A 66,018-nucleotide genomic window follows, 5' to 3' on the forward strand; every position below is an offset into this window, starting at 1 on the left:
GACTGGACTCTCACGGTAAACACACACACACAGTGACAGCTCTTCACTAAAACGTCTGTCTGACTGTTAGTCAAGGCCAGAGGGTCTAATCACAGGTGTAGTAAACAGTCCAGGTACGGTAGACATGACGCCAGTGTTGTTTAGCACTGAACAGAGTGACAGGATTAACAGTCAAAGAGTCAAGAGCTTAAACACCGGGGACAGCTCGTAGACATTTTAGTCTTTTCCTCCAAAATGATTCATTATGTTCTGCAGCTATCAAACGCCTTAGCACAGTTTTATGTGTCATGATCATCGACTTAACCAAGCACAGCCAAACAGTGATGTGTTCAATGCCTTATGGAGCCATAGGAGAGAATGATAAAATCTAACCCGTGTGTTAAGTACCTTTAAACAGTGATAAACTTTGGAGACAGTCTTTTCTCACAAAATGATTCATTGGGACAAAAATGCTTGAAGTGCATGTATGTATTAGTAATAAGGAACTTTCTCTCATGGTGCAGTGAGAAGTGACATTTCTTAAAGAATATTTGAGCTGTGTATCTCTCTATAGACTAGACTGTCTCTCACACTTATTGACCTCTGATGTCTCTTCCTGTTCTGTAGTGAAGAATAACTGTTTCTCTTTCTTTTCCTCTCTCTCTCTCTCTCCCCTTCTCCCTCTCCTCCATATTCATCTTTTTGTTTTTACTCCATATTCATTGTCCACCCTACACACACACACACACACACCCCTCCCTCAATTCATCTTAACTGGTCGCTGCCTTTCAACCCTGTCTGTGTTTCCTTTGCCCCTCCGTGTCTGTGTGTGTGTGTCTTCATTCTGCATCATAAGGGCCAGTCCCTATCTATGGACAGTACGGTAGGTTGGCTCCACACTGTATGTAGCCTTTGCCTCTGCTGCTCATTGGTTCTGTTGTAGGTTTTTTAGTGTGTGCAGTGAGATCAGTTGTGTTGAGTGGTCTGTGTGTTGTGTGATAGTTTAGCTTTTCAGTATGTCTCTTTTCTTTATTCCCTTTCACTGTCTGGTCTCATGAGCTGGCACTGTGATCGTAGCTGTGACTCTGTTTATCCATGTATCCACAACCTGGTGTCTCATGCCAACCCAGCCTAAATCTCTCTCTCTCTCTGTCTCCTTTTTCCCATCTCACCCCCGCTGCCCTCGCCCCTGTTCCTGCCCGGCCTGTGTGTGTGTGTGTGTGTGTGTGTGTGTGTGCGCGTGCGTGTGCGTGCGTGTGTATGTGTGTGTGTGCGTGCGTGCGTGTGTGCGTGCGTGTGTGTGTGTGTGTGTGTGCGTGCGTGCGTGTGTGCGTGCGTGTGTGTGTGTGTGTGTGCGTGCGTGCGTGTGTGTGTGTGTGTGCGCGTGCGTGCGTGTGTGTGTGTGTGTGTGTGTGCGTGCGTGCGTGTGTGTGTGTGTGTGTGCGTGTGTGCGTGTGTGTGTGTGTGTGTGTGTGTCAGGTCGCTGCGCCCCGATGAAGAGCATCTCCAGTAGTCTGAAAGAGACCATGAATCCCGGGGACATGGTGCAGGACGCCATTCATAACTTCTCTCCGGCCTATCAGCAGTACACGCAGCAGTCCACCCTGGAACAGCGGAGTGGCCCGGCCGTCTCTCGCTCACACAGCATCACCAGTAACCGCGACAACGAGAAAACACTGCTCCTCAGCTCTGACGATGAGTTCTAAGACTGATACACACACAGAAAAAGAGGAGGAGTCATTTTTAGGTCACTGTACAGTTTGACCTGTTTCTCACCTGCTTCACATGTCAAAGCTGAGCAAGATGATGTGCCATATGAATTATACTCTCTCTGACACACACACACACACACACAAACACATATACACACACGCACGCACGCACACACACGCACACACACACAAACACATATACACACACACAAACACTCACACAGGTTCAGACATGTTTCAGGAATAAATGAAGCCACTGTTAAACATCTTCAGCAGGGACTCCTAGACTGACATTCACCCATTCACTCTGTGCACACACACTGACAGACAGACACATACACGCGCGTACACACACTCACACACACACTCACTCATTCACAGAGACTCATATATGCACACACACACATAGTTACTCAAACAAAACATGCATATACACACAAACACATAGTCATTCTGAAGCTCTTGTATATAAATGTAAATAAAGTTCCATATAAATTTCTAGAGACACTAAACAGAGAATGTCTATGCTGTCCTGCTCAGTGAGACACTGAGTACAAACACACTCGCATGCACACACACACACACACACACACGCACAGACATTGAGACTCAGCAGGCTTATATGTGAAAGACACATGACCATTTAGACACAGACACTTAACTGACCTCAGATCACAGGACTGAATAGTCATGATCTTACTCAGTCATAGTAATATTTAGTTATACTCTGATTTTATCAAGCCATGTTCTCTATAGTGTCACAGCCACACACTCAGAGCACAAAGACACTAACACACACACACAGAAGACAGGTACACACACATCTGCTTTGTATGGCTTCAAAATAGCCAGAGTGGCAACAGAGGCATGCACACACACACACACACACACACTCATTCCCTTTCATGCTGTGCTAAGTCATTCCTCTTCAAACACTCTGTGACCCATTGCTGCACCTCCCCATCACACACACACACACACACACACATACACACACACACACACACACACACACACACACAGAGGAGATCTCTGGGATGGAGCAGGTGCCCTTTGGTTCCAAGTGAAGGGACAAAACTTCCCACCTGTGGGAATGAATCATGCTGCCAAACACAGGAGTGTGTCACATCCACACTGACTCACACTCTGCTGCATTATCACATTATCAGAAACACAGACTTTTACATCTTTTAATTATTGATGTTTGACCCAAAGCTAAACCATTGTCTTTTTGCTGTTTGAAGAGGAGTATTTTTCTTATTGCGTGTGTGTTGGGGAATAGGGTACACTTGGGGAGGACAGATGTGTGTGTGTGTGTGTGTGTGTGTGCGTTTGGGTATAAGGTAAACTGGGGGTGGGTAGGTGTGTGTGTGTGTGTGTGTGTGTGTGTGTGTGCGCGTGTTGGGGTATAGGGTAAACTGGGGGTAGGGAGGTGTGTGTGTGTGTTGGGTATAAGGTAAACTGGGGGTGGGGAGATGTCTTTGTTGATGTTGTTGATGATGATTAAGCGGAGTGGCTGTGGACAGGATTTTGATCATGCCTGGACAGATTGCAGATGATAAGGATCTGAACAGGGACTATAATCCCATAAACGGGGCATTAAACACACACACACAGCCAGACCAGGGCAGAGTTCAGAAAGTAAAGAATACAGTCCCACACACAGAGCGCAGCTCAGTTCAGACCAAAAGAACAACACATCTATGGCCTTCAATACCAAGGTTTTCAAATTACTCACAATGTCTGCTTCTCAGTCAGATACTTCAGACAAACATACTTCTCCATGGCTGGGGTTTCATTAGTTTATAAAGGTGGAAGCAGTGAGGTCTGGGTGTAACCCAGAGTCCTGTACTGCCCTGGGGTTATTTCACAGCTTCACACATGTGCATTAGGTTAGACCTATAGTCGGCCACCAGAGGGCAGTGCGGTGCTGGAAAAATCTTAACTCCATTGATGTGCATTAAGTTACACCTACAGTCGGCCACCGGAGGGTAGTGTTGGGAAAGGCTTCACTCTCTCAAGCTCATATGAAATAGATGCATACAATACAGGAGAGAATGACTACATTCGTAACCTCCTGGACTGAAACGCTGTGATAGATCCAGCCTTTTCTGCTAGTCCAGTTTTGTGAAGGCTGAATGGTCTGATGGTCTGTGATGTGAGTTTAAAGACCAGTGGAAGTGCTGATGACATTGTGTCAGAGAACACACACCAGGCCATTTCACACCACATTAGACCAGATGCCAAAGTCTAATGTAGTGGATCTCATGCTTTATTTAGACACTCAGAGCATTATGATAAAGCATAAGTATGTATTTGCATTACAGAACTGCAGTTCATCAACTGCCCAGATGTACATAATATTATAAACAGGTGTATTTTATCAAATGAGAGAATATAATGTTGCTCATAAGAAATATTGTACATAGTTGCTGAGTGAGTTCTGTTAGTAGTGATAATTAAAGTTCAGTAGATACTTAATTTTGTACAATCATATGTTTGTTTTTACTTCTTCTCTCTCCTCTTTAAAGTTGTTCTTCTCAGCCTAATAATGTGCATATATTTGATGTGAAAGAGACAGAATTAAAGACCAGTGGAACTCAGTGTTTACTTTCTTCACTTCATACATGTGTTTCATTTTGACACTATGGACAGAGGGTGAGAAGGATCTACTCTTGTGAACTGACTCAACTTTCCTCAAGTCTCCATTAAGGCAGCACTGTCACTGAGTAGCCTGAATATCTAAAAAAGTTCACTTTGACTGCAAGTCCATCATTACAGTGTCCTCTGACGTTCCTAAGCTGTGCTTGGCTTTTACTCTTAACTTTACATGGTTTACTCTGACGATGGTCTAGTTTTAGCTCTGTTTATTTTAACCCATTAAATTACTTTTTTTATTATTATTATTATTATTATTATTATTCACACAAACCACTGTTTTTTGTGGTCAGTAACATCTAGAAATTTTTAAGTCTCACAATTCCAGAACTTTTGTATTTACCATCGTCCATAACGTGTCGTAACAAACTTGTGAGCAAAAGTCTAAATTTTCTATATATGTAACAATAACTGATCTGTCCACCTGCGTGGTTTACTCATCTTCACTGAAAAATATATGTGCCATCCAACTCACTTAACAGACAACCATGAATTCATACAAGCAAGATTTTAACAAATGGTGCAATTCACACACAGATACACACACACACACACACCCATGAACAGTCAGCAGAACTGTAAGCGCTGTGTATGACAACACTGTCACAAGCACTGAACTGATCCCAGATCAGAGGATTTACTGTTTATAATCTTAACATCATAAGCATCAGTAGCTACCGTCCAGTCTCTCTCCTACCGTTTCTCTCCAAAACCTTGGAACGTGCAATATATAACCAACTCTCACCATATCTTCTGCAGCACAATCTCCTGGATCAGAATCAATCCGGATTCAAAGCCGGCCACTCCACCGAGACGGCCCTCCTTGCTGTCACGGAGGAGCTCCACTTGGCCAGAGCGAAGTCTCTCAGCTCTGTCCTCGTACTCCTAGACCTCTCCGCAGCATTCGACACGGTCAACCACCAGATCCTCCTCTCATCCTTTGCTGGGCTGGGCTTCGCGGGTTCTGCACTCGCATGGTTCAAGTCCTATCTGTCTGACCGTTCCTACCAGGTCTCTTGGAGGGAATCGGTCTCCTCCACCCGCCCTTTACACACGGGTGTCCCACAAGGTTCGGTACTTGGTCCACTCCTCTTCTCTCTCTACACCAGATCACTCGGTCAAGTTATCTCCACCCATGGCCTCTCTTACCACTGCTACGCTGATGATACACAGCTGTTCTTCTCCTTCCCCCCCTCTGACTCCCAGGTTCAACCTCGCATCACAGCCTGCTTAGCTGACATTGCCTCCTGGATGTCTGCTGACCATCTCAAACTCAACCCGGAGAAAACTGAGCTTCTGTTCTTTCCTGCTAAGAACTCCCCAGCGATCGACACTGCAATCACCATCGAGGGATCTGTGGTGTTCCCCACCACAGCAGCCAAAAACCTTGGCGTAACCCTCGACAACCAGCTGACCTACTCCAGTCACATCGCAGCAGTCACTCGATCCTGCAGATTCTCCCTATACAACATCAGGAGAATCCGCCCATTCCTCACACAACAGGCGACCCAGCTCCTGGTCCAAGCGCTTGTCATCTCCCGCCTGGACTACTGCAACGTTCTACTGGCTGGCTTGCCGGCCTGCGCCATTAGGCCGCTCCAGCTTGTGCAGAACGCCGCTGCATGCCTGGTATTCAACCTCCCTAAGCTCTCTCATGTCACTCCACTGCTTACTGCGCTCCACTGGCTTCCGGTAGCAGCCCGCATCCAGTTCAAGACACTGGTGCTGGCCTACCAGGCCACAAGAGGCTCCACCCCATCATACCTTCGGTCTCTTATAACTCCGTACACCCCAACTAGGACCCTCCGCTCTATGACCTCTGGTCAACTGACGGTCCCCTCACTCCGGGAACCCGGCAGCCGATCTCTGCTCACAAGGTATTAGAAACCCGACCGATGCACTGATTGTAAGTCGCTTTGGTAAAAAGCGTCTGCCAAAAAACTAAATTGTAAATTGCATGTTAGTGAAAAACTTAATTAATAAAACAAGCACTTAACTGCACTGCTTATATTTAACTGAATTTGAAATTTAGTGTGTATAGCAACTGTCAGGTACCTACACATTTGTCATCATGAACATGTGTCTTTTTCTCCGTTTAGAATTAACTTAGGGACAAAGACAAAATCTCCCATCCACCCGAGGGTGGCACCACTATGCTTTCTACAAAAGAAAAATGTCTTCCAAGTCAGAATGAATACTTTTATGGATTGTACTTGAACAGAAAAAAAAATCCAGTTTTGATGTAGACTGAAATGAATTCTGTGTTTTAGGGAGCTGAGGATTGTGTTGCTGGAGAAGAATGTGTTGGAGAATAACAGAGTGGGAAGAGCTGCATTTGAGACTGAATCTCCTCCAGTTTCAGTTTATCATCATAGCGAGAGAGTCAGAGGACAGGTGGAGGGAAGACCCATCACAGTCATCAACACTCCTGACCTGTTTCATCCTCATCTCTCACATCATCAGCTCTGAGTGGCAGTGGAAGAGTGTGTGTCCCTGTCTGATCCAGGACCTCATGTGTTTATACTGGTGCTGCAGCCTGACAACTTCACAGAGGAGAGCAGAAAAACAGTGAAAACTGTTTTAATGCCTTTCAGTGATAGTTTCTTGACACCCCCGGCTGGGTCCAAGTTGTGTGCTACATGACGGATCACCCCTCTTGATCCCCCGCCACCTCGATGCTTTCTCTGCAGCTTCTGTGATGTTCTTGGTGACTCCTCTTTCCTGCAACCCTCTAATGCCAAGGAGACTGAGTGAGCAGTGTAGAGACTGCAAGGGCTGGTATGTCTTCCTCTCTCGCTGTTCCTGTACTGGTATTTCAGAGACTTCAGCTTTTTCTTGAGCTAGGTGATCTTGACCTCCTGCCAATTCTGCTTGGTTATGTTGTTCTTAGCTTTGGCTGTTTGATGCCAGATCTCTCAGCGCCAATGCTGATAATCAAGGTGCACATCAACTGGAGTTGCTGATCCACTCCCCCCCTTGATGATGCTTCAAGAGCAGCGTCGACATCCTCATCAAACTGGCGCCACTCCTTCCTCTGGCACTGCTACTGCTGTACCTTTCAACACTCAATCACAGCACAGCCATTAGATCCAGCTGGCTGGCCGTCTCCACTCTCAGGTGTGGGCAGGACAGGTACTGTTCATAGTGAGCCATTTGTGGTTGACCTGAAGAAACGCCTGAGATCAAAAGCATTTTGGGGGTTTCCTTGTAGGTCTTGAAACTATAGGCTGTGACTTGTCAAATCTCATTCTGATGAAGCTGGAAGATTTGAACATCCCCTTAGGTGAAAAATGTGCTGCAGGCTCTGGCCTGTCCTCTTTCAAAAAAACAAAACAAAACAAAACAAAACAGCACAGCCTGCTCTGAAGCTCAAAAACCACAGCTTTTCAGACACAGAAACAGCAAACTGTCATGTGCAGCTCTCATCTCTCAGCATAACTGCGCAAAAAGGTGTGAAATCTTGGTGTGATGGAACAATTTGACCTGATCGCTGTCATACCAGAGAATGACGCTTCAGGTGTGGAATGGAAACAGAATTTGGATTGCACACGGAGCTAGACAGCAGGCAGACAACTCCCACTGAGTTGTCACAGCACTCAAAGAATGTAGTACATGGCAGAATTACTGTTCAATATGTTCTCTTATCTTATTTTTAAATGATGATGATGATGATGAATCCATCTTCAGGACAGAGGCTTTTAAGGGCCATTTGTGTGGGATAAATACAAATGTGATTCAGAATAAATGTTCACTCACGCAATTCCTGTTGAAAACAAGTTTGTTCTCCTTTGAACCACAAAGAGAGGTCTGGATTTTTTTGTGCAGCTCAGAACAAAAGAACTTGTTTATAATCAACTTCCGTAACCAAAATGGTGTTTGTTGTGCAGCTAGTGCAAAAATCAACAATATGATCAAGTGCACTCCACTGAGAGAATGAACCGTAAACATTTTGATTAAATCTCTTAACATTCAAACTCTGCCAGTCAACGAGCATAACGCCCCCTGTATATTAAACAATAAATGTATTGAGTTTTCATGCCTGCCAATTATGGGTTAACATATAACATTTCTTTTCATATTTTAACATAGGCTAATACATTTTGTTACCTTAAGTACTACAGTTTCTACATGCTAATGTCATGTTTCTCCACAGTCAAATTTACTATTTTAATCAGATCAATCAGCAGTCAAGTATTGATACAAATACTAAAGTAAACCCTCACAAGTTATTAGGAACACTTGTACTGGCTAATCCAGCTTGTCCAGTTTAAACTACATTTTAATAATGATACCCTTATGCTGAAGCAGGTGTGAAGGAAATTGGAGCGAAACTGGCGGGCCACCAAACTACAGGTTTTCCGCTTCGCCTGGCATGACATCCTGATAGATTATAAACGTCCTCTCCACAGCCAGATCCACGTATTCCTCGAAAATCATAATCAAAAATAAGCTCCTAGGTTCCTTTTTGATACAGTATCTCAACTTACCCAGAATCACTCCCCTCAATTTAGCCCTTTTACTGCAAATGATTTTGTTGAGTTTTTCTTTAAATCATTGTGATATTCAAATTAGTTTATCAAATCAGACTTCCTGCGTGCTCTCCGTCAATGCGCCTGAGATTAATCATGATGTGCACTCTTTAAGTCAATTTAACCCTGTCTCTCTAGATGCACTGTCCAAACTGTTACATTCTGCTAAACCAATCTCTTGCCTCCTCGACCCCCTACCTGCTAAACTTCAGATAGAGCTTTTTTTGATCCTTGGCCCAACAATACTCAAACTTCTACATATGTCACTTAAATCTGGTGTTTTACCCTCCGTTTTTAAAACAGCTGTGATCAGGCCTTTACTTAAAAAAACGAACCTTGACCCTGAGGCCTTAAATAATTACAGGCTGATCTCTAATCTCCCGTTTCTTTCAAAAATACTTTAAAATTTTTTTTAGCTGCTCAGCTTATATGTCCTCTAACAGTCTGTTTGAAATATTTCAGTCAGGCCTCAGGTGTTTTCACTCTACTGAGACCCCGCTTATTAGAGTAACTAATGATCTCCTATTAGCCATAGATGCTGGTGCTACTGCTATTCTTATTCTACTTAATCTGAGTGCCGCATTTGACACGGTTGATCACACTGTATTGTTAAAGTGCCTGGAAAATCAAACTGGCATTCGTGGCCTGGCGCTCTCTTGGTTTAAATCTTATCTCAGAAAGAAAGCAGTGTGTCCACTATAATAATATTACCACTGAGTACCATGAGCATAACTATGGTGTTCCTCAGGGGTCAGTCCTTGGCCCTCTCCCGTTCTCTATTTACATTCTCCCTTTGGGTGACATTATTCGTAGTTACAACATTAACTTCCATTGTTATGCTGACAATACTCAGATTTTCTCAACTATCAAGCACAATGACTACTCTGAATTGGCTTGAGGTGTGTCTTTGTGCTATTAAGGGTTGGATGTCTTCAAATTTCCTGATGCTTAATGCAGGCAAGACTGAAATGCTGGTTATTTGTCCCCTTACGCATAAGCATCTTTGTATTGATCTAATCCTAAATTTTGACAACTGCATCATCTCTCAAAACTATTCAGCTAAAAACCTTGGTGTGATTTTTGACTCTAGTCTCTCACTAGTCACTCATATCAAAAACACAACCAAAACTGCCTTTTATCACCTCCGTAATATCGCTAAAATTAGGCCCTTTCTAAGTATGGCTGATGCAGAAACTATTGTTCACACATTTGTCATGTCTCTCCTCAATTGCTGCAATGTTCTGTACTCTGGTCTGCCTGCCTCTAATACCAGAAGTCTTCAGCTGGTCCAGAATGCATTGACTCCCAATTCATGCAAGAGCAGATTTTAAGGTCCTCTTATTAACATATAAAATTCTACATGGGTTTGTGTCGGCCTACCTATCTGACTTAATTACACCCTGTAACCCCCCCCCCCCCCCCCCCCCCCATATCCTGTGCTCTCGAGGTTCTGGACTATTAGTTGTTCCAAGAGTTAAAAAGATGTCCGCTGGCAACCAAGCCTTTTCTTACTGCTCTCCCTTCCTCTGGAATGGTTTACCTACAGAGCTTAGGGAGGCAAACTCTCTTCATACCTTTAAAACCAGACTAAAGACTTATCTGTTTCTCTAACTTATGGATAATATAATTTTGATTTAACTTTGTTAGGGACATGTAAAGCCCTTTGAGACTATACATAGTGATGTTGGGCTCTAAATAAACTTGACTGGTTGATTAACACCAGACCTCTCTCCATTGCCATTAACTCTACAAGATCCATAACTCCTAGTGGCTGCAGAGATGTACTTTAGTAACGTCCATATGTGGCACACGGCCAAAGAGTCTCTAGTTCGTATATAGTGTCTTATAGGGGTAAAGTCTACCAGTGCCCTCTGCTCAGCTGTTCTGGCAGGAGTCTTAGGAAACAGGTTGTGCCATACGCACACAGTGAAGCTATATCTACATGCCTGAAAATGACCACACTACTAAATATGTAAGAACATAAACTAACACCCAATGGGGTGACACTTTACACAATCACTCTCTGTGTTTTTAGTCTAATAGCATTAGGCATGTGCTACATTGAGTCTCAAAGTGTTTTGTTCAAAGGGAAAGAAAAGACAGATTTCACAGACAGGAGTACATAACAGAAGAAGACCCTGTTTACACCTTGCGTTAAGATCCAATTTTTGTGATCCGATCACAAGTGGACAGCTTAAAAGTGCAGGTGTAAACGCATCCAATGCGTATTGAGGTCGTATCGAGATCTGATCACTCAGACCACATTCGGAGGTGGTCAGGACTGCATATGACCACATTCTTATAGAAGTGTAAATGCGAATGCGAAATCACATTGAATGACCGCCTCCTCAAATGATGTCCTCTGCTTATGCGGAAGTACAAACTCATTCGCCTATGTACACATTTGCTCGCCAACGGCGTCATATTAAAGTGCAACAACAGGCAACAACAATAACAACAGGCATGGATGTTGTTTTGATTTTGATTTCTTCCTCTTCCTCTTCTTCCTTTCATTTCTGAAAGACTAAGCACGGAGAGAGTGCACTGATGCCTCTTGCCAATTAAAAACAACAACGTTTAATGTGAAAAAGCTTAACATGGCTTAATGTTCCAAAACTGCGATCAATGATCACCAAATTTCTCGCGGACATCTCTTGTCAGAAACGCCTCCTCCTGTCAAAAAATCAAAATTGAAATCCAATGGGTATGGTCGTTATCTCAAGTTAAGCGTTTTCCTCTCCATGGACGTGCATTTTAATGAAACAGCTTAACGTGCCTTAATGTCGCAAAACAGTGATCCGTGATCACCAAATTTGTCCGACATCTCACATGTCATAAGCACTATCTCCAATCAAAAAGGCAAAATTGAAATTCAATGAAAGGGGTGACGTGTTGGAAATGATGTACGTGTTTATTTGCATAGAGAATGGGGAATAACCACTTAAGTGAGATCCGATCTCAAGTGGTCACTCAAGACACGGATTCTTAAGCCAGGTGTAAACAGACGTACTTAGAGCTGTCAAGTTGTGATCGGATCTCCAAAATCGGATCTTAGAGCAAAGTGTAAACTGAGCCGAAGTAGAAGTAGTTTATTTGTCATACAAACACCGAGCAGTGAGCAGTGAGCATGCATGTCTTTGATGGTGGGAGGAAACCCACGCAAACATGCAAACTCCACATAGAACATGCAAACTCTACATAGAAAGGACCTGTGAGGTTTTGGCAGACCCAGACCCAATCACAGACCCACAGGGTAGAATTAGGTTAAAATTCTTTATTCAAAAATCAGGTGGCAATCTCAAAATAGTGTCCAGTCCAAGGTCTTAATCCAAAAATCCAGAGGGCAAACAAATCCAAATCGTTAGGCAAAAAACAGGTCTAGGCAACATGGTCAAACTTATAACTCACAGAAAGCAAAGCACACAGACTGGCAGAAAGAACTAAAGGTCACAATCTGACAAGGAACAGGTACAAACACAGGACTTACATACACAGAACAGTTGATAGCAAAGACAGGCTATTGGTGGAAACCAGATAATAATAGGGATCAGGTGGGAGGCGGGGACAGGAGTACACAGGGGCAAACAGAAGCACATGGCAAAAACAAAACAAACAAAAGCACAAGGCATAACAATACACCAGCAGGGCGGCCAAATTCCCCAATCCTGACAGGACCTAGCAAATCTAGTTTATTTTGTATTCATTATAATTTTAAAATAAGGCTAAGAGAGTACATATAAAGTCATATAGAACTGTACTGTACACTTTTAATGGCACATTGTATCAAGCACAGGGGTATGTGATTCTCTCTTCATGTAGTCTAAACCTTCTGATCAGCAACTGGCAGAGGCTCACAGTGTAAAATAATGTGGGTGTGCCAATGTCATGTTTACTAGTTTTATGAGAGTAAAAGATCTTATTTGATGTTGGCATTGTGAAACCGGTTGTGAAAGGGTGTAACTTTCAAGACATTTAAAGATTTCCAGTCTTCACACGTTTCATCTAAATATTTCTGTTTTTCACATCAAAGCTTCTGTTCCTACCTCACCTTTCAGTTTTCTGTATTTCAGATGATCTAATGCTTAGGTTCTCTTTTAAACTATAATTAAACTATAATTGTAAATGGCTCTTCTGTTATGCATGTTTTCTGTTTACTTTTGGCACCAACACAGCCAGTGACTTCTTTGGTTACATCTAGAAGTACTCGCTTGGGTGTTTGCCATAAACCCTCTGGCATCTTCTGTTCCGGAACCCCATCCAATACCTGTTTTTGACGCTTATCACTTATTGTCCTGCCTTCTCACCTTTAAGTCCACATTTAGGTGTTGTACTGGTGTTGCATTATGTCTCTTTGTGAACCTGGGTTTCAGTGTGTTTGGTCTTTGTGTACAACTGCTCTTTAAAATAAATCTATAAATAATAAGACAGCAGGGACAGACAAAGTATAATGTGACACTGCATTGAGCTAAAGTAAGTTGTTTCTTGAAAGATTGTTTTTCTCATACAAGTCAAACAAATCCATTTACATAAATGTGTATTGTCTGTTTGTCTCTCTAGTAAGCTAGAGCTGTGGTTCTCTCATTAAAAGTCATTATGTTAATAATGTGTTTGCATATTCCAGTATCTCCACCCAAAATGTAACTCCCTTTACATGTGTCATAACAAACTAGTCTATCATTTTCCTTTTTGCTTTACACACACAAACAACTCGAACACAAAATGGGGACCCATAACTGTGAGTATCAACAATTTATGATGACAATGATTATAAGCTCTTATGGTGCTTTTTTGTGACTAACTCTGTCTAATTTTTGTTTTTGTTGTTTATTTTTGCATTTATGTTAATTCAGTTCATTTAACAGACACTTTTCTTTAGAGAAACTCCCACAGAGGAGGCAGAATACAAACCAGTCATGTAGCTATTATGGAGCTGTCTGTAGCTTAAGTGCTACTGCTAAATTCAGTGTTAACAACTTTAAATTCTTTAAAAAAAAATGTGCAGAATTTTTTTTTAGTCTCACCTTGACTTTCAGTCAAATAACAAATAAGAACTTTTTCATAATGTCAGGTGTGTACATATGAGGTCACTTCTGTGAAATAGCAAACAGAGCAAACAAAAAGCAGACATTTAAAACAGTGCTAGCTCTTGACAACTTCATGAATAGTGAATGCGTTGCTCCTGGTCCATTAATATCGCAGATCCATGCTGAATATCATTCAGAATATTTTTACATATCATATTATTATCCTTCATCATTACCCTCTTTCCATCAGTTTGTTCCACTTGTACAAAGACAAGGAACATTCACAGAGATGGTATTCTTCTTTCACCAATCTGTGATGTAGCCGCTTTTGAAGTCATCACTTGGTGAAACTTGTTTAGTAAAAAGTATTCAAATTAGGAGAAGTAGAGGATGCAAGATGTGACTGTCAGTTGTTGTCCAGCAGCATCTGAAAACATTTTTGAGGTCTCAGTACTGTAATGTATAACTGTATGTATGTATGTGTGTTTGTATGTGTTTAATGTTTAATTGTAAATATGCACTACATTATAGAAGCAGCCGGTATACAAAGTTTCAATTTTTTTTCTTTTTTTCGGGGGGGGGGGGGGGGGGGCATTGAAATCAAAGTTTCTGCCTTCTTCCCTGGAATATTAGACAATAACATTAATTCACTCTGCTCAAATTTGATTAAGAATAATTGCCACAAGTATTTAAGGGCATCTGCTCCCCAATCTGGCACTGCTACTGCTGTACCTTTCAACATTCAGTCGCATCACAGCCATTAGATCCAGCTGGCTGGCCGTCTCCACTCTCAGGTGTGGGCAGGACAGGTATTGTTCATAGCGGGCCATTTGAGGTTGACCTGAAGAAACACCTGAGATCAAGAGTGTTGTGGGGGTTTCCTTGTAGGTCTTGAAACTATAAGCTGTGACTTGTCAAATCTCATTCTGATGAAGATGGAAGATTTGAACATCCCCTTAGGTGAAAAATGTGCTGCAGGCTCTGGCCTGTCATCTTTCAGAAAAGCTTATTTGGAGATCAAAAACCATAGCTTTCCAGACACAGAGTGAAACAGCAAGCCGTCACGTACAGCTCTCATCTCTTAGAATAAGTGTGCAAAAAAGTGTGAAATCTCGGTGTGATGGACCTCTTTGACTTGACTGCTGTCGTAGCAGAGAATGATGCTTCAAGTCTGGAATGGAAACAAAATTTACATGGTTTAGTTGGTGAGCTTAGGGTGTGCTGCTCTGATAACTACCAGAAATACTGCTGTGCAAATAAAATTTTCAGTCTGATTGCAGGAGAGGTTTTTTCAGTTACTGGACAGACTTATCTGCCAAACAAACAAACAAACAAACAAAGGCCCTGTTTACACTTTGCATTAAGATCCGATTTTGGTGATCTGATCACAAGTGGACAGCTCTAAAATACAGACATAAGAATACCCAATGTGCATTGGGGTCGCATCAAGATCCGATCGCTCACACCACATTCGGAGGTGGTCTGGACCGCATATGACCACGTTCTCTGAGCAGTGTAAACGCAAATGCGAAACTCGACCACACTGAATGACCGCCTACTCAACTGACATTGAGGTAAATAAATCATGTTAGGAGTCTACGGGTTAAACAAAACACTTCTGAAATAAATATTTGACCCCTGAACAAAACATCATACCAAATCGCTAGTACACCACACTACAGATTTACAACAATAATTTTGTTCTTATAGAAATTTAATATACATGTCGTATCATCATGATGTCTACAGTCAGTTTACTGAGCCAAGGTATACGGGCAAGGCATCGCTTATCTCTATTAGTGGGCTCCATTAGCCAAAGGTTTTGTAAAGGGATTAGATACACCACAAAACAGGAATTTCATTCTTTTATACTTTACTCTTTTAAAGTATCTAGTATCTTTAACAGCTGTTTCACAGTTTGGTGGCTCCAAGTGTGATAGTTTACATTATTCACTGTTGACATAATTTGACCCATTTCCTTGAAAGTGTTCCAGATTTCATGCCATTACATATTTCATACGAAACCTGTCAAAAACAACAATGCATTTGGTCTTTGCAAACGTAAATGATGTTCGTGTTTATTTGCATATAGAGCAGGGAAATGAGATCTGATTTCAAGTGGTCACTCGAGACACTAAAGCCAGGTGTAAATGGACATACTTTAGAGATGTGCACTTGTAATCGGATCACCAAAATCAGATCTAATGCAAGGTGTAAACAGGACCAAAATTTACTGCCCACAACAAACAATTTACTTTAGACTATAAGATGTCTAAGTCAAAAAAAGCCAATGTGACACTTTTACCCTCCGGTAAAAAGATAACTGTCAAAGATAACTGTGCTATTTTCTTGTTGTCATGCAAGGTTCAAAAGACTGGATAGACTGGTTGAACAGGGTACAGACAGGTTCAGGAAACCACCAGGAGAGACAAATTTACATAAGGCAGGACTCACGGACAGGCTTAGAGGAGAAACAAGGAGTTAAGAACAGGTGGCTCAAAATGGAGCTAGACAGGCAGACGGACAACTCCCACTGAGTTCTCATAGCACTCAAATAATGTCATACATGACAGAATTACTGCTCAGTGTGTTCCTTTATTTTCAAATGATGATGATGATGATGTGTCCATCCTCAGGACAGAGGCTTTTAAGGGCCATTTGTGTACTGACAATCTGGAAACAGCCATGTCTACATGAAATTACGTGGGATAAATGCAAATGTCCTCCACATAGTGTATGTCACATAGTTACTGCTGAAAACAAGTTTGTTGTCCTTCGAACCACAAAGAGAGGTTTACTTCAGAAGTTCAAAGAAGTGCATATTTTTGTGCAGCTCAGAACAAAAGGACTTGTTATAATCAAGTTTCTCAACCAAAATTATTTTTGTTGTGCAGGCTGTGTAAAAAACAAAAACATGAACAAGTGCTCCCCAATGAGAGAATGAACCGTTAATATTTTGATTAAATCTCTTAATATTCACGCTCCCCCAGTCAATGAGCATAATATTCCCTGTTTATTAAACAATAAATGTGTATATGTGTGTAAAATATATGCATCTCTTTAGCTCCCTTACGATACATTTTCTTTCGGTTTGGCCTAATCAGTTTATTAGGGGCAGTAACAAATTTTGTTTATATTGTGTTTCATTATAATTTTAAAATAATGTTAAGTGAGTGTTTTTAAAGTCATATACAATATGCCATTAAAAGTGTGCAAGGTTATACGATTCTTTCTTCAAGCAGTCTAAACCTTTTAATGAACATTTGGCAGAAGCAAACATGATTCAAAATGCATGCTCACTTACACTCAGAACAAAAGTTACTTGTTATAAGTACTTGTTATATTTCACTTGGTCAATTTGTTGACCAAGTGAAAGAATGAAAGTGGAAAAAAAGATAGTGATGGTCTGTGGTGCTGGTGATCTTGTTCTGGTAGTACCTAGTTTTAGCAGCTGCAATATCTGTATGTGCATGTTTGAATATGTGGATAGAAGTGATAGAAGGTCTGGTAATCAAAAGGGTGTTGATATGTCAGCCAAAAATAGCAAAGGGGTGTAGGGCTGAAGTGTCATGGATCTTTTCCATCTTCTTTGATCACTGTTATCTCAATTAAGACTCTGTGATAGCAAGATGGCACACAACATAGTGGAAAGCAAAAAAGTCAGTAGCAGCAAGCATATGAATTAATGAAAAAATGTAAAATAGAAATAAATTAATAAGAGGAACACAAAGGACACAGAACTTTTTCAAGCCATCTAAAAGAGAATAAGAGGAAGAAGAACAATGGATGGAAAAACCTGTAATGGTTTCTTAAATTTTTAAATGTAGGTTCAAGGACTTTTTTCTAACCTCTGAACTTGGGACCGTTTTCAATCAAGGGTTCTGTAGAGTCTTTTTATGACACTGCCTACGATGAATGGTAACAAACAAACTGAAGGCTGACACAAAAGCCCCGTTACTCATCCTGGTTTCCTTATGTCAACGAAAGCAGAATATGTTGAATGTTTTCAAGGATGTAGACTTCTGCTTTACATTTTGTCCTCCACATTCCCTTTCTAAATGGAACTCAAGCTTTCTGCCTCGCTCTAATTTTAAGATTGATCCAGAGAGGCAAGACTTTGTGATGCTTATTTAGAACAATTTTACCCATTTAGAAGTTTATGAACTGGGGACAGGGTAGGGTATAGAGTAGTTGATGAATACAAGACACTTGATTAGAGCCATTTTAATAGATTTTATAAATATATGAAATGGGGGGAAACATATCTGCATGTCTGCAACAGCCAACATTTCTCTTTTCTTGTTTGGTGGCCTATAGGCTAAACATTAAACATTGCTCCTGAAAGTGATAACCCATAAACAGCAGCTATAGTAACAACAGAATGTGACTAGTGATTGGTTCAATGTGTAAAATACTGTTGCTAAAAGTGAACATCTAAACATTATGGGCCAAAATATGCAAATGCAGTAGCAAATGCCAGCTTTGGCTGACATATTGACCAAGCCAATACTGCAGTTCAAAAGGAACTGAAAATGAAACAAAGAAAAAATATCTTTTAATGCGCATAAAAAACTATTTATTTTTAAATGTGTGCAAGGATAGACTAATCTGTTTTGTCATTTTTGTGTTATAAAAATATTTTTCATTGGTTCAGATTTCCTGAATGTTTAATTTTGCCAGTTTGATTAAAGTTGTAAATGAAAAATCTTCACATCTTTAACGAGCACAGAACATGATACATAAAAAGAAGTTCCCAGTCCAAGCGTATTCTCTACATTAATTATTAACATCATGACATTTAACATGAAGTGTGACTTAGTTTTCGTCTCTGATTATCATGAAAGTGGTCACGTGACTTCAAGGAAACCTCATTCAAGCTCATAAATACAGCAGTCAGGTCAACAACTTTTCATTGCTTTCAGTAGGAAAATACCACATGTTCCTAAGACAAACCAGTAACACGATGAAGACAGACTCTAAAACGCAGGTTGTATTTTATAGCATTTTCTGATGTAACTATTAAATCAAATTGATCTATTGCTCTTAATTTACATGTAAAGCAATATTTTGGGTTTATTCTTCATAAACAATTGCCAGTTATTGTCAGATTTTTTTTCTGTAAAGTATATTTTCATTCCATTAAACCACACTGAATAGCATTTTTTCTCTTTCAGTTGAGATTATCTCCAGCTCTAGTTTCTAGTTTCCTGAATGTTTGTGGGACTTCTGTATAAACCTGTTTATTCAATATGCCATATATTATAAATTCACTTGTATATCTGGAGGTCATTGTTAGAATTTGGTGCGCACACATATGCCCTGTGTATTGTTTGGTCTTCTGTTCTTCCACCATGTGCACATCGTTTGATCATGAATGAGTAAAGAGGGAATCAATTTCTCTTTGTAGCTATCATAAGTACATAGAGAGAAAGGGGAGAGACAGATCATTTTTTGTTTTAATTTGTTATTTATCTGCCAAATTCAAAGTAAATGTTCAAAATAGAAATTATTATGGTACCATTTACACATGTAGGAACAACCAACCCTGCAATGGAATTGTTTTCAAGGTTAAAAAATTCTATCCTTATTGTTGTTTCTGCCCCTCATGAGTTAACTGAGTTAATCATTCACTCTGGTGGACCTTGACAGCTACCTGGATGAGCACATGCACAGTGACACGTAAAGCAGTCCTAGATAAAGATAAAAATGGAAAGGAATACTCACATGCACCCTCTGGCTAAAGAGTGCTAATTTATGTTGCTTCTAGCCAATGTGCTATTATACAGTGTGCCAATTTATTGAGTAGAAATTATATAGGATTGATTTTTTTTTCAAACAGGAACCCCTTTGTTTTCATCTCATGCCCTAATATTAAACTAGGGAATGGACTATAGTCACTTACAATTCAATCCGATTACTGACCTGCTTTTCTGTAGGCCTAGCTAAGTGTGTGCAAGGGGCATTGGTTTTTTTCTTTGTTTGTTTGTTTTTTTTTTCTAAAAGAAAAAAACCAAAACACTTTTCTCAAATTACATTTTCATGCAGCCAATCATAAAGTAAAGCATCATCAAGATCTCTCGATGTCTAATTAGTTGTGAACTTTCAGGCTAAAGTGGACACTACCATCCTTGAACAACCTATATCATAATATATATATATATATATATATATTATAATCACATATATAACATTTAAATTTATATTAGATAGGAACAGCTTCAAAATGTCATGCAATAAAAATCAAAAAGACAAAATAAGTAACAGACTAGAGGACTTGAGCTATAACAACTTTACAGTTTGTGCCATAAAAATAATATTGGATGTTAAAATATTAGTTACTTAACTAAAACTCAAATTAATGTATACATTTGAAATGGCAGTCCAGTTTACATCCATTCAGGCAAGGGCTAAAAAAGAAAAAAATACTGAGGAGGAAGGGGATTGTAGAAACCCTGACTTGTTTCTTAAGGAATTGTCTCTATTGGAATACAGAAACTGATTTTGCAAGAGTTTTTTAGTGTGAGGATAGACTTATCGTTTTTTTGTCCCATAACAAAATGTTTTATTTTGTTTTTGTTTTTTTATTTTAATTTTGTGGGATGTCCTCTGTAAAGAAATCATTCCAGACCAGTTTTCCAAAAATGTCCTGGAAGGGGACACTAGTCGCACCTGGACCTTTCTGTTTGTTTTATGACTACTGAAAGGTTATAAAGTTTAGAAAAATCTTGTCAGTTCATTTTTCCGACAATACAACAGACCCCAGTAAACACGTTCTCTTGCAATCTAAGATAGTCTATTTTTGGGTTAATTATTTGGATTTGGTTTGGGTGTTTTCCAGCATGACAATTACTGTCAGTAAACTAATGCTCAAATCAATTGCGTCAATTTTCATTTGTGTTCCAGTGACTTGAAGAATTTGTAAATCAACAAAAAAAAAACAAAGAAAAAAAAGGAACTTTCAGTGGATAATGACTGTGACACTGTGAATGATGCTGAAAATATGCTGAACATGAATGTTCAAGGAACCTCCCAGAATCCTTCAAGAAAGAAAAAAGACGGTGATCAAGAAAATTCTCCAGAGATTCCAGACTGTAAAAGCAAAGGGGGGCTTCACAGGTCCCCAAAGGTACTCTTTTCTGACAATACCTCTAATCACATCATTATGTTTTAGGTTCAACAAAGTATTAGCTTTTAAGAACTTCAAAGTGAAGCCTGAACAAGATGTGTTTTCAACTGTAAATGGTATATCGTGTACACTTCAAGAAAAATGCAAAACAACGAAAGATTACAAAAGATTCCTTCTCTGTATTTGGTCTGGCTGACAAACATTCTCAGCAAAATTAACATGGTTCTTGCATATTCATTGTGATTATTGCCGGCATAGGCAATAACTGGAAGAGGATTTCCCTCTATTTTCAAGATATAATGCTGGACAGTACAAACAACATATTTAAAACTACAACCAGCAATGCGCACAGAGATTAAGAAAACAGTGTAAAAGTTTGAAAGTATCAGTTTAAGGTAAAATGAAGAATAGTGGTGGAGTTCTGGAAAGATACAGGAGAAACACACACAGTAGGACATTACTCAGACAAACATGCAGTCAGGACTAGCTAAAATCAGTGTCACTCCTTTGACTTTCACAGTTACTACCAGCATGCCTAAATTAAAATCTGAACTCAATGGGAGCATTATATCCCCCAGTGTGTCCAATAAAAATATGAAACTGCAGTATAATTCCAACATATATGCCACATACACTCACTTTTAACAAACACCTGAGATGGCCTGTGAACTCGTAAGCAAGATTCCCCAATTAAGGATTAGCACCTCAAGTCTCTGGGAATACTGTTTTCACCCATCAAACAGAAATACGCAACACCTTAGTGTACAATGTTCAATCTGAGTGAGAAGCAGTTTTAAAACTTATAAGAACTTTTATTTTCCTGTTGTTACTAGACCAAGACTGTTGTTAGGATGCCATGGACAGAAACACACGAGCAAGAGATCTTGTGATAACACTAGTACTTAAAGGCACAAGACCTAAATCAGTCAGTTCAAACACTGTGCCACATAAATAAATGTTATTTATTTATATCAACATATACTGTCATAACACAATGAGACTTAACAAAAATACTTCTTTGTTTCTCAAGGGAACTAAATTAGTCCAAGAGGGCAGAAGCAATTTAAAAAAACAGGCTCAAAATGCCAGACAAGTGAAAAGAAGTGTTCCACCCCGTAACAACATTGGTAAGCTCATTCAACATCACTTGAAAATACTCATGAGTTATATGAGTTGAAGTCCTCCTTAAAGTTATTTGCTTGAATATGTTTCTATATTGTTTACATTTCTCAGACCATGACCTGACTGTAGCACTGATTGGAAACTCTGATGCTCTTCAGGTCAGAGATGGAAATTTACTGCTGGACCCTGCACATTTCCATCAACAACACTCTGACATCTCAAATCTTGTCCCAAGATCAAGAAACGTTTTTGGACGCCATGTCTCTATATTTAATATGCTTGGTTTGCATTACACTGACCTTCACCAAGATTCACTGGGCAGCCTCTTAGGTCAGGTGATAAGTGAAAACAAAATCCACGTCTTCCTCTATGTCCTACCTCTGGGCCTGCTCACAGATGAAGATAAGATGGGCCTGGACTGGCTACAGAGAACATTTGGTGAAAGGTCTCTGGACTTTGTGATGATCCTCTTCACCTATGAGACTGAAGATCAGTGTGACTCAATCATAGATGATCTGAAGAAAAACAGTGTTCTGGAGCAGATAGTTCAGAAATGTGGTGGCAGGTATCACACCTGTAATAAGAGCATGAAAAACCAATCAGAGATGAGAACACTGCTGGAGAAGATTGGCAGACTGGTGTCTGAAAACAAAGAGCGCTGCCAGTCTGCTGAACTTCCTTCCTTTTCAGAACTTAAAAAGGAAGAAAAATTGAAAGGGGACTCCAAGGTCCTTAATCGAAGCGGACTTCAGAGTACATACACAGGTATTTTTGTGATGTTCTTTAAAATTTCTAGAGCCATCCAATCATTTCCGGATGAGCTTACCTGCAAACAGTTAGAAAAAAAGTGTTCCTATTTTTTGTGATACTAGTTTTTTATATCATAGCCATTTTCACAAAGCAGCTTTACAACACAGTAGAGACCCTAACTGAGCAAGCCTCAGGCAATGGTGGGAAGGGAAAAAACCTTTTGGCTTTAACAAACACCCACTGACAGATACAGATGTTGTTCATATAGACCGTAGTTTGAGCAGATTCATGAGGCTACTCAAAATTGGTGCCACACTACAGTCTGACTGACTGCTGGGAGAGTAAGAACTTTGAAATTCCCACCAACAAGAAACATGTCACATCTGAGATTAGGTTGTACGTGCTAGCACTGAAGATGAATGCAGTTGTGCTGACATACAGTATATCAGTACTCCCTATCATTTGTCATTTATTCAGCTCTACTAATACAAATAGTTCTGTCTAGATCCCATTAGCTTACAAAAGTGTTGCTGACTGGCTCCTCAACTGTTTCTTGCCTGCAAGCAAGCATGCTACTTTTTGCTATACACATTTCAATGCATATGTCTAATTTATTTATATTACTGGAAACAAACTGAAGTCAAGTGCAAACACCTATTAGCTAACAAGGTAATTGAACAATCAGGTCAAACTGGGCTCTGACTGGACAGAGGCCTGACATCCAGACTCTCAAACACAGCACCTCCCTTTCTGATGTTCACATTTGCACACACCACACACTAGGAATTTCCTTGGCTTACAGAAAAGTTATAAAACACGTCTCCCTGGTCAGCCTATGTTACAGACTTCCATCCACTGCTCAGTTTGTTATGGTAATAAGTGTGTGCATTAAGATGACACACAGTTCCTGAAAAACACTAAACAATACAACACATGTCTTGTTTCCACTGCCAAGAATACATGATTATATCCTATAGATCCTATTTCATTTTCATTGATATTAGAAACACCATATTCAGACTGTGATGTGATGGGATATCTATAGACTGCTCCAGTACCAAAGAAGTGAAATATTGCCATCTGCTACACTGAGTCGATAAGAATACAGCACTTGAAATCCGCTCACAATTTAAACAGTTTCTAATAAAAAGCCCTCCCACTGAGTTGTTTATACAATTGCACTTTATTACCAATAAGCAACGATATGAAATGAAATTCTGTAATAGGACACAGGTCATAGATGAATATTAGGGACGGAATGTGCAGTTATAATACATTTATAAATTCAAATATGTCTCATTTTCAGTGTCTGAGCTGAGAATTATCCTTATGGGGAAGAACAGATCAGAGAATAACAGAGTGGGAAACTACATCCTGGGAAAATTTGCATTCAAGACTGAATCTCCTCCAGTTTCAGTTCATCATCACAGTGAGAAAGTCAGAGGACAGGTGAAGGGAAGACCCATCACAGTCATCAACACTCCTGACCTGTTTCATCCTCAACTCTCACATGATCAGCTCTCAGTGGCAGTGAGAGAATGTGTGTCCTTGTCTGATCCAGGACCTCATGTGTTTATACTGGTGCTGCAGCCTGACAGTTTCACAGAGGAGGACAGTGCACGTATGACGCGTGTAATGAACATATTTAGTGATGATGCTATGAAATACCTCATAGTGTTATCTCTGGCTAAAAACCGCAGACATGCCAAAACTTGGGATGTGAGGAAAGAGGGTGACTTTTTGCATTTCACCACTAAGGATTATGAGATGAGGCATCACATGTTTGACAATATTGAGAGCTTCAATCAGAGTCAAGTCCCCCAGCTCTTAAAGAGGATAGACCAGATGGTGGTGGAGAACGGAGGCGTCCATCTAAGCTGTGAGATTTTTGAAGAGGCACCAGAAAGCCCCTCACAGCAAGAGGCTGAACCCTCAAGAGGCACAATCAGTGGAACTTTAGATTCCCCTGAAGAGGAGCCATGTAAGACTGAGAGGTCCCTGGGTCTATTTGGAAACGTGATGGAGATGCGTAAGTTCTGATAAGAGTGGAACATATCCTAACACTCAGTTCTTTGGCTAAATAAAACAAGTCAATAGTCACATTTTATTACCCTGTAAATTAGCTTCCGCCCTTGAAAAATGCAACCTCTCAAAGGTAAATATGGCTATTTTGTGCAAAAGTTGTTTTTAAGGACCGACTGTAAAATATCTCATTGATGCAGGTTATAGAAGGTACACTGAAATGGTTACGCATGTTAATGCAAGTTAGAAACCAAAGCAGTGTTGGGACAGATTTGTCCAGTAAAGACACATGTTTAACTGTTCTCAGAAAAGTCCTGCAGGGAAACTGTTTTCAGTAATGTTAAACATAACGACTGCAGTATTTCTAAAATCAGTTGCTGTGGCAAGGAAACTATGGAACTACATGCTTTAAAAGGCAGATTGGCCAGCTGCATGTGAAATGAATGCCATAATTTTCAGAGGAGGGTGGACCTGAAAGACAATCTTAAAAAGATAACCGCCACTGGAAACTCACCGGAGTAACAGCACAGTTGGGCGCGCTGGGCTCCATCCACGTCTCAGTGAATGCCAGAACGCAGCAGTTCCTAATGTCCCTTTCGTGTTTAATTCGTACATGCAATTCGTCTAGCTTGTTGTCCAGCTACTGTACATTAGCTAGCAGAATGCTGGGCAAAGGAGGTTTGTAGTTTCTCTGTCGGTTTCTACGCAGAACCACAGCATGCTTCCCTTTCTTTGTTTTCCTCTGTCACCGTGCAAGTAAGCAAAAGACCCAGGGGAGTATGACGTCTGCAGTGTCAAAAGTTGGCTTAAAGTCTAAACTGGCTGACGAATGTAACTCCAAGCTTTCGTCTTGAAGTAATGGGAATTTGAATACATTTTTTTAAAATGTTTCTCGTGTAGCGCCTCTGTGTGGCCAACTTTCATGAAACTTGGTAGGTACCCGGTATTCCCCCTGATAATAATGTCATGCTGGTGGTGTGGTTCAGGACCCATGTGCAAAGACACAATGATGATGGTGACTAAACGGAAGACTTTACTTGAACTGAAGATCAAAATACAGGTGTGGAACAGGAACAAAAAACCAATAACAAAAAGGTGCAGCGTAACAGTGTGCTCTAAAACACAAGCAACGATAGACAAGGCAAACACTAGGACTTAAATACAGAGGGAAACTAAACAGGGCAATACAAGATTGGGTAAAACTAACAAGGTTAATAATTAGACAAACGGGAACAGGTGGGGGGCGGAGACAGACAGAGAACAGGTGCACAAAGACATGCCAAACTAGAAGTCCAAAATGGAGGTGCAGGTTGTGACAAATAAAGTATACCAAGTTTGGCATGACTCCAACCAAGCACTGCTGACCTATGGCTCACTTCCTGTTTTGGTGTCTTTGCCATGGAATTTCATTGGACTACAGTGGCCGTATCATTTGCCCTAGGAAAATTCTTTGAATAACTTTTGGCCCTCTCTAGATAAGATGTACCAAATTTGGTGGTGATAGAATCAACAATCTAGGAGAGTTAGCTATCTAGGGTTAGCAAAAGTAGGTTTACTTTGGACTGTTCTCTATCAAAATGGCGCAGTGGGTAGCGCTGTCGCCTCACAGCAAGAAGGTCTCGGGTTTGATTCCCGGCCGGGCGGCCAGGGTCCTTTCTGTGTGGAGTTTGCATGTTCTCCCCGTGTCTGTGTGGGTCCCCTCTGGGAGCTCCGGTTTCCTCCCACAGACCAAAGACATGCAGGTTAGGTGAATTGGAGACACTAAATTGCCCTTAGGTATGAATGTGTGTTTGTCTGTGTGTGACTGCCCTGCAATGGACTGGTGACCTGTCCAGGGTGTTTCCCCGCCTTTCGCCCTATGAGTGCTGGGATAGGCTCCAACACCCCCCCGTTCTGTGACTCACCAAGAAAGAAAGAAAGAAAGAAAGAAAGAAAATTACCTAGCAGTACTACAGTACTACACCATTAAATGAGACAAATCACTGCTAATTTCAGCTCTACAGAGTCACCCAATTTAACATATGCTAAAACTCTCTCATCCAGTTTAACATATGTTAAAGTAGCCTCCCTTTTAAGAAATTACTAGTGACCATACAGCTCACAGGGCCTTTCACTAGAGAACTGTAAAAAAAAGTCAGTTACATGTAGAAAAAAAAATAGACATCAATGTTTAAACTTTTGTCCAACCTTTGTCAATATTCTATCAGTTAAGAATCATAAACATAAAACTAGAAAAGAAACATTATTGAAACTTAGGACATGTCATTAATAGATTTCTCAAAAATTACTCTCTCACTACAACACCTTATGTTACCAGTTGCACTACAGGTTCCCTACAAAATAAACACTAAACAAATAGAAAACAAAGCAATGAAATAACTTAAAAACCTTAGCTTTAACACTAAAATAGGCCCACCTGTTTAGCTCAAAAGCACGGCAGGAGAGACCCAAAGTAAGGGGAGTCTAAGTCTTATTCTTCACTCACTTTTATTAGCTGTTACCTACCTCAGTAGGAGTGAGTTTCAAAATATAACCTGCCACAAAATGGTGTAAGGATGCATTTTTTCAAAAAAACAGTTCTCCCAGAAACCTTTGTTCTCTTTAGAGAAAAATTTCAGAGATGTCCGCTAAGGTGGCAGAGGGTGTTAAATTTGCGTGCAGTATCACACCCTCTCTGACATACACGTCTTTTGAGATCAAGGAAGTTGCTGCTCTGTACTTCCTTTGCATACTTCTCATTTCACATAGCACTGCCAGTAACGTAAAAGGTAAATTAGATATTTACCACAAATTCAACAGACACGCACTTCCAGGTTTAGAATGCTGTTGAGAGAGAGAGAGAGCGAGAGAGAGAGAGAGAGAGAGGGGGGGCTGTAAATGCCGCTAAAATGTCTGAAAAAAATATGTGTTGCATCCAGACAATAAGATTTGAACTGCCCTTGGAGTGGGGGATAATAGACTTGCACATGTGGTCTGTCTGTCTCTCAGAGCAGTGCCACTATCACTCTCACACTGCTCTCACAGACAGACTCCCAGGCTGACCAGGCACCACAGACAGGACAAAACTGATGTGTAGTGTAGTGCGAGCATTAGTTTGTCTAAGTATAATGGGCTTGTCAGATAACTATCTGAATGGGATTGAAAACTAGCTGGGGCGTCAGATTAATCAGCCATTTCCTTTTCCCAATGTGTGGGTGTGCTGCTCCCTCCAGTTTGTGGCACCATAGGCAACAGCACACCACATTTGATAAAATAATGCTTTCAGCATGTTTTATATAACTCTACACGCTCTATTAGAATCTCTGTGTTGTTCTGTGTTGTTAGCTATATGTTGTTGATAATTCCTCATATTAATGTGAAGAGCATGGTATCAAATAATCAAATAATTTCTGTTTATATCAAAGGTCACTCAAAAGAGTAATGTTGGGATTAGGTGCATTGCTCAGAGGGATTTCAGCACCCTCGGATAAATTCCTACTGTTACTAATATTGATTCTAATACTAATATTAATGCTAATCCTAAATAAAACAAGTCAAAGTCTTTCATTTTATAGAGAAGAGAGAGCAGATGATGGAGAGAGGGAACACACCCAGACAGAAAAGACAGGCAGAAAGGAGTTCTTCTGAAGAGACAGAATATTCTGAAGGGATGAAGAAGTGGAAGAAAGCCAGAGGTAGGTACATTCATAGAATAATAACGTAAGTGAAGAGTAAGAAACAAACTGTTCCCTTTGTAGAAGGACAAGGACAAGATAAAGGAAAGATTTCCATTAACACAAAATGACTTCAGACTACATGTTATAGAAGAATTTAGCATGAAGTTATATACGGTGAATGACAACAGAGTAAACAGGGCAAACAGAAATCGCAGCTACTCAGGCAAATAACATGCAACAGAGACAAGAGAGAAACCAGAAATCGCGGCTACTGAAGCAATTTAAGCAAAGTCTTACTAGGATCCTGGTCTGAAGGAGAAGCAATCTGACAGTATAAGCATTAGCATAGATTTACAGTATTTATAAGGAAATATCAATCACAGAAAAATAAGAAATGCATTAGGACATTTGAGCTATCAAGACAGCAGGTGGGGGTCAAATATAGAGGGGTGGGTTACTTTGTCGCAGTGAAGGTAAGGTTCATGAAAAAGGTGAATCTTTAGGCACTGCTTGAAGGTTATAGGGGAGTCAGCAGACCAGATGATAGCAGGCGGGATGGAACACAGGTCCTGATGAGTGACCCAATGTATATAGACGTGAGATTTACATCTAAAATAGCTTTTCTTTTATCTTTGAACCACTTCAGGTATAAATATGCCATCTCCCTTACATTTGGCCAATCAGACCTCAGTTTACCTGACTGATCACTTTATAATCTAATTTCTCTCCATACTTTCACTAGCTCCTCAGGAAAGAGATGAACAGGAGATGAGCATCACCAGAGAGCATTTGACAAGTCAAAAGAACTGCTGAACACTGCTATGAATTTATCCACTACTCTACTGAAAGAGAACTTGTCTTATGATGCTTTGCTGTATGGCATCACGCAGTGCCTAACATGGTCTCTTCTCATGTGCAGAGGTGGTCATATGTGAGCCTGTGACTATAGAGTAGTCTTTGACTTGGGAATATGGCATTGCAATGCAGTCACATTAAGCTGACTCCTTGAACCTGAGGTGGTCAAAAATTACAAACTGAGTGGACAACCGGTCATATGAGGTGACCAAAACTAAGCATCAGTTCAAGCAAAACTCTATGACTCACAAAGATGAACAGTGGTTTTGGTTTATGACTAAGCTGCTGAGATCCCTGCTGCCGTTAGGGCTCTACTACGGAAATTAGGATGGGGTGGTTCCTAGTGTCTGCTGCGATAGAAGCTCCTGGAGCAAGAGAGAATGACTAAATGTTTCCAGGTTACTGAGCTCATAACAATCTGGAAGCACTCCTCCAGCTCAGCAATCTTCTGTCAGCCTGGCATTTAACTTACATTTTTTTGCAGGGAAAAGTACTGTTAGAGCTTCATGTCTTTTGACTGTGGGAAGAAACCGGAGCTCCCGGAGGAAACCCACGCAGACACGGGGAAAACATGCAAACTCCACACAGAAAGGACCCTGGAACCTGAGACCTTCTTGTTGTTTGGCTACAGTGCTACCCACTGCGCCACCGTGCCACCCTGGTAAGAAACACTAAAATTGAAATGTGTTCAAAATAGACCCCATGGCATAGATTCAGTCTTTTTGCTGATTGGATATGCTCCACATCCTTTGAACAGTTCCTGATCATGGTCCTAAACCCCTTCAAGCCGGTGTCTCCATTCCTCCAGTGCCAGTTTAGTCGTCAAAATTTCCCAGCTTCCGACATCTGAGTTGATTTGCGTTTTGTCCTAGTTTCTGTACTACTGTTTATGAGTTTGTCTATCCTGTATAACGTTGTTTGCTGTGCACCAAACTTTGGACTATTTAAGTAGCCAGGTTTTCTGGAATGTGTTTAATAAAGTGTTCTGCACATGGATCCTGCATATGTATAGAATAATAGTTTTATGACTAGATTTGTAAGATTTGTTAATTGAATATGTCAATCACTTCCTCACCTCGTTTTCTTACACAGCGTTTTCAGAATCAGTTATCACACTTCACAGATAATAATTGCCAATAAACAGCCAGCGTGTAAAGTATAAAATATGTATCCAAATTTGACATCAGTGATGATAAGTATTTCAAGGTTAATTAAAGTAAAAAGTAAATGTATTTTTAATAAGATTAAATATATTTTTAATAAGGTTTGGAATATATTTTTTAAAGATAGTATTTGTTTTTAAATGTTAAATAAAAGCGGGTAACCTGTCCATGCATCCAGTCTCCTCTCCAATTTGGGACAGCGTTGAATTGGAGACAATATATTAACGGTCTCAGATTTAGAGTCTGTCTGCTGTTATATGTCTTTGATAACTACTCTGAGTAAAAATCATTACTCAAATAACGTTATTCAAACCCTCTACAGAAACTGATGACAGGAGGCCTGTTTGGTTGTTATTTTCAAGTATGAAAAACACGTAAAAATAATGAAGTGAATAAAATAGTTGATTGGTTAAACAGATATAGTGTGTAACTGTTAAAGATAATTCCAAAAGATATTGTAAAGAAACACAGAACCTCTGTGTGTCATTGCAGTATGTCTATTAATGCTACAATATGTCTGTTAATATTGGAAATATTCTGGCTATAGGTTCACATCAATCAAAAAACCTGGAGGAAGAAGCCAAAAGTAAGGATTATCAGCGCAAATTCAGTTCAGGCAAAAAGAAACTTTTGTGCAACACAAAGGATGGGACATTAGTGATGGACGATGCAAATATCACTGAGAAGGGGGTAGGCAGGCATTATCTATTACCTGTTATCTATACTTCATGATATCCTAACATTCACTGAGGAGCAATGAGTCTCTCATGGCAAATATTATAACATGTCATACCAAGAAATTAAAAACATATTGATTTATGCTCATCAGTGTTCAAGATCCATTTTCTGTCACTTGTTATTTTGTAAGACCACAGTGGAGATTGAAGATAAAAGTGAGGGCAAAACTCAGAAAGACAACACAAGTTCACAAGCTGAGTCCCAAACTGATGAGAATGGACAAAAGAAACAGGCAAAAATAACACATTCTGTTCAGCAGGCCAACAATATAACAGGTAAGAATATGTATAGGCCTTAAGTAATAGAACAGAAGTATTGTTCCAATCACATACAGCAATATTTGATTTGTTTTGGTGTGACAAATATTTTTGGCGTAGTTGCAGGCTCGTCATCTCCACTACAGTCGGCAAATTCTTCTTTTCTCAATTTTCATTTTTTTTTTTCAGCATGGCCACTAAGATTCATTTTGTTTTAAAAAATGACTTAAATGTGTTAAATTAAACTAAAACTGTCACTAATGGCTTAGATTAGGATCTGGGTTGAGGATATGAAGTAATTAATTAATTAAGGATAGGAAATTATTTATCTATTTATTTTTTCAAACACTGACCTGCCATTTTTTTCCATGACAAAAGGATTTTAAAGAAATGCAAAATAAATAATTTGTGTGCTTTCCAAAAATGGAACTGATTCTTCGGGAATCTCAGATCAACCCATTGAGGACAAGAAAGAAGTCACTACTAAGGATATTCAAGCAAAATGTGATTATGAAAGACCAAAAACCTTGAACAACACAATAAAGTTGAGTCTAAAGAACACTGAAGATGAGGTATGTTCGTCTAACTTATTGCATAAAAGTCAGATTGAAAGAGGAACATTAGACACACATTAAATAGTATAATTTTTTTATCAGCCTTATTGAAGTTTCAAATGAAATTAGTTTCTTATGGTATGATTAATTTGATTCTATGAAATTAACCACAGCCACAATGCAAACACTCCAGTAGTTTGATACTGAATATTAGATACTGTCTGTATTCATGTCAGACGTTTTCTTACTGTTTTCTTTTTGTTACCTTTTAATCATTTAATATGGAATACTATCACAGGGTCAAGAGCAAGGGCCAGGATTTCAAGTGAAGATATCAAAGGAAAGAAAAGAGGGACCACAGATACAGGATCTCATGAACAGACTCAATCTTAAGAGACATCTTCAACGTAAACTGACCACTGCAGATGTTCTGGCAATAAATAGTTTCTCACTGTTGTTAAAGGAGCCACAGGCAGAGACAGAACTGGTTCACATATTCCTACAAAAACTGCTGACAATGGACTACAGGGCAAAATACGCAGTCACTAGAGAAAAAAACAGTCAGATAGATCTAACAAAACTATGCACCAAGAATGAGTATGAGGAGAAGGAAGATGATGGATTTGATGCCTTGATCAGAGAGAAAGTTGTGACACATGACAAGAAGAGAGAACAGTCCCATATCCACCCCATGGATGTTCAGATGGCCGTGTTTCACTGTGCTGACAGGTTCCTCCAGCAGTTCATGGTGACTAAACTGTCACAGTGTCAGTATGCCCTGCCTCTGCTTGTGCCCAATCCCTTCACCCAACAGACTGAGTTTCCTCTGTGGACATTTCGCCAAGTCAAGAAGAGCTGGAGGTCAAAAAATACTTCTGATAAAGTCATCAGTGAAAAAAAGCCAATTTACAATCTACAATCTACTGATGAATCTGATAAAGTAACCAGCTACACCAAATCCATCTGCAAGGCAGAAACACCAATGGTGTTCTTCTTTAGATTTGGGTCTGTATCTTCATCCAAGTCTCAGCTGATGAACAGTCTGATAAATGAAAAACACAACACATTCTTTCACAGGCACTGCCCTGGCAGCAGTAAGACACGCCTTCTGATGGATGGAGTTGTTGAGATTGCGTGGTATTGTCCCTCTGGAAAAGACACGGACCATTTTACTGAGTGTGTTGCATTCTGTAATCTCCATGGTGATGCAGAAGCATGTGAGAAACAGCTGGAGATTCTGACAGAAAAGGCCTCGGTGAATGTTGTCCTTTACCCTGATCTAGATGAAAAGGGAAAGACTTTACTACAGAGGCTCTACAGTTCCCAAACACCTCTTATTTGCCTTCTCAGTGAAAACAACTCCACTGTAACCAGGATTAAGGCAGGAAAGTACAGAATGGGACTGAAGGACAGAAACCAGTCTGAGGTGTCTGCAGAACTGGGAAGTGCCATCAGAGAGTGTCTGTCAATGACACCTCATACTTTCAAAGTGGAGGATATGGCCAGAGATACACAGATCAGAGTAGATGAAGAAGACGAGGAATGTAAGAGAGGGAAGGAAGATACAGTCCAGATACTGAACCTACTGAAGGGACAGGATCCGTCCTCTATAAAACAGAAATATCTGCCCTGTCAGGGTAAACTGTGGCATGACTGGTGTCAGAAGAATAAAAAACTACATCGACTTCAGGAATATAACACAGAGATGATCAACAGCAAAATACAGACAGAAATGAAGCAGCTAAGACATATACAGAGGCAATGTAATGTCAGTGAACTCATTCGACTGTTTACTCAAGGTTTATGTTCACTGACCAAAAATGAGAAAACACTCTTTCTGAAATGGCTTGGAATCCTTTTGGATGACTTGACTACAGAAAAACTCTCTGATCTCCACCATGAGTATGACAGCATGTGGTCTAAGGTCTTGGAACTGAAAAAGAACCATGACGAGAAATTGACCACGGAACAGGCAAAACTGGAAAAGATATCAGACAAATTGCACGTTGCAACATTTGGTCTAGAACACATCTTCAGAGAAATGGGTCAGATCTATGAAGCCTGGGCATCTGACAAGAACATAAAAACAGATAGGAATGATAAAAACTTATCTTACCTTCCTGCTTTAGCTGCAGAACTCATGGTCTCTAGACACTCAGTGGAGCTGATGGATGGTGATGCTGCTCATGTTCCTTTAATCTGGGTCACTGCTGTTCTAGATGAGGTCATCAAGAGACTGGGAGACCAGAGAGTCTTTGTGCTCTCAGTTTTGGGTGTACAGAGCACTGGGAAATCCACAATGTTGAATGCCATGTTTGGACTCCAGTTTGCAGTCAGTGCTGGCAGGTGCACCAGAGGAGCTTTCATGCAGCTGGTCAGAGTCACAGAGGACATGAAGGGAGAACTGAAATTTGACTACATTCTAGTTGTTGACACTGAGGGACTTAGAGCTCTGGAACTGGCTGGGAGATCCACACAGCACCATGACAATGAACTGGCAACATTTGTTGTTGGCCTTGGAAACATGACATTGATCAATATCTTTGGAGAGAACCCTGCTGATATGCAAGACATCCTTCAGATTGTTGTTCAGGCCTTCCTGAGGATGAAGAAGGTCAGACTGTCTCCCAGCTGTGTGTTTGTCCATCAGAATGTTGGAGACATTAGAGCTGGAGAGAAAAACATGGATGGAAAGAGACGATTGCAAGAGAAACTAGATGAGATGACTCAGTTAGCTGCTAAAGAAGAAGACAGTAATGCCACATGTTTCAGTGATGTCATTGGCTTTGATGTACAGACAGATGTGAAGTACTTTGCTCAGCTCTGGGAGGGCAGCCCACCCATGGCTCCACCAAACCCATCATACAGTGAAAACATTCAGGAGCTAAAGAGACACATTTTATCCCAAAGTTCAAAATCCTCTGGCATGACACTCTCACAGTTCAAAACAACTATCTGTGATCTGTGGAATGCATTACTGAATGAGAATTTTGTTTTCAGTTTCAAAAACACCCAGGAGATTGCAGTGTACAGGAAACTGGAAACTCAGTATGGGAAATGGACCTGGAGTCTCAGGAGTGCCATGCTGAGTATTGAGAACAAACTACAGAACAGAATAGAAAATGAAAAACTGAGCGATGTTGAGGAAAAAGAGCTGGTGTTAGGCATGAGAAAGACCAAAGAGGAAGTGGACAAATCAGTGAAGCAGTACTTTGAGGAAGATGGAGATAAAGACATTTTGATTCAGTGGAGAGGGAGATTTGAAAACAAAATATGTGAGCTTCATGATGAGCTGATGAAAGGAACCAAAAGAAAACTAAATGAGCTCATAGAACAGAAGAAAGCCTGTAAGAAGTTAAATGAGAAGAAGGTAGAGTATGAAAAGAGGCTCTTTGAAATGAGTAAGGAGCTTGCTCTGAGTCTGAAAAACAAAGAACACAATGAGAATGTTCTCGGGAAGAAATTTAATGAGGTCTGGAGCAAGTGGGTCACTGATTTGACCAAAGACACACCCTCAGTGAAGGATATTAATGTTTGGCAGGATGTGATAAGAATCCTGCCCGAATGTTATGAAAATTCTCTTGTGTGTAAAAGGGCAGAAATGAAGGGTTATAAACACCTGTCTGACATTGGTAACTATTCTGACTATATTATTTACAAGAACAACCCACACTTTTCACATGAAGATCAAAAGCCAGAGGAGGCAACTGAGAAAACAAAGAAAGGAAATTTATTTCAAAATTTCTTAACAGTTATTCCTGGATTTAAACAGAAGCAGAAACCCTCAAAGAGGGCTGTTTTATCCATGGAAGATCAAAGCTCTATAAAGGCATTCATCAATGCTGCCATCAAAAAGACAGAGAGAAACATAAAAATGAAACCCATTGCAAGACTAGGCTACCACCACAGTTACATCCAAGAAATAACAGACTCGGTCAGACAGAGTGTGAAGGAATATGAATCAGGGTTAGAAGAATATGTGTTCAAAAAGGAGTTCACAGTGGATCTCTCACTCTGTGTGTGTGACATCGCAGCTCAAGAATTTACACAACTCCACAAAGAATTCAAAAATTCAAATGATGCAAGAGCTTACCTGGAGAATCAGAAACCCCGATACTACAGTGTCTTTAAGAACTCTTGCAAGGGTGCAACATCTACAGCTGTGTTTGGTGAGTTTATCTGCAGCAAACTAGAACCATCCATCCTACAGGCAGTTTATGACAAAACTGCCATTGATTTGGCAGATGAAATGAAGTCTAATGCTTCAGCATTTAATGGGAACAGATCAAACCTGGAGAAAAATATTCTGAGATCACTGGCAGCAGAAGAGAACTTTGAGAGTTTCATAACGTACATTCACAACCCAGAGAAATACTTCAAACAGTTCATTACAGAAGAGGTCAGCAAATACATTCTCAAAGACAATAAGCAAACTGTCCTTGACATGATTATAGGTACTCTGAAACACAAACATCAGTGTGTAATCAATGCAGTACATTCAGCAACACAGGAGGTGAAAAACAACAGTGGAGATGCTAATAAGTGGCTGAGCAGTTTCTCTGACAGATTGAAGGATGAACTGAAATTCACAGAAAAGTCTGGTGTTGACCTCAAAGATGTTAAAGATTTTACTTTTCTTCAAAAAGTGATAAAAGAGGGTCTTGATAAAATCATAGACGAATTAGAGAGGAATTTCAAAGAGTCTCCTGTCAAAATGGAGATGTTCAGGGAGACACCTGATGAGATTCTGATCAAACACTTCTGTCAGTGCTGCTGGGTGCAGTGTCCCTTCTGTAAAGCCATCTGCACCAACACTATAGAGGGACATCCTGGAGATCACAGTGTCCCTTTCCATCGTCCTCACGGAATAAATGGGTGGCATTTCAAAGGTACATCTGATTTTACAATTGACTTTTGCACAACCTCAGTAGCAAGTGAGGGTAGATTCTACCCATCACATGATTCAGAAGAGACAGTCCCTTATAAAGAATACAGAAGAGCAGGGGGGAAATATGAAACATGGAGCATCACCCCTGACCTCTCTGAGCTGCCGTACTGGAAGTGGTTTGTCTGTCGATTTCAGGACGATCTGGAAGAACACTACAATCTTGATTTTCAGGGAAGGGGACATATTCCTGATGAATGGAAAACCTACACAAGAGAGGAAGCCATAGAACGTTTGGACAAATACATCTAAAGGTTTGAGGTGAATCTCAGATTAATCTGGGTATTCAGCTATAGCATTTATCAGAGTTATATTTTATCCTCTGATGGCTTATAAATACACAGGACTGCTCTGGGTGTGGATATGGAGACTAATTACAAATGTATCTGTGATATTAGTTGTAGGGGTTCTATAGGTATTGTATGTGTGATTTTAGATGTCCTCTTGTCATTGCCGAGAATTCTCTGAAATGTTACTGAGCCAATTTCAACTTCATAGAGATTATTGAGGAACATAACTTTCTCCATATGCATGATAGTTTTTTTTTTCTTTTTTATCCAAGGGGGGATGGGGTATTTTTGCATTTTTACTCTCCAGTTTTTTCATGAGTAATTGCTTCCTTGTACTGATGTCAGCTGAATTCTTCCTGTCATGTAATGACTATTTCAATCATGATTACTGTTGTCCTACAAATTTACGTTGCTAAATAAAGTTTAATGATTGCATGTACTAAATGCTGTAATCTTTTGTCTCCCTCTCCCAACACAGTTGTAACATTTCTTTCATGTCTAGGCATGGCTTAAGACAAAATTAGAATCTAACCGTGACAGTGATGAACTTAGGGCCATTTGTAATGAACCAGCTCAGGACTATCTGTGGTCCCTGTAGGTTTTTTCTTCTGTATTTTTCATTGATAACAGTAATTCTGGCTCATGGACCAGAGGGGTAAACACAGGACTGTGTGCATGTCTCAGTTGCTTCCTCTCATTGATTTTCCCATATATATCTTTTAAAGGCATGTCAATCAAAATGAACTCTGCATAGTGATTGGTTGGCTCCATTTTAATGCCTTATTAAATTTTTGAATTCAGCCATAGGGAGCCCGGTTGAAGCAGTGGGTTTAGATTTGGGGGTGGCCTGAGGGAGCTCAGATTGACTCAGTTATTGCTTTAATAAAACACTGACTGACACTCATCTGGAGGCAGTTGTTCTGAGTTCTGTTCTGCATGTCAGGGAAATATAACTGGGAAAGGACTTTATAAACACCCAGCGTTAAAAGAACACCAGATTTGTGAAGCTATGTAGAGGGACAAGGAGAGACGGATTCAGACCGGTACAGAAATCACAACTTTAATCAATACAGTTGCAAAACAGTTGCAACACAATAGATACTACTTGCCATCAGTAATCAATGTCACCCAGAGCTGGCAAAAGTAAAAGTAGAAGTAATCTTGCCAAAAAAGTACGGTGAGGAGATTTTAAAGTATCCCTTCCGACAAGTACTAAGCCTAAGTGTAAAATAGCCACTCATTTACAATTTAAAAACGGTTCTCAGTTTAACTCTACTTAGAGCACTTCTGTTTAGCAAAAGTACCTCTACTTTGACTTTTGCCACCTCTGATGTCGTCGAGTTCCTTGAGAGAACCTGATAGCTTTTAGAGGTGACCACGATGCTTTTCATTGTGTGGCTGATTCTGTGCAATGGTGGTTGTCTATAGGCTACGTCTCAGATTTATCTGGTTCACGATCAAGTAAAAGTGTTACGGCTGTGCTCTTGGTTTTGTTTTCCCTTGTGTTTCTACGTGTTGCCCTCTCCCTTGTGTCTCCTGTGCTCCCCCTGCTGTGTATCTGCGTGTCTGTGTTTGTGTGTAGGTGTGGCGATTCCAGATCCCGATTAGCGGCACACCTGCTTCTCATTCATTCATCACCGCTGCCGTATTTATACCCCGGTTCTACCACCACTCACCGTCAGCTCGTTGCCTCAGTTCGCTCGATAGAGTTATCGTTTGTTAATGTATTAGAATAGGTCTGATTTGTCGATTGTGTTAATATTCTTCTTTTGGTAAACAGGTTATTTCCCTGTGCCGCCTGTTCAGCTCTTGCCTGCCTCTCACCCGCCACACGCCTGCATTCCTCGCCTGCCTCTCGCCTGCCATTCCCGGCTACTCATCCGCTACGCGTCCTCACCCAGTCGCCTGTCATAAGCCATCTCTTCTGCTGCAATTCTGCTGCCTGTCACTTTCCCATCTTTCTCAATAAAACCATGTCAAAACTTTATTTAAAGTCTGTGTTCTGCATTTGGGTTCAGTCCGTCAGCCGCAACAAAAAACTGTAAATAACATAGTAAGACGCGTAGGTATTTAATGTTAACTTGAAAGATAACTGATGTTATTATAATCAATGTTATTGTGTAATGAGGTTGATCTCATTTGTGCCTCCCTAAATAAATGCAATGCCCGTCCGTGAATATATGTCTGGCACCGGGTTTGGATTTACACTTCAGTCTGTCACTCTGTATGAGGCTGGCAAAGTTAAGAATTCAGTGCAGATAAGAAATAAACTGTTTAATGTACATTATCCCAAAATCAGTGCAATGTTATCATGTTTAGTTACAGAGCTTCAGGTTCAGATGTTACACAGGCAGCAACCAGAAAACAAAAACCTGCTTTGCCCCTGAAAAAGTATGATGTTTCCAGTCAAAAATACGTGAGAATATACAATACAGTTTATGTTTTAAGTCAACAGATCTGCACTTTCTCTAGGCAGTTCTATTTCTTGGCCACAAGAGGACGCCTTCCCTGAGGAGGAAGAGCTCGAAGAATGAACATTATGAACACACACAAAAGAACACCTTACACATCGTATATATGAATAGTAAACACACCATTCAGAATAACTATATATATATATATATATATATATATGTGTGTGTGTGTGTGTGTGTGTGTGTGTGTGTGTGTGTGTGTCAGTCCTGAGTTAAAACAAAATGTGTCAGGTGTACACTCTCTCACACAGTCTCCATGGCAGTTTCTCCCCTGGGAAGGAGTGTGAACAGCAAGAGGGAGTTCTCAGTCTCAGAGACACAGCAGGGAGGTGAATGTTACCTCTAATGCTTTAGTGCTTTTATGGAATTTAATTCAATTTATGGAGTTCAAGAGGAACCTGAGAAAAAAGTGTTGTATTTGGAGCGTTCAGAATGTAGACTGATAGACGTTGACTTTGAATTCAACTTCCACATCTCCACAGATGACATGCCCTTTTTTCCCTCTTATGCCTCTTTTTTTTCTTCCAGTTTATTTGATTTAATTTATTATATTTTTCTGATCATCTCTCTTTATTATATTTATTGTCTTGAGTGTGTGTGTGTGTGTGTGTGTGTGCATGTGTCTAATGTCAAATGTACTGTCTCAGGGGTTACACAGCAAATTTCACTGTACAACAATGTGCAATGACAATAAAGACATTCTATTCTATTCTATTCTATTCTATTCTACTCTATTCTATTCTATTCTATTCTATGTACGCTGCTCTAGTACAGTGAGCCACTGGAGGGCAGTAGAGCTAAATAAAACATATGATGATTTAACTCCAGTGTCCTGTAAGGAATGTCATTGCTGACAGTAGATCATGCCATGATACAATGTAAATGCATGTGTTTTGCTTGACTCTGCCTATGAGTGTTGTCTTGTTCATCTTTCACAGTTAGTCCTCTGTTATACAACTTTCTCAGCCCTCTGGACTCAATAATAAACATAATGCATCAAGTAACACAGTGTAGACAGATCTTAACAACTAGGCACCAGTTTGTAACCTCCTCAGCTGAAATGCTGTAATACTATCCAGCCTTTTCTCCTAGTCTGGTTTTATGAAGGCTAGGTTCTCTGATTTGGGGATTTAGAATGAGTTGCTAAAATAGAATGGGTGTCAATTTTTTTTTATTTAGACATCTTTAGGGTTAAAAGCATTGTTATGGTTCAGCTAAACTAAAGGAAAACAAAGGGCAAGACAAAGGAAAACAAAGGGCAAGATTTGAAGCTGTAATATTTGTATTCTATAAATATCTGCCATGGATGAGTACACTGGACAGATCTTTCCTTTAGCATTTTAAACAGTTTTAGAAATACATATAGTTAAATTTACAGATAAGCTGTCATTGCTAGAAAATGTGTTATTGCGGTGAGTCAAGGAAGACTTGTGAATGCATAAACCAGTGTTGTTTATTTGGATGGCTCAGGCAGATAAAACACTCCAGAGGGCAGGACAAGACAGACGGGAACACAGAAACCTAATGACTGGGCCTGACAAGGTACACCACCAATATGTGGTAGAAATTTACAGTCTTTACAATACTTCACAAAATAGAAACAGAAAACAAATGGTATTTGCATAAACAGAAAACCACAGGTGAAAACTAGACTTAATAAACAGAAAACAGGCATGATGGATAGTTAAAGAAAGAACACTGAATGGCGGAACCAGCAGAGGGAGGTAACGAGTTTGTTACACATAGGGATTTTGGGAGTGCTTCAGGAGGTGCTGCAATGATTGTTGACAGTTCATTCTTTATATGACATCATGGGTTGTGGACCTGGACATTTGTACTGAGTTCTTTAGAAAAGCATTGGTTAATGTTTTGAACTAATAAAATAGCAAAGCATCAAAAACATTAATACCAGAGTGTGGACTACCTGTAAACTGCTACAGAGTGAATTAAATATGGGGGTATATGGGACTTGGAAACAGGAAGTTGAAACATTTACAGTGGAGAGGATTATGAGGAAGGATGTTCTGCCTGGTATCCAGTATCAGTAAGTCTTATTTTTTCAAGGCAGATAAAGAGAAATGTTAAAAGAAAAAAAAAAACTTGATCATTTCAATTGTTAAATAGCCCTAAATAATTATATCTAAATCTCAGTTGTTATTTTTATTTGACTATAGCCTTATACATTTATGTAATAGTTGTTTTCTAGTAACCTCCTCTTTCTGCTTTCTTGTGCTGGCCACCAAACTACATGTATGTGTAAGGGACCTCGCTGTTTTTGTTGTTGTGTCAGTTGTCTTGTCTTTGTGGTTGTGTCTGTGGTCTTGTCTTTGTGGTTGTGTCTGTGGTCTTGTCTTTGTGGCTGTGTCTGTGGTCTTGTCTTTGTGGTTGTGTCTGTGGTCTTGTCTTTGTGGTTGTGTCTGTGGTCTTGTGTTGGTGGTTGTGTCTGTGGTCTTGTGTTGGTGGTTGTGTCTGTGGTCTTGTGTTGGTGGTTGTGTCTGTGGTCTTGTGTTGGTGGTTGTGTCTGTGGTCTTGTCTTTGTGGTTGTGTGTGTGGTCTTGTGTTGGTGGTTGTGTGTGTGGTCTTGTCTTGGTGGCTGTGTCTGTGGTCTTGTCTTTGTGGTTGTGTCTGTGGTCTTGTCTTGGTGGCTGTGTCTGCGGTCTTGTCTTTGTGGTTGTGTCTGCGGTCTTGTCTTGGTGGTTGTGTCTGTGGTCTTGTCTTTGTGGTTGTGTGTGTGGTCTTGTGTTGGTGGTTGTGTCTGTGGTCTTGTCTTGGTGGCTGTGTCTGTAGTCTTGCTTTTGTGGTTGTGTCTGTGGTCTTGTCTTGGTGGCTGTGTCTGTGGTCTTGTCTTTGTGGTTGTGTCTGCGGTCTTGTCTTGGTGGTTGTGTCTGTGGTCTTGTCTTTGTGGTTGTGTGTGTGGTCTTGTGTTGGTGGTTGTGTCTGTGGTATTGTCTTGGTGGCTGTGTCTGTAGTCTTGCTTTTGTGGTTGTGTCTGTGGTCTTGTCTTGGTGGTTGTGTCTGTGGTCTTGTCTTTGTGGTTGTGTGTGTGGTCTTGTCTTTGTGGTTGTGTCTGTGGCCTTGTCTTTGTGGCTGTGTCTGTGGTCTCGTCTTGGTGGCTGTGTCTGTGGTCTTGTCATTGTGGTTGTGTCTGTGGTCTTGTCTTTGTGGTTGTGTCTGTGGTCTTGTCTTTGTGGTTGTGTCTGTGGTCTTGTCTTTGTGGCTGTGTCTGTGGTCTTGTCTTTGTGGTTGTGTCTGTGGTCTTGTCTTTGTGGTTGTGTCTGTGGCCTTGTCTTTGTTGCTGTGTCTGTGGTATTGTCTTGGGGGTTGTGTCTGTGGTCTTGTCTTTGTGGTTGTGTCTGTGGCCTTGTCTTTGTGGCTGTGTCTGTGGTCTCATCTTGGTGGCTGTGTCTGTGGTCTTGTCATTGTGGTTGTGTCTGTGGTCTTGTCTTGGTGGCTGTGTCTGTGGTCTTGTCTTTGTGGTTGTGTCTGTGGTCTTGTCTTTGTGGTTGTGTCTGTGGTCTTGTCTTTGTTGCTGTGTCTGTGGTCTTGTCTTTGGTGGTTGTGTCTGTGGTCTTGTCTTTGTGGTTGTGTGTGTGGTCTTGTCTTGGTGGCTGTCTGTGGTCTTGTCTTTGTGGTTGTGTCTGTGGTCTTGTCTTTGGTGGTTGTGTGGTGGTCTTGTCTTTGTGGTTGTGTCTGTGGTCTTGTCTTTGGTGGTTGTGTCTGTGGTCTTGTCTTGGTGGTTGTGTCTGTGGTCTTGTCTTTGGTGGTTGTGTCTGTGGTCTTGTCTTTGTGGTTGTGTCTGTGGTCTTGTCTTTGTGGTTGTGTCTGTGGTCTTGTCTTTGGTGGTTGTGTCTGTGGTCTTGTCTTGGTGGTTGTGTCTGTGGTCTTGTCTTTGTGGTTGTGTCTGTGGTCTTGTCTTGGTGGCTGTGTCTGTGGTCTTGTCTTTGTGGCTGTGTCTGTGGTCTTGTCTTGGTGGCTGTGTCTGTGGTCTTGTCTTTGTGGCTGTGTCTGTGGTGATGTCTTGGTGGCTGTGTCTGTGGTCTTGTCTTGGTGGCTGTGTCTGTGGTCTTGTCTTGGTGGTTGTGTCTGTGGTGATGTCTTGGTGGCTTTGTCTGCGGTCTTGTCTTGGTGGCTGTGTCTGTGGTCTTGTCTTGGTGGTTGTGTCTGTGGTCTTGTCTTTGTGGTTGTGTCTGTGGTCTTGTCTTGGTGGCTGTGTCTGTGGTCTTGTCTTTGTGGCTGTGTCTGCGGTCTTGTCTTGGTGGCAGTGTCTGTGGTCTTGTCTTTGTGGCTGTGTCTGTGGTGATGTCTTGGTGGCTGTGTCTGTGGTCTTGTCTTGGTGGCTGTGTCTGTGGTCTTGTCTTGGTGGTTGTGTCTGTGGTGATGTCTTGGTGGCTGTGTCTGTGGTCTTGTCTTGGTGGCTGTGTCTGTGGTCTTGTCTTGGTGGTTGTGTCTGTGGTCTTGTCTTTGTGGCTGTGTCTGAAGTCTTGTCTTGGTGGTTGTGTCTGTGGTCTTGTCTTTGTGGTTGTGTCTGTGGTCTTGTCTTTGTGGTTGTGTCTGTGGTCTTGTCTTTGTGGTTGTGTCTGTGGTGATGTCTTGGTGGCTGTGTCTGTGGTCTTGTCTTTGTGGTTGTGTCTGTGGTCTTGTCTTTGTGGTTGTGTCTGTGGTCTTGTCTTCGTGGTTGTGTCTGTGGTCTTGTCTTGGTGGTTGTGTCTGTGGTGATGTCTTGGTGGCTGTGTCTGTGGTCTTGTCTTTGTGGTTGTGTCTGTGGTCTTGTCTTGGTGGTTGTGTCTGTGGTCTTGTCTTGGTGGCTGTGTCTGTGGTCTTGTCTTTGTGGTTGTGTCTGTGGTCTTGTCTTTGGTGGTTGTGTCTGTGGTCTTGTCTTGGTGGTTGTGTCTGTGGTCTTGTCTTTGGTGGTTGTGTCTGTGGTCTTGTCTTTGTGGCTGTGTCTGCGGTCTTGTCTTGGTGGCAGTGTCTGTGGTCTTGTCTTTGTGGCTGTGTCTGTGGTGATGTCTTGGTGGCTGTGTCTGTGGTCTTGTCTTGGTGGTTGTGTCTGTGGTCTTGTCTTGGTGGTTGTGTCTGTGGTGATGTCTTGGTGGCTGTGTCTGTGGTCTTGCCTTTGTGGCTGTGTCTGTGGTCTTGTCTTGGTGGTTGTGTCTGTGGTCTTGTCTTTGTGGTTGTGTCTGTGGTCTTGTCTTGGTGGCTGTGTCTGTGGTCTTGTCTTGGTGGCTGTGTCTGTGGTCTTGTCTTTGTGGCTATGTCTGTGGTCTTTGTGGTTGTGTCTGCGGTCTTGTCTTTGTGGTTGTGTCTGTGGTCTTGTCTTGGTGGTTGTGTCTGTGGCCTTGTCTTGGTGGCTGTGTCTGTGGTCTTGTCTTTGGTGGCTGTGTCTGTGGTCTTGTCTTGGTGGTTGTGTCTGTGGTCTTGTCTTTGTGGTTGTGTCTGTGGTCTTGTCTTTGTGGCTGTGTCTGTGGTCTCGTCTTGGTGGCTGTGTCTGTGGTCTTGTCATTGTGGTTGTGTCTCTGGTCTTGTCTTGGTGGCTGTGTCTGTGGTCTTGTCTTTGTGGTTGTGTCTGTGGTCTTGTCTTTGTGGCTGTGTCTGTGGTCTTGTCTTGGTGGTTGTGTCTGTGGTCTTGTCATTGTGGTTGTGTCTGTGGTCTTGTCTTTGTGGCTGTGTCTGTGGTCTTGTCTTGGTGGCTGTGTCTGTGGTCTTGTCTTTGTGGTTGTGTCTGTGGTCTTGTCTTTGTGGTTGTGTCTGTGGTCTTGTCTTGGTGGTTGTGTCTGTGGTCTTGTCTTTGTGGTTGTGTCTGTGGCCTTGTCTTGGTGGCTGTGTCTGTGGTCTTGTCTTGGTGGCTGTGTCTGTGGTCTTGTCTTGGTGGCTGTGTCTGTGGTCTTGTCTTTGTGGTTGTGTCTGTGGTCTTGTCTTTGTGGTTGTGTCTGTGGTCTTGTCTTTGTGGCTGTGTCTGTGGTCTTGTCTTTGTGGTTGTGTCTGTGGTCTTGTCTTTGTGGTTGTGTCTGCGGTCTTGTCTTGGTGGCTGTGTCTGTGGTCTTGTCTTTGGTGGTTGTTTCTGTGGTCTTGTCTTTGTGGCTGTGTCTGTGGTCTTGTCTTTGTGGCTGTGTCTGTGGTCTTGTCTTGGTGGTTGTGTCTGTGGTCTTGTCTTTGTGGTTGTGTCTGTGGTCTTGTCTTTGTGGTTGTGTCTGTGGTGATGTCTTGGTGGCTGTGTCTGTGGTCTTGTCTTTGTGGTTGTGTCTGTGGTCTTGTCTTGGTGGTTGTGTCTGTGGTCTTGTCTTGGTGGTTGTGTCTGTGGTCTTGTCTTGGTGGTTGTGTCTGCGGTCTTGTCTTGGTGGCTGTGTCTGTGGTCTTGTCTTTGTGGCTGTGTCTGTGGTCTTGTCTTGGTGGTTGTGTCTGTGGTCTTGTCTTGGTGGTTGTGTCTGTGGTCTTGTCTTGGTGGTTGTGTCTGTGGTCTTGTCTTTGTGGTTGTGTCTGCGGTGATGTCTTGGTGGCTGTGTCTGTGGTCTTGTCTTTGTGGTTGTGTCTGTGGTCTTGTCTTGGTGGCTGTGTCTGTGGTCTTGTCTTGGTGGCTGTGTCTGTGGTCTTGTCTTTGTGGTTGCGTCTGTGGTCTTGTCTTGGTGGCTGTGTCTTTGGTCTTGTCTTTGTGGTTGTGTCTGTGGTCTTGTCTTTGTGGTTGTGTCTGCGGTGATGTCTTGGTGGCTGTGTCTGTGGTCTTGTCTTTGGTGGTTGTGTCTGCGGTCTTGTCTTGGTGGTTGTGTCTGTGGTCTTGTCTTTGTGGCTATGTCTGTGGTCTTGTCTTGGTGGTTGTGTCTGTGGTCTTGTCTTTGTGGTTGTGTCTGTGGTCTTGTCTTTGTTGTTGTGTCTGTGGTCTTGTCTTTGTGGTTGTGTCTGTGGTCTTGTCTTTGTGGTTGTGTCTGTGGTCTTGTCTTTGTGGCTGTGTCTGTGGTCTTGTCTTTTGTGGTTGTGTCTGTGGTCTTGTCTTTGTGGTTGTGTCTGTGGTCTTGTGTTGGTGGTTGTGTCTGTGGTCTTGTGTTGGTGGTTGTGTCTGTGGTCTTGTGTTGGTGGTTGTGTCTGTGGTCTTGTGTTGGTGGTTGTGTCTGTGGTCTTGTCTTTGTGGTTGTGTGTGTGGTCTTGTGTTGGTGGTTGTGTGTGTGGTCTTGTCTTGGTGGCTGTGTCTGTGGTCTTGTCTTTGTGGTTGTGTCTGTGGTCTTGTCTTGGTGGCTGTGTCTGCGGTCTTGTCTTTGTGGTTGTGTCTGCGGTCTTGTCTTGGTGGTTGTGTCTGTGGTCTTGTCTTTGTGGTTGTGTGTGTGGTCTTGTGTTGGTGGTTGTGTCTGTGGTCTTGTCTTGGTGGCTGTGTCTGTAGTCTTGCTTTTGTGGTTGTGTCTGTGGTCTTGTCTTGGTGGCTGTGTCTGTGGTCTTGTCTTTGTGGTTGTGTCTGCGGTCTTGTCTTGGTGGTTGTGTCTGTGGTCTTGTCTTTGTGGTTGTGTGTGTGGTCTTGTGTTGGTGGTTGTGTCTGTGGTATTGTCTTGGTGGCTGTGTCTGTAGTCTTGCTTTTGTGGTTGTGTCTGTGGTCTTGTCTTGGTGGTTGTGTCTGTGGTCTTGTCTTTGTGGTTGTCTCTGTGGTCTTGTTTGACTGTCCAAGTGCCAGTGTGTCAGAGCACTGGCATGTCTAAATTGTCTAGAGGGGTGAAATTGTTTCTGCTAGTTTTAGACCTCTGTTCAGACAGAGGCAAGGGCAGACTTTGTTTATCTTTATTTGAACATTTTAGAGTTGTTTTGGTTTGTTTCACTTTTGGTTCCCCCTGGTTTATTGGTATTTCTCTCTCAGTTAAAACCTACTTTTTTCCCAGTAAACACCAAAACTGCACACTGCCACTCCTGTCTCTGCCCTTCCCGTGGCCCATTCATTAGAAATATTAAGACACACCAGCTCTAACATGCAAATAGTCTGTTCCTTCAAACAGTGAATCATGTGGCTATGATTCAGTAAACAAAGCATGGTATAGTTGTTGTGTGACCGAACATTAGAATGGGCACGATGCATAATCTAAGAGACCTTGACTGCGGTGTGGTTGTTGATGCTGGAAGTAGTGGTCCCAGCATGTGTAGGGCAGCCTATGGTGCCATGTATAAATTTTAAGTTTCTCTAAACAAACAGTCATGGTGGCAGAGTCGTTGTAACTGTAACTGTTCTCATTTCTAAAAGGAGGTTGTGTTCATGCCTGATTAAAGTCCTCCTCTCTTTGTCTTTACATTTGCATTTCATCAATTACGTTTAATCATTTAATTTTCATGTACTCATCTAGCAGACACGGTCTTCCTCTGTGAATATTTTATATATGACTCTGAGTTGTGTACTTGTCTGGTGTACATTGTGTGCAGTGTTCACTATGAAACTGTTTGCTCTGAAAATTCCATGGAATTTTTCATGATTTAACTATTCAATTCATGCTCAAATTTAAGCTACACCACAGACTGCTGTATGTAATATCTAACAATATAAAAATTGCACTTTACAGATGAATATGACCGATCTGGTTGTCTGAGAACAGTGCCAATTGGGAAGACAGAAAGTGGAAAGAATGCAAAAACAAACACCATCCTAGCAAGAGATGAGATTTGATCTCAGGCTAGTATGGGTTCAGTGACAGATGTCTGTAAAAAAGGAGTTGGTGAGGTTTTTGGGAGATCAGTAGCTGTTGTTGACACTCCAGGTCTGTTTGACACCACACTGTCTGATGAGGAAGTGAAGGAAAAGGTTGTGAAATGCATTTCTCTGTCAGCACCAGGACCCCATGCATTCATCATTGTGCTGAGTGTTGGCAGAATAACACAGGAAGAGTTGGCCACTGTGGATCTGATAAAAGCATGCTTGGTTCCAAGGCTGCAAAGTTAAACATAGTTCTGATCACTGGAGGAGATGAGCTGGAGGATGAGTCTATTGAGGAATACATCGCTAGAAATGATCAGGCCCAAATTAATAAACTGATCAGAGACTTTGGAGGAAAGAAAGTCTTTGAAATGTATTTAATAACAAAGAAAAGAAAGACAGAACACAGGTGTCTCAGCTTCTGGAGACTATTGAAGAAATGATCCAGTCTGACAGGAACAGTTACTTTATTAATGACATGTTCAAGGAGGCAGAGATGGTCATCAGACAGAAACAGGAGGAAATACTGAAAGAGAAAGAGAAAGAGAAAGAGAAAGAGAAAGAGGCTGAAAAGGAAAAGCTGAAAGCCAGATATGATGAGGAGATGGAAGAGATGAAGAGGAGGTTGGAGGAGGAATGGAGGTGTAAAAAAAATATGTTGCAAGCAAAGGAGGAGTCTGTGAGAAAAGAGTATGAGGAGAAAGAAAAAGCTGAAAAGGAAAAGAGAGAGGCAGAGGATCTCAGAAGAAATAGGAGGAAAGTAAACAAAGGGAGGAGTGGAAGAAAAAAATTGAGACGATAGAGAAAGAGTTTGAAAACCAGAAATCAAATTTTGAAAAACAGCTAAAAGAAAGAGAGGGAGAGTATAAAGAGAGAGAGGAGAAGGAGAAAAAAGCATTTGAAAAAGAACAAAAAGAAGCGATGGAAAAGCTGATCAGGAAACAGGAGGAAGAAATGAAAAAGAGAGATGAGGAGATGCAGAAAAACAAAAGAGGAGAAGAAGAGGAGAGAATTAAAGAGGCTGAAAATGAGAAACAAGATATACAGGCAGACATCAAGAGAAAACAGAGAGAGTGGGAGGAAGAACTGAAAAAACAGATGAGAGAGAGAGAAGAGGAGGATAGAAAAACCAGACAAATCCATACAGAAGAGCTCAGAGCACAAGAAGAAAGACAGGAGAGGTTGAGAAAAGATTTTGAGAAAGAGAGAGAACAGGAGAGGCTGAGAATAGAGGAGGAACAGACACACAGGAGAGAGATACAGAAGAAAGAGAGCAAATGAAGAGAGATTTTGAGGAAAAGAGACAAGTGGAAGGTCAGATGAAGAAACAGTACCGTGATCTGAGAAGGAGGAGAGAAGAGTGGGACAGAAGAACCCGTGAAGATGATGAGAGAAGAGAGGAGGAAAGGAGGAGGTTAAAGAGACTTAGGGAGGATATAGAGAGAGAACGGGAAGAGGAGATCAGGAAAAGAGAAAGAGATGATCATGAGAGGAAAGAGAAAGAAGATAAAGCGAGAAAGGAACTGGAAGAGAATTATGAAAAGAAAATGAAAGAGATGAAGAACAGATATGAAGAAGATGCCAGAAGACAGGCTGATAAATACATTTCCATTGTAAAGTCAGTAACCATGAGATCTGAGGTTTCCGCATAAATACTTAGACTTAGACTGCTTTTATCGTCATTTCCATGACTCATACATACAGGGGAACAAGATTGCAGTACACAAGGATCACAGTACCACATAAAACAAATAACAAATAAATACCACATAAAACAAATAAATAATGCATAATAAATACTGAGGACAAAGAACCCCCCCAAAAAAACAAAACAAAAAAAAACAAACAAACAAACAAACAAAAAACAAGTATTCAGTAATAAATATGACAACAGAAAGTACTGGGTAAAGAACAGAAAGTACTGAGTAAACATGACAGTAAAGCCAAAATGAAACTTGCCCACAGTGTGTGACTATGTCCAGGGGAAGGCTGAGAGTAGGATGGCAGTGGAGGCAGCTGGTCTGACGTCGTATGTGTCTCTGAAATGTGGGTTCTAAAATGTCTAGCTCTGGTATTAAATGCAGGCAGGCTACACGATTAATGGTATTATACTACTCATTCCTACTCTTCAAGTTCATGAGCAGAATTGATTTCTTGCAAATATCATTAATTTTTAAATATTTGACTGAAAATGTGTGTCTCCAAAATTGTGATGTTAGTGTTGAGATTAGATGTATATATTCTCTTATTCTCTCTGTTTTTTACCGCTTTGTATTTATATATGTATTGCAAGCAATGATATCGAAATCCAACACACAGCACATCCAGTGTTTTTTGGACAAGCCAAAAAGGGGCACTCCGTTGCTGGTTGGCCAGGCTGGCACGGGGAGGCGGGACCTAACATCAGGCCAGATGGACTGACAGCCTTTCGCGCCACCGCTGGGTACCTGCATCAGGAGAATGTAGAATAGAGAGAGACGAAACACAGGGAGGGAAAAAAAGACACACACAACAAACGAACCCACGGTGTGCCGCACGTAACACTCTTTTATCTGCAGATTAAGAGTCCAAATTAAGAGTTGTGGAATATTGGAATGGTAGTGTTGATGGTTGGTGCTTCAATCTATATAATCTCAGTATCCCCAGGGTAGTTTTTTACTTTACTGTTTATTCTGTTTGTCCCTGAGTTGAGGGGGTTGGTGGTGGGTTCTGTTTCCAGATGATACATTAGATCTCAGCCATTGTATTATCTGTTCTGTTTTCCATGTTAAAATATACAAACAATAAGGATCCTTCCAGGTAGACAGTGCTGTATTACAAGATACCAACACGCAGTCAGAACAAAATATTAGATTCACTGGAGTAACAGCCATTACCCAGACATCTGAAGGCCTGTTAGTCTGAGGACACAGTCAAATGTTATTTATGGTGTGCAGAACACATAGAAACTATTATACATCATTATATATTATTATACAAACTATTATATAAAATCAATACGTGTTAAAAAAAAAATACAGACCACACATGAAATACACATAAACAGTAGTATTATTTCACCAGACAAAAACTGCACCAAAATTAGTCGGTGCCTCCAGGTGTAACAACGATAAAATCAACCTGCTCACACTTCACAGCTATGAGTAATTAAAATATACAGTTAAAGGAAACACATCACTGTTTCTATACATATATATATATTTGTATTTGTATTCGTATCTGTATTTATTGGGGCAGCAAAATTATCTGTATTTGTATTGGAATAAAAATAGAAATAGGCAAAACTCTCCTGTTTTCGTTGTTTCTTTCTTTCTTTTTTTTACACTTAGAATTTTAGGATATAAGACAGTTAATACAAGCAATAGGTGATTTGTAGGGGCATGAGGAGGGAAACCATCCCATGTTAACACGCCATCACCCTATATACTACATAGAGAATTGTCAGTGACCATTGGGCCATCCCCCGTTAAAAAAAATTGAAATCACCTGCTGAATATAAGTAATATAATAACCATAACTAACTAATATAACAAGTAATCTAATAATTATGAACACTTAAATAAAATATTGGTTTGTGGTTTTCATAAACCCAGCAATAAACATGAATATCCATAATCATGATTGAAGAGAAAATCATTTTAAAACTACCATTCAGTTCCTAATCCACACTCAACCCCATAAACTAAACTCTAAACTAAGAAGTGCCTATGTGAACATTGTGAACCCCGCCACCACCCGCCCTGATTGGAGGACGCAACCCTGTGACACACCGGCTGACTGAGCAGTGCGCACAGCGTGTAGGTGAACTATAGTAACTACACTGCCAGAGCTAACGCAGGTGAATCTCCTACGTGGAGCATCTTGTGAAGTTATCCTTTAGGATAGGTTTCACAAATAACGAAATACTTCATCTTTTAGCACGCGAGCACCAAATTGAATTTGAAAGATTACAAACTGTGTCTATTCCGATGAAAGAACTACATGGATTTGGAGGAAATTACCACGAAAATAAAGTCATAATTTCACAAGAATAAAAGTAATGATGTTATGACAATAAAGTCGTAAAAAAGGTTAGAATATTACAAGAAAAAAAGTTGTAGTTTTAGGCCATGTAGGGGAAATATCAGAAGAGCAGAAGAGCCTTCCGCCTGCATTAAAATGAGGAACTTAGAGCGTCTTGTGAAGTTGTACTTTAGTATAGGTTACAGGTTTCACAAATAAGGAAATACTTCATCTTTTGGCACATCAGCACCACATCGTGACAGGCCGTTCTTCTGATCCTCCTCTGAAATTGCAACTTTATTCTCGTAATATTACGACTTTATTCTCGAAATCTCAGATTTGTCTCCCCCTCAGTGTGGCCCTAATACTCCGTCATAATCAGGAACACCAGCTGTTTCACATGTTTTTCTTTCTTTCCGAAAACGAATAGCTTTTAAATTAATTATACAATTAGACATTCGTAAAAACCCACTATTTGTTATTTGTGCTTTGCCGAATACCGTATTTGGATTCGGTTCCACCCCTAACATATGTGTAGGTGTGCATATATATATATATATATATATATATATACATATACACACACACACACACACACACACACATACATACATGCATACATACATTCATATATATGTGTGTGCGTGTGTGTGTGTGTGTGTGTGTGTGTGTGTGTGTATGTAATCTCAGAGCAACTGCGAGAACACGGTTAAAGGGCCCCAAACGGAGAAGAGAAAAGCAAGCGAACAGATAACAAATTATTACTTCAGGATAGTTTTGTGAAGAACTGTTGTGTTTGCGAGTGTGGTGGAGTGGGAGCGTAACCTACAGCATCAGAAACTGCTTTGACAAAACATAAGACCAGCACAGATGGTAACCACCTCGAAAGTCACACGAGGTCTTCCGATGTGACAATTTAAGACATACTAATGCAGTCTAGCACATTCTAATATAGCACGCATTACGCAGTCCTCGGGGAAACGTTTCTGGGGACAACGTTCCTTTGAAAAGAAAACAGGATACAAACATTCAGCCAGTGAATAGCTAAAAACAGCAAATCTTTCTCCAAGGTTCAAAATGCACACAGGAGGTCCCACGGGCAACTTTAACAATAAGAACCCCAGACTGGCACAAGAATAGAAACACATAAATAAAAAACACAATTCTCTTCCCACACTAAACATCGAAACTGAACCAAAGACATTGCTGCGTTAACTTCGGGAGGGAGACTAATTTTAAACTCTCGGTTTAAAACACTCAGTAGAATCATTCATGCGAAACCCAAAAGAGCTGTTATCAGGACAGAAGCCTAACAAGTGAGTTATAATACTGTAACCTGTATTTTTGTGAGTGCATTATTACCATGTTTTACTGTTTATTTAATCCTGTTTTGGTGTTAGGGATCAATAAGGTGGTGGTGGTAATAATTTCGGTGAACTGGATAAATGTCACTCCTTGGTAATCAGCAGCCATACTGGGATGGAAGCGCACAGGTTTGACCACATGCACACACACACATAACTGCAACACTACAAAAGCTTATTCACAGTAATTATAAATATGACATCTAACTTATTCAGACCATTTCATATCTGTTTGCATCATCGTAATGCAGTTTGCTGCATTAAATTTTTTCATGTCATTTATTAGCAATAAATTATAATCTCATTAAAACTTCAATTTATGCTTACATTTGAATTCACAATTAGTGTGTGTATGAATACATCTGTACCCCAGTGCTACTGACAAACGCAAAGGAGGATAGTCCGTGTAAAAAGAATTCAATTTACATACACACAATCTTCAAGAATCACAAAACAGAACCACGTTTTCCTTAATGTATTCCCTTTATGTTTCCACAAAAAAACACAAGAACTGCTATATTAGTTGGCTTAGGTTGATCAGAAAGACCGAGATAAGTTCTCTTCAGTCACTCAGAGCGGCGCATGAAGTGCCACAGTCTGCATGAGGAAAGTCACGCCTTAAATTGGGTATTTTAAAAAAGGTATTCTTTCGCTTTCAGTCCGGGACCAAGCTCGCCAGTTTTAACCTCGGTAAAGGTTCAACTTTACTTTGCTCCCAGTTATTCATATGAATGGGCTGTCTAATTATCGTGTCGTCTTAGCCTGTAAGACACTCTTTAATCAGTTTGTATAACAGAAAGTTTACTTTTGTGAACTTTTATACCCAGTGATGGAAGATAAACGGACGATGGCCTAATTTTAAACGTCTAAATTCTAAACACAGCAGGGTCCGTTATCTCGAGACCTAAGGGAACAAATAGCGTGGCGGAGCCCTTTACAAGTAAGTAACAATATCATATATCATTATATTTAAACTCTCTGTGAAAGAATTTTGGCTATTTTTAAACCCTCTGACGGTTTCAACGGATGTATTCGATGCAACTGCATCGCCACGGCCTACACAACATTTATACAGGTATCGAAATACATTTATTCAGAGGATTTATTCAGAGGATTATACTAGGATGTCATCTTTGGGTGGGAATTTGGATCATTTGCGTGGGCAACAACAAAAATGTTGCTTTTCCTAAATAGGGTATGTAAACAAGGGTGTAGGTTTTTTTTTTTTGCTTTTAGTTGGTTTGGGGGGGGGGGGGGGGGGGGGGGGGGGGGCGGGGGGCGCAAAAGGAAAAGGCTACAGTTACAGTATCCAGTCGCTGTAGAGGGGTCCAGGAATATTACCCCGTAAAATAAACGAATAAATAAATAAATAAATAACTTTGTAAAATTTAGATTTAGATATTATGATGAGCATTTACATGATAAACCACAGAGGAAAACTTGTGAGCAAATGTTGGTTTGGATGTTCAGTAGGCTACAGCAGAATAGAATGCACAGGGTCAGGCAGCAGTGCCTGTATGATGAACATTTATATGATGAACTGGGATAGTTCTCCCAGGGATAGAACGATGTCTAGGCCCAGTATGATTAACAGATGCAATGACACATTTTTATTTATTTTTATTTTTTCATTTTTGTATACAGTCATGCGCCGCATAACGTCCATTCGGGCAACGTCCGACCGCACATACTCCCGTGGTCCCGTAATGTTATAACAGATTTCAGAAATCCCGATCGAAGGACGTTACTTAGCGGACTTAACCAGACATAGCGAACAACAGCTTCCCGCACGCAACACGTACATCTCATGTGTCTTGTTTATGTAACCAGGTTAAAAGATTGTATGTTTACTTTTTTTTTAAACTTCACCAAATCCTGGTATGGTTGCTATTGATTTATGTTTGTACATAATGTGTTTATGTAATGTGTTCGTTTTCAATCCTGAGTTGTTGCACCTGTACTGTTTCTTTAAGAGATTGTAGTTCGTTGTCGCCATTATTGCGTCGCCCTCAGTCTGCGGTTGTTGAACTGAGGAGAGGTACGCAAGTTATACCGTTAATTATAAAAGTGTATTTTGGTGATAAAAAACGAGACAAATGTTACATAATGCAGCCATATTTGTGTATTTCAAGTTAATGAACATGCAAACATTTTGTTACTCAGTTCCAAATGCTGTAGGTTCATATTTTACACGATTTATGTAAAACACGTGTTCCATACGGTGCTAGGAGGTTTCCTGTATATATTTTTTTTTGCTAACAGGTTGCTGATGTCCTGTGTGCGTGTGAGGGCTGCATATTGAACATTTCTTTTCGTTGTGTGTTAATTTGTGCAGGTATGTTGTGCTCAGTGTTCGTTCATTATTATGTCGTTAATTATGAGTCTGCGGTTGTTGAACTGAGGAGAGGTTGCTGATGTCCTGTGTGTGCGTGTGAGGGCTGCATATTGAACATTTCTTTTCGTTGTGTGTTAATTTGTGCAGACGGTATCTCTCCCGTAATAAAATTCAACAACTGGAATCTTCAGTGTGATCATTCACTGTCAAGCTAAGCAGACATCGAACACAACGCCGAGTACATAAGTTAAGTTAACGGAGGTGCTGAAAGAGGAACACCCCGGTTACAAAGCGATTGCGCTGCCAGGCGTATAATGGTACAGTACATATATAATAATACATATGTATTGATAGTCATAATAAATGCCTGTGTTACTGGCTTATGTATGTACTGGGCTGTATTTTCTGTCGTTATTTTAATGTGAACTTTCCCTACCTATAAATAAAAGTTTAACGTATAACAGTGTATGCTTTGACTGGTAGGCAGCAGCATTCAATTTCATGCATGGCGTGTCTCTCGAGTGTAGCGTTATCTCTCTGTGAAAATATTACCGTGAAGTGCATCATGGCTCCCAAACGCAGCAAAACCAGTGCTAGTGATAGCAGCAGCAGCAAGAGGCAAATAAGAAATATCGATATGGAAGTGAAATAAAAGGTTATTAAACAACATGAAGGTGGAAAATTAGTGAATGCCATAACTCGCGATATTGCTAAGTATATACTGTAATATGGTGTTCACACAACGTCCAGATCACACAACGTCCTGTTTCACAGAACGTATCGTGGACGTTAAGGGACTATGACCGCTCAAAAAACGCCATTAATAAACAACAACAAACAAACAATACTTTAGAAGCTTAAAACTGCCTTTGGTCTAGAAATGGAAGACGGAACCAATATGTCGTATTGTAGTAAAAGAAAATAAAATAGAAAAATGAAATTTGGTCAGAGTTATTTCAGTGGTAGCTGTGACTCACACCAAGTAATAGATTTCGGCAGAATTCAGCTCCTGCTTCTGGTAGGACACACAAAGGTAGAAAACAACATTTACAGGCATGTCCATTTCCTTACAGTCTTAACCAGAGATATTTAAAATGATTCCTGTCTAAGTTCACTCACCTCTGGAGTAAAGTTTGGAATAACTGCTTGCTCAGGGGAACATCAGCGGCTGGCTGTCATGTGTGGAGTTTCAGCCGACCAAATAACCTTCTACTGGCTAATAGTCAATTCTCTCTAATAGTCAGTTCTCTCTTTCTCTGACATATTCTGAAAGACAGACCTAACAAATTGTGTTGCCTACTCTAGTAGGGAACACTGTGCACTTTCTTTTTATCAGTTGTTGAGTGCTGCGAATTGAAAGAATTGAGAAACTGGATGCAAGTGCAGGCAAAACTTAAATCCAAATTGTGATCCATATAAGTAGTAAATAGACAGACAGAGTCCAGTACACAAAACACAGGTGGTGGGGGGCTAGGGGAAATCTAATGTCAGGTATCAAGCTAAGATTAATAAACAGGAAGGATAACAGGAAACACGGGTGCTAACGGGGAGAACTAGGAACAAGACTAACAAGGAACAAGGCACAGCTCAGTGAAATCAGCAAGTGGAATACTTCATAAAAGCACACAGGGAAGCACAGGGCTGTATATACACAGACACAGTGAGGAAATAAACTGAAGACAGGTGCAAACACTAATTAGCCAACAAGGTGATTAGACAATCAGGTCAAACTGAGCTCTGATTGGCCAGGAGATGGGGAAGTAGAGACAGAGGCCTGACATCCAGACTGATATAGACACTAAACATATGAAGGATGATTAACCCGTGATATTTAAATGTGGTTTTGTTTCTGTCTGTTTTTCCCTCAGAAATGAGTGATGACACCTCAACACAGCCAACAGGGAGATCTAGCGCTCCAGGAGATTGCCCAGCCAGTAAGTTTAAAAGAAGACTTAACTATTCCTCGTCTAGGAGAATCACTGAAGAATCATTTTCGTGACATCAGCAATAGAAGGAGAACATTGCAAAACTAATAGCAAAATAACAGCACTACCCAGGGCCAGCCCAGGACTTTATAGGGCCCTAAGCAGAAATTGATCTGGGGGGGGGGGGGCACCTGTCTTGGCGCCGCCAATACTATTGACTGTTGTCAATGCTTGATCATTTGCACACCTACTGTAAATCGAACACACCCATGATCAGTTTTATTAGTTGTAGCTGTGTTGGTTACAGCATGGCACAGCATGATATGTTTTTACAAGAGTGGTCTTCTGTTAACTTGCACTTTAATATTCAAAGTGATACAGAACTAAGTGGTATACTGAACGTGGGGTGCTGAAAAGTAACAAAAGAAACCAGCAGACAATGCATGTGCTGTAAACAAGTTAACCACTTAAATTGCTGTTGGTTTGAAAAATTTACAATGTGCAGAAATTCAGGACAATCATCTACAATTAAAGTCATATAACTTAGATAAACACCTCCCTCAGTAAAGTTACCCTCTTGCATAAAAAATAAATGCAAATATAAAAAAGACAATATTAAATAAATACTTAAATAATGACATAAAATAGACAGAGGAACCTGTAACAAGATGTCACATCCTGTTCCTCTCGCCCCCCCTTTTGTCAAGTGGGGGTGCACCCGAATAGTCAAAAAAATTACGTCCTTTGTCCTTTCCTTACCACTTTTCCTTGACCTCGATGGAAAACGTCACGAGGTCAAGGAAAGATGGGAAGGACAATTCATAAGGACTTACTGCGGTGCTGAGAGAATCTGACTGCACTTACACTTGGCTACGTAATTATGTACCGGCGGATGTTGTTGACTCAAGTCTGTCGTGGTAAAACTACATTGTTCTGAAGATCGACCGCTAAAAGTGCATCTTAGATACTTCACTCCGTGAGCTCTCACCATGTTGTTTCATACAGGCTGTGTAAACGTGGACAACCCGGTAAAAAATATTACTTCAGTGTCAAAGTTGGAATTGAAATACTAAAAAAAAAAAACGATTTAGGCTACCATTCACAAAAGTGAAATGAATGGTTGCTCACACTCACCCTCCTGTCCAATCATATTTATCGACACGGATCCAAGTTAGTATGATTGTATGAATATAACTGTTAAATTTATGCAAGATAGACATAACATTTAGGCCTACAAATCTACGGCTGCACATATCATTATTCCTAAATTTCAAACATGTTGAATTGAAAACATCATCTGGCTATAAAAGTCTCATATCCCTTGTCAGTCATGTTGATCTGATCCATTTTTAGAAAATAGAATTTAATTTGTTTTGCAATTACTAATGCTTGTGCTTCAGTACTAAGACTATTTTTAATAAGAAACAGTTGGAAAATTGTTAGTAAATTATTTAAGCTCACATTGTGAATTTTTACTGTTTTCTGTTAAGAATTTAAGTAAGAATGCATGAGCATGAGGCAGTTTGTGCGAGAAGCCCTTTTATAGTCAGAAATTGTTAGAAATGGTTTAGAAACTGTTATCTTTTGGAGCGCATATACGTCTTTTGACTGACACCATCACTTTGTCATGTTACTTTTATTTTTTTTATTTTACTTGTATAGGATCAGCAGATCATTAAATGAGAACTTCAGCCAGATAAACTTTGTGTTGAGTCAAGGATATGCCTGACAATACAACGTTAGTGTTAGTATTACATTCACAATCATTTGTTTTTGTGATCGGCCGAATGGCAAATCAATTTAAATATTGCTGCCACAAAGAATTGTGCAACGAAATTATCTCCTTTCCTTTTGTGAAGGATGGTCCAGTGTACCCTATGCTAAAGGAGAGGAAGCATTGAAGCACATTTCCTTAGCATTAAGAGAATTCGATCAGCTTTTATCATGGTTGCTGCTCGAATACTTCCGGGTCATTTCACTCAGTTAGGAACCTTCCTAAGCAAAAAAAGACTATTCGCATGCACCCTAGGTCTAACTGCAGGCCCACAGCACTACACGACATGCCTACTACATGACACACCCACTATGGTTATGATTAGGACTGTGGTTAGGCTTGTGCATAACATGCGTCATCCTCAGAGGGTGTGTAAAAACCCAGCGGAAAAAAAACATGATGCAACACATCGTTTAGCTCCTGGGGGATATTCCATAAAGCAGGTTTAGGGGAAACTCAGAGCAAGTAGTAAAGCTCCTAATAGAGCCCTATGGCTTTGCTTTGCTCTTCATAGATGGCACTCCATAGATGGATTCAATGGTCTTTTGCTCCGTGACTACACTTAAACTAGAGACAGATCCAGTGTTTCTACTGGATTGTGTAGGCAATCACATATTGTTCTTCAGTTGCTAATGGTGAGACGAGATATCGCAGTTTTGGCGCAATTTTCTACTCTCTCTTAATGGTCTTCTTGCCCTAGTGGTGACACGAGGGATTTTCAATTCCGTTACAGTGGTAACAGGTTCGTGCTAATGCTGTGTAGTGTGCTTGTATACAGCTCATTGATCAGTCCACTCGTTTTTTTTTTTTTTAATCGCTGCTTTAATCACTTATTTTCCTATTGAAAATGAATGGAGAAAGTTTTAGGTCTCTACGACAACAGATTGCACACAGCGGCAGTCAATAGTTGGATCCAGTTATGTAATCTCATTTGTCTGTCCCTGCCGTTTTGGTTTGTAATCACACACATTCTCAATTTTTTCGTGCCACATGAGGCAACTAAGAATGACAACAAAAACGTAGAATTTGGTGGCTTGCACGAAGTGGCACTCGATAGCTGGATTCAGTGGTCTTTTGCTCCGCGATGCAATTGATCGTCAAGACTTAGCTACAGCACAAGCCAGTTATTAGGCAAAGTCATTTATGATGTCAACAGATTTGACAGCTGACTTTGCTGTTCATACTAATAGTGCAAGTCCACTCAGTCTTCCTTGTGCCAGTGGAAGAGCTCAAAGTTCTTGATCAACTTGAACTTAGAAAAGCTCCGCTTTTGCGACATTACTTTTTTGCAGCTTTTTCCATCAACGGTGACACAGAGGAGAGGACTGTAATGTTAGTCTTGACTAGTCTTTGCATCAAAATGCAGTTAAGGTCCGTTACAGTGTGCATGTGTATGACCGTGACACCAGCTGTGACCGAGACAGTGGGAACTGATTAGCCAGCTCGTTAACATAATATTGTGTTTTTGTATGACTACCACTGACAATATCAAAAAAAAAAAAAGAATCAAACATTTCAAGCTCCCTTACAGGACATTTCAAGCACTCCTGGGGGGCCCTCTGATGGCCACGGGGGCCCTAAGCCGACACTCTGTTCTCTTATGTGTCGGGCCGGCCTTGGCACTGCCAGTGCTAATCCTAATGCTCATACCAATGATAACAGTAATAAAAACATTTCATGAAGACCGAAGGACAGAACCAGAAAACATGGGAAAGTCAAATTCCCTCCCAGCTCAGAGCTTGACCTTTACACTGTCAAGGTTTATCACACACTCACTGCTCTCACACACAGCACCTAACTTTCTTATGTACACACCTACACACATCTCACACTGGGAATTTCCTGTCATTGTTAAATCTGGCTTACAGACAGAGTTTTAAAATACATCTCTCCCATTGTTACAGTCCCTCTGTTGTCCCTTTGTTACAAACTGGCATCCACTGCTCAGTTGTTACGGTAATAGGTGTGTGCATTAAGATGAAAAACATTAAACAATACTACATGTGACTGCCCAAAATACATGATTATATTCTACAGAGCCTATTAAATTCTCATTGACATTAAAGACAGGATGTTAAGACTGTGACATGATGACAAAACCATCAGACTGCTCCACTGCCAAAGACGGGAAGTGTTGCTATCTGCTACACTGAGTCAATGTGTGTACAGCACTAGAAGTCTGCTAATAATTAAAACAATTTGTAATAAATGGCCTAATAGATATTGTTACGCCCACAAGGTGAGTGCAACAATAAATGAGGGGGGAGAGAATGCGGTTCAGGCTTAACGTACAGAATTTATTTAATCAATACAAAAGAAAACAAATGCGAGCCATCAGGGATCCCAAAAGAAGTTCAATAAACGAAAACATGTCGGTCCGACCGGCCACCTCCGAAATTAACGTCCACCCTGGCAACCTAAAACGAACGAAAAGAAAGGAGAGGAGGGGCAAGGAGAGGTGCAGGGGCAGAACTTTTAAACCTGGGTACAACTGCGCGCCGGTGTACCCAATTGGGCTGATTGCCTCCTGCCACACCACCAGCATGCCTACCAGGGAACACCAAAAAGATAACCAGAACCACGGCCTGGGGGAAAAGGGGCAAAGCCCAGAGGGCCGTGACACCCTCCCCCTTAAGAGCAGGAAACCAACAAGTTTCCTGATTTCAGTTCACACAAACATCAAAATTTAAACATCTAAAATTTGTAAGAGACTAAATAGAAGAAAACTTCTTCCATACCACCACCACACCAGCACCCGGGAAGCATGATGTAGGGACAAGAAAGGGAGAAGTTTACCAACCTGAAGACAAAAACAAAACATACAAACCTTATGGATTAATTTCTCCTAATACGTAGGCGCCCTAGATAACGCATCCGCTACTACGTTCTCTGAGCCCTTGATGTGTCTTATATCCAAATGATATGGCTGGAGGAAGAGACACCATCTCATAAGCCGTTGATTTGGATTTTGAAGTGAATGGAGAAAGGTAAGAGGGTTATGGTCACTGTATACAACTAGAGGTGAACCACTCCCACCAACATATACTTCAAAATGTTGAAGTGCCCATATCAGTGCAAGTGCCTCTTTTTCAATAGCAGAATAATTCAATTGGTAGCTTGTGAATTTCCGCGAAAAGAAACAGACTGGATGCTCTATACCCGAATCATCCGCTTGCAATAGCACTGCCCCTGCCCCCACTTTGCTGGCATCCACCTGAATGCTAAAAGGCCTTTCCAGCCATGGAGCCATCAAGACGGGTGCAGAGGTTAAAAGGGTTTTAACTCCATCAAACGCACTTTGACAAGCATCAGACCACAGGAACAAGCTTTTTGACTTTAACAGATCAGTCAGAGGGGCGACAACCGAAGAAAAGTTCCTGCAAAAACAACGATAATACCCGATCATACCAAGGAAACGCATCAATTCTTTTTTAGTAGTTGGGACGGGGTACTCATCAATTGCTCTTACTTTAGCACGAATCGGGCGCACTTGTCCTTGCCCCACTACCTTGCCAAGGTACGTCACGGTCGCTCCGGCGAACTCGCACTTCGCCAGATTGACCGTAAGTCGTGCCTCTACAAGGCGAGCAAGAAAACGACGTAGGCGCTCGAGATGCTGTTCCCAAGTTTGACCAACGACCACTACGTCATCCAGATAAACAGTAACTCCGTCCAACCTTGCAACCACTCGGCTCATTAATCGCTGGAAAGTCGCGGGCGCGTTCCTCAAACCAAAACTCATTACGCGATATGAAAACAAGCCATCGGGAGTAATAAATGCAGAAACTTCGCGCCCTCGTTCCGTTAAGGGGACCTGCCAATAACCCTTAAGTAAGTCTAATTTGGTTACAAATTTTGCCGCCCCTACCTGGTCAACACAATCCTCGATCCTAGGTAGAGGAAAGGAATCGGGTTTTGTTACCGTGTTAACTTTCCTATAATCAGTACAAAAACGAAAAGTACCATCGGACTTCTTTACAAGGAGACACGGTGACGCCCAACTGGAGAAAGAAGGTTCGGCCAATTTATTATCTAATAGATACTGGACCTCCTTTTCCAGAACTTCCCCTTTTTTCTAACGGAACTCGATAGAAACGCTGACGGATAGGTTTAGCATCACCAACATCTATGTCATGCTTCAGGACATTAGTTTGGGTTGGCACGTCAGAAAACAAAGACGGAAACTCGGACAACAAACCAACCAGCTCTTGACGTTGAGCTGCGTTCAGATGTTCAAGGACTAAAGGCAAGTTTCTAAAAGTTTCTGAATTCTTTAAACGACCCTGTAACACACAGTCATCCGGTGCTTTTAACTCATCACCGTCCGATGTTGCCATTACCGAACGGGAAGAGCTAGTCAGTTGGGAGCTGTGCACTAACGCCACTGGTTTAACCGACGACAAAGACTGCGTCTCTCGGTCACGACTATAGTATGGCTTTAGAAGATTGACATGACACACTTGTGTTTTCTTTCTTCGTTCAGGGGTCGAAATTGTATTATTGTCATTGGAGCCACAATACAAAATTTTGTAGGGCCCAGCGTATTTGGCTTGAAATGGCGAGCCAACTACAGGAAGCAGAGCAACTACTTGGTCACCTACACTGAATGTTCGCAATTCTGCACGACGATCGAACAATTTTTTCATTTTTTTCTGAGACTCCTGCAGTCGCTCTCTAGCCAATTTCCCGGCGTAAGAGAGACGCCGCCGAAAACCCAGGATATACTCCGATAAATTCTTTGGCGGTTCCGAGTCAGCCCACTGATCATGGAGAACGGCTAACAACCCACGCACTCTATGCGCGAAAACAAGATCATTTGGGCTGAAACCGGTACTCTCTTGAGTAACCTCCCTGGCTGATGCTGGGAAGGCCCTCTTCCCAATCGCGACCCAATTCTACACAGTAGGCACGGAGCAACGACTTCAGCGAAGAATGAAAACGTTCAAGAGCGCCTTGGCTCTGAGCATGGTATGCAGTTGCTAAATTGTGTCTGATTCTTAACTGACGGAGCACTTCGGCAAACATAGTGGAAGTAAAGTTACTCCCCTGATCTGACTGAATTATTTTAGGCAAGCCGAAAATAGAAATGAACTGAGACAGTACTTTCACTATCGATTTTGTGTTGATCGAGCGCAAAGGGTAGGCTGCACACTTAATCATTGATTGCGTTGGTCCTCTCCCTCGTTCGAAGGCTGGTAGCGAGTACCTGCTCACTGTGATGTGCCAGGTTACTCGCTACCAGCCTTCGAACGAGGGAGAGGACCAACGCAATCAATGATTAAGTGTTCGAATGGTTGGCACTCGGACGGAATAGGGCGCAGTGGGGCCGGCTTTAGTGCCAGATTTGGTTTGCCGATAAGCTGGCACGTATTGCATGTCTTAACAAAACTGGCAACGTCCTTCTTAACTCGAGGCCAGTAAAAGTACCTGAGAATCCGATCGTACGTTTTCTTTACTCCAGCATGACCAGCAAGATTGTCGTGAACAGTGCGTAGTACCGACGGTCGAAACTTCACCGGCACCACCACCTGAACAATAGGATCACCAACAAAACAACTGGCATGAGGTACCCATTTTCTCAGCAACACCCCATCTTTAATATAATAACCCCTAGCCCTGTTCCGAATATCATCAGTGACAATAACCTGTTCAAACAAAGACTTAAGCGTCTCATCACCCTGTTGTTCTTTTGACAGCTCACTGCGAGAAACGGACAACGGGTAATCAAGGAGGAAAAGCTTTTCAGACTTCATCGGTTCTACCTGTTTGGGTTCCACCTTTTTACTGGCAGAGCGAGTCACAGCGCATGCAGTAAACACCTCGGGGTACTGCCGCGCACACTCATCTGTGCCGCTAACCAGGGAGGGCGCGTCAGCAACCACCAGAGGGGGAGACTTGTCCAGCCAGACACGTCCACCAGCCAAGCTGTTACCTAGAATAAGTGATACACCATCAATCGGCAGAGCAGGCCGCACTCCAAGCTCCACGTCGCCCTGCACAAGATCACACACAAGGGTTACTTTATGCAGTGGTACGGACAATGTGTTTAATCCTATTCCACGAATTAACAGAGAATCTCCTGTGTAAGACTCTGAAGAAAACGGCAACACC

General features: G+C 41.0%; 2 protein-coding genes across 2 annotated transcripts in view; both read left to right on the plus strand.

Moving 5' to 3' along the window:
- The window catches only part of LOC115829832 (transmembrane protein 184B-like), a 21,040-nt gene extending 19,212 nt beyond the window's left edge, over positions 1-1,828 (plus strand). Inside the window, exon 10 of the mRNA XM_030793999.1 lies at positions 1,459-1,828. Within this exon, the coding sequence (XP_030649859.1) occupies positions 1,459-1,685 (227 nt within the window). The 3' untranslated portion in view covers positions 1,686-1,828. The remainder of the gene's footprint in view (positions 1-1,458) is intronic.
- Positions 1,829-22,425: 20,597 nt separating this feature from the next.
- LOC115829275 (interferon-induced very large GTPase 1-like) lies at positions 22,426-37,342 on the plus strand. The gene is made up of 4 exons (XM_030793329.1): positions 22,426-22,915; positions 24,207-24,929; positions 32,571-35,841; positions 35,947-37,342. Exons 1-4 carry the CDS (start codon positions 22,426-22,428, stop codon positions 37,340-37,342), a joined length of 5,880 nt encoding a protein of 1,959 aa, XP_030649189.1.
- The last annotated feature ends 28,676 nt before the right edge of the window (positions 37,343-66,018 follow it).

This window comes from Chanos chanos, chromosome 16 (genome assembly GCF_902362185.1).
Source record: "Chanos chanos chromosome 16, fChaCha1.1, whole genome shotgun sequence".
Taxonomy (NCBI): Eukaryota; Metazoa; Chordata; class Actinopteri; order Gonorynchiformes; family Chanidae; genus Chanos; species Chanos chanos.

Coding starts and splice junctions, on each gene's coding strand:
- LOC115829275 (XM_030793329.1), top strand. CDS start 22,426: ATGCTTGGTTTGCATTACACTGACCTTCACCAAGATTCACTGGGCAGC. Junction 22,916..24,206: donor ACTTCAGAGTACATACACAG/GTATTTTTGTGA, acceptor TCTCATTTTCAG/TGTCTGAGCTGAGAATTATC. Junction 35,842..35,946: donor TCACATGAAGATCAAAAGCC/AGAGGAGGCAAC, acceptor GAGGGCTGTTTT/ATCCATGGAAGATCAAAGCT.